At 51.1% G+C, this 69,281-nt stretch overlaps 4 protein-coding genes across 8 annotated transcripts in view; 3 read left to right on the plus strand and 1 right to left on the minus strand.

Annotated features, from left to right (window-relative positions):
• The first annotated feature begins 2,780 nt into the window (after nucleotides 1–2,780).
• Nucleotides 2,781–38,631, plus strand: ACSF2 (acyl-CoA synthetase family member 2). 2 transcript variants are annotated; one of them, XM_004764831.3, is made up of 16 exons: nucleotides 2,789–3,014; nucleotides 25,704–25,899; nucleotides 26,277–26,405; nucleotides 26,655–26,708; nucleotides 26,941–27,059; nucleotides 27,176–27,341; nucleotides 27,902–27,997; nucleotides 28,145–28,302; nucleotides 28,597–28,688; nucleotides 28,961–29,037; nucleotides 35,596–35,703; nucleotides 36,903–37,054; nucleotides 37,623–37,764; nucleotides 37,862–37,972; nucleotides 38,139–38,207; nucleotides 38,477–38,631. In XM_004764831.3, exons 1-16 carry the CDS (start codon nucleotides 2,887–2,889, stop codon nucleotides 38,525–38,527), a joined length of 1,848 nt encoding a protein of 615 aa, XP_004764888.2. In that variant the 5' UTR covers nucleotides 2,789–2,886; the 3' UTR covers nucleotides 38,528–38,631. The 2 variants fall into 2 exon arrangements, 1 of the variants encoding a protein (XP_004764888.2); XR_006603700.1 differs by lacking the exons at nucleotides 38,139–38,207; nucleotides 38,477–38,631 and having other exon boundaries at nucleotides 2,781–3,014; nucleotides 37,565–37,764.
• Nucleotides 29,455–33,496, minus strand: CHAD (chondroadherin). Its single transcript, XM_004764830.3, is given in 5 exon segments — nucleotides 29,455–29,885; nucleotides 30,205–30,350; nucleotides 30,620–30,783; nucleotides 32,633–33,139; nucleotides 33,141–33,496. Coding segments are annotated over 4 exon segments (1,080 nt in total). The 5' UTR covers nucleotides 33,408–33,496; the 3' UTR covers nucleotides 29,455–29,885; nucleotides 30,205–30,208.
• Nucleotides 38,632–39,891: 1,260 nt separating the features above from the next.
• RSAD1 (radical S-adenosyl methionine domain containing 1) lies at nucleotides 39,892–51,571 on the plus strand. Its single transcript, XM_045070169.1, is given in 11 exon segments — nucleotides 39,892–41,007; nucleotides 41,392–41,451; nucleotides 41,453–41,526; nucleotides 41,644–41,848; nucleotides 44,406–44,771; nucleotides 44,948–45,011; nucleotides 45,473–45,620; nucleotides 45,770–45,824; nucleotides 46,150–46,253; nucleotides 46,432–46,581; nucleotides 51,125–51,571. Coding segments are annotated over 10 exon segments (1,338 nt in total). The 5' UTR covers nucleotides 39,892–40,863; the 3' UTR covers nucleotides 46,550–46,581; nucleotides 51,125–51,571.
• A 10,450-nt stretch (nucleotides 51,572–62,021) lies between these two features.
• The window catches only part of LOC101691357 (MYCBP associated protein), a 20,198-nt gene continuing 12,938 nt past the window's right edge, over nucleotides 62,022–69,281 (plus strand). For 2 of the 4 annotated variants that reach the window (XM_013062644.2, XM_045070144.1), the window contains exons 1-4: nucleotides 62,132–62,357; nucleotides 67,984–68,111; nucleotides 68,931–69,090; nucleotides 69,229–69,281. The exon at nucleotides 69,229–69,281 is cut by the window's right edge and continues 51 nt beyond it. In XM_013062644.2, coding sequence (XP_012918098.2) covers nucleotides 62,282–62,357; nucleotides 67,984–68,111; nucleotides 68,931–69,090; nucleotides 69,229–69,281 — 417 coding nt within the window. In that variant the 5' untranslated portion in view covers nucleotides 62,132–62,281. The other 2 variants (XM_013062642.2, XM_013062641.2) reach the window with 2 other exon arrangements.

Raw genomic sequence — 69,281 nt, forward strand, 5'->3', positions numbered from 1 at the left:
AAGTGACCAACTTTGGTTTCAGCCCAGGTCATGAACTTGGGGTCATGAGATCGAGCCCCGTGTCGGGCTCCACGACACAAGCCTGCTTAAGATTCTTTCTCCCTCTCCCTGCCCCTCCTGCTTGGGTGCTCTCTCTCTCTCTCTCTTTCTCAAATAAATAAATAAATCTTTTTTTAAAAGGGCAATAAATGGCATTTACATTTTGAGCTCATTTTTGAAGCACAGAAGGGAAGAATATTGACAAAGGGGAAAGGCTAAGGGCTTTCTCGGGTTAACCAGTGGCCTGAGCAGAATCACAGGCACCATAAACCCTGCAAGTCAGGTGCTGGGCTGGGGCAGAAAAGCTGCTGTGCAGCTGTGCAGAACTGAGTTGGTTGAAGGTAGAGGGAGGAAAGTTGCAGGGTCTGGTTGGTGACATGCCTGGCTTACCATCCCTGCCAAGTGACCTAAGAGTTCTGGTCAACAGACTCAGGGACCCTCACATTAGGTACTGTCACTTTGTTTCCTCCTAGTCCTTCTCCCCGTTCATAGAACCAGTGCCTACCAGGTTTCTCAAGACTTTACAGAGATGGAAAATAATTCCTCCTCCTAAAAAAGTTTTGCAACACTGAACACTGGGGAAAGTCTCAGAGTGTAAGACATAGGAGGATGGAGAGGATGGAGGGAAAAGCTAACAATCACTGAAAAAGGGTCGAGTACTGGTTCTGTGCCCCAATCCTTACCCCAACCCTCTGCATGAGGCTGGCATTATTGCCCCCATTGTATTTTATTTATTTATTTGTTTTTAAAGATTTCGTTTATTTATTGGAGAGAGAGAGAGAGCATGGGTGCAGGAGCAGGGACAGAGGAGAGGGAGAAGCAGGCTCCCTGATGTGCTGGGAGCCTGTTTCACAGCTCCATCCCAAGACACCGGGATCATGACCCAAGCTGAAGGCAGATGCCCAACTGACTGAGCCACCCAGGCGCCCCTATTCCCATTTTAAAGATGATGACTGAAGCTGGAGAGGCCCTGGGACTTCCCCAAAGCTACCAAATAAGTGTGGCCTGAGCCTTGGCCAGTGCTCACTGTGCTTACCTTGACCTTGGACAAGTAGCTGAACCTACCTGGGTCTCAGGTTTTTTATTTCTTTTTTATTTTTTTTTAAGATTTTAAGGCATCTCTACACCCAACATGGGGCTTGAACTCATAGTCCTGAGATCAAGAGTGGCATGCTCTACCACAGGATGGAGCCAGCTGGGCGAACCCTCAGTCTCCTCATCCATAAAAACAGCAACACATTCAAAGGCGTGCCTGTTCCTGGCAGGATGGTGGTGAAGGCCAGAGAGGACACCTTTGAAGAGTCTGGCTTGTGGAAGATACCCTGACACCGGCAGCTGATATTCCCTGGCTCTCGCGTCTGGGAAGTCAGGGAAGCCTATGCATGGAGAGCTGAGGCTAGAGCAAGTTCAAGGAGGAACTCATCCTCCTCCCCTCCTCTTCCCCCTACCTCCCCCCTCCCCCCAATTAGCAAGGAAACAAGAAGTGTTTCACTTCACAAGTCCTGGGCCACCCAGCAAGGTACTGCAGCACTGATCCCCTCCAAGCCTGGGATGTGTCCCAGGGCATTCCATTCATGGGGCAGCTGTCACAGTCAGCAAGTTCCTCTCTGTTAGGAAGGTGGTCCCTTGCAAACCGCCCCCCCCATCTTCCTCCCTCCCCCATCTCCACACAACTTGAAGTGTACAGACCTCCCGCAGGAGTCAAGGTTTCAGGGAGATCTGAGGTCACTCTCAGGGTGATGACGAGGACCAGCACAGTCCTCCTCTCAGGACCTCAGTGGAGCCCAAGTCCCAAGATAAGAGCAAAGGTCTCCTACGGCCAGGCCCCGCCCCTAACCACGCTTTCTGCTTGGCCCAGATTTCAAAGCTGCCTCTAGGGCAGGAAAGGGGAGGTCACCCCACCGCAGTCTTCCCGCCTCCGTTGCTGCCCTCCTCCTCCTCCAGATGAAGGGTCAAGACAGCGTGAACCTGACGTGACCTCTCTGGTACCCAGTGCGACCTTGCCCCGCCAGGACCAGAGTTGGAACAGGCACAGCGGGCTGAGCTTGCAGGACAGCCGCTCTCTATTCACGCCTCGGGCCCGGCGCGGAGTTGTGCCCTAGGCCTGAAAGAGCCAGGCGGATGGGGGATGAGAAGCACGGGTTCCAGTCACTGATGCCACCCTACATGGTGCACTGCGGGGGGTCAAGGCCGCCCCAGGAGAGACGCGGGTACCAACTGGTGTCCCGTTAGCTGACTTCGGGCCCCGGAAGGGGCTGGCCCAACGCACTCTTCCCCAGCCACTGCAAACCCTCCGCTCCAGCTGGCACGCCTCGGGGGTGTGGTGTGTGTGTGTGTGTGTGTGTAGGGGGGTGCTTCGCGGCTCCCTTGGCCTCTGACTCCCAACTCCGGGAGGGGGGAGGCAGCCCAGGACCCGCGCGCTAAACGGGACTCTGGGGATGGACGCGCCCCGGCCTCTTCTCCCCGCCCGCACTCACGGCCCGCGGGCTCCCCTTCTGCGAAATCAACAAGCTCTTGCGCCCCCAAACCTAGGCCTCTAGTGGTCGGGAGGGGAGCCGGCCACAGCCAGAGGCCTTCGGATCCGGAGAGAAACATCTTCGAGGTGGGAGAGGACGGCCTCGGGTCCCAGGAGAAGGTGGCCCCGAGCCTAGCCACTTCCTCCACGTCTCGCCCCGCCTCGCCCCGCCCCGCCCCGCGGGACTCAGCCTCCGCACCCTATAGGCAGAGGCGACCCTCCCCGCCTCCCCGCCCGCTCAGCGCTCGCCCCGCCTCGGCTTTACTTTAAAAGTAAGCCGCCTCGGCTTTTACTTTAAAAGTTTCCTGGGGCCGGGACGCGCGTAAAGAGCCATGGCCATCTACGTCGGGATGCTGCGCCTCGCGAGGCTGTGCGCCAGGAGCCCGGGGGTGCTGGGGACCCGCGCTATCCTCGCCGGCTGTGGGCAGGAAGCGAGACTGCAGGCCGTCCGCCCCCTCAGGTACGCGGCCCGCCTCCCCCCCTCCCCCGCGGGAGGGAGTTTAGGGGGTCCTGCAGAGCTTCCCTGGGGGCCAATCCCACTCTGGTTGGGAAGCCCGAGGCTGCAGCACCTCTGGATGGCACGCGCTGGGGAGCAGGTACCCCGCACCCAGCGCCTAGGCAACAGGAAATGCTGGCCTGGCTCGCGCGGACTGGGGCTGCAGCTGGTGGCTGGCAATGACCCTGCACGGACTCCGGGTTCTGGTCCAGGACGCTTGGTTCTTTCCATGCATGATGAGCACACCGAGGGCCAGGAGCCTGGGCCTTCGGAGGTCTAGCCTGAGGAAAAGGGGCAGGGGCAAGCCTCTGTCTTCAGAACACTGCCTCTGAGCTGGACCGCCCTTCAGGGATAAACATGGGGATCTTTGGCCAGTCTTGGCAGTCCGCTAAGCTCAGCGGTCTCCCCTCTCTTCTTTAGGTGCTGAGAACATTGCTTTTGCACCTTGCTACTTGCTAGACCTGTTCTCTTCTGTCCTCAGAGCAAAATGGTGGGATGGGGGCTAGCAGGTGCCCATTGCCCCTGGCTTCACTGCCCCCCAGCAGTGTAATAAGTAGTGCTCTCTTCTTTTAAGACTGCAAGTGTGAACGTGTGTTGGTTGTTTAAGCAGATCTGGGCTCCTACTGATGGTATCACTGGTGGTTATCTTCAGCAACCGGATGGGAGAGGCCTGAACACCACTGAATGGGCCCTGGCACCAGATGGGCCAGGAACTAAGTTGGAGGGGGTTGGGGGGACAAAAGGGCTTCTTCTCTGGGAGAACTGTTTGGTTAACAAAAATAGGATGGGGGGTGCGGATTGGAGGAAGGTGCAAATTCCTCTTTTGGCTAAAACTCTAAGATCACAGTGTTTTGAACTTGCTGGTTCCTGGTAACTAGAAAGCACACAGTGCTTTAAGATGGCTACACCTAGTTTTCTGGGAAAACCCTGTGGCTCAAGGCTGGTCAGGAGATGCATTTGTGATGAAGACAGGTGGGTTTTGGGATGCCTGAGTTGCTCAGTCAGTTAAGCATCTGCCTTTGGCACAGGTCAGGGTCCCAGGGCTCTAGGATCGAGACCCCTATCGGGCTCCTTGCTCAGCAGGGAGCCTGCTTCTCCCTCCTGCTGTGTGCTCTCTCTCTCTCTCTCTGAAAAATAAATAAAATCTTAAAAAAAAAAAAAAAAAAAAAGACAGCTGGGTCTTCTCACCATGCCTCCCTAGGCAAATTCCACTATCAGTCCCCCAAGCCTCCAAGCCCCACCTCTGGACCGCTCAGTGAGAGCCTTCTTACAACATGAGGACCCCAAGGAAAGTTCCTCCTAAAAGCATACATGTTTCATGATGCTAAATGAGGCCCCTTCTGGTCACACAGCAAAACTCTTGACCTTTGACATTTTTGTGCATAAACACCAGAACCCTTACCTGGTACAGGCCTACAATCTCAGGGTACAGGCACCAAGCCTTAAAGAAATTCTGCCTCTGCAACAGGAGGAGATCCACTTGTCCAGAGAGAGAAGGTTTCCTGAGCATTTGGCCTAATTTGTTCCCATCCCTTCCATGTGCTTGTACCCTTTTCTATTGACTATGGTGATCTGGCCTGATATCACTCCCTCTTTCCCCTTCAGAAACCCTCCAGAGTCTCAAGCAGTCAACCCTGAGCACATAGGTCATGTCAAACACCTGGTAGGTACTATGGAGATAGGAGCCAAGGAACCCAGTCTTCCAGAGACGTGCAGCCTAGTGGGGGGAAAAGATAAGTCCGGTGACCACTACTCAGTGTTCCAAGAGTAATGGTATGGACAGGTCCTGGACTTATGCTCTCTGCTTTTTCTGATCTAGTCACACATGAAGCCTGCTTTCCTGCTACCCAACCCTCCCCCCATCCCAGACCTATTGCTTATCTGCTTCTCACATTCCCCAGTTTTCCCTGTTAGGAAAGAGCAAGAACTTTGCAGCCAGACTGCCTGGGGTTACAGCCCTGGCTTCTCCACCTACCCACTGTGTGACCTTGAGTGCATTGCCTAACTAACCTCTGGGCCTGGTGACTTTGTCATCAACGCTACCTACTTGCTGGATTGATGACATTTTGCTTTGCTCAGCCTTTCCTTTGGGGCAGGTCTGATCCCTGAGACCTTCAAATGGCATCTGGCTAGGAATTCCAACGGATTTAAAAGTAGGAGAGGGGAGGTTCGATCAGTTAAATGTCGAACTCCTGATTTCGGCCCAGGTCATGATGCCAGACCAGGATCCAGGGATCGAGTTTCACATTGGGCTCCTTGCTCAGTGGAGAGCCTGCTTCTCCCTCTGCCTGCTGCTCCCCCTGCTGTGTTCTCTCTCTCTCTCTCTCTCTGACAAATAAGTAAATAAATAAAGCTTAAAAAAAAAAAAAAAAAAAGTAGGAGAGAAGCCCCCTTTCAGTGGCTTCTTTCTTCCTTGTACTGTGTTCTTCCTTTTATCTAACTGCCCAGAAGGTAGCCTGTGCCCAGCCACAAGTCCAAACCTTGGACCTGCCAAACAGTCCCCTCTCCATCAAAACTGGGGTTGTTCCAACTCTTTCCCCTGGAAGGAAAGAAGAAGCTATCTTATTGTTCTGCAGATCTCCTGAACCACCAGCTCCTTCCTCTTGTCCACACATCCCCTTCCCCAAGGAAATGGGTGGGCTAGTCTGGGGGCTTCAGGGAGCCTTGGAGATAAAGATTCCTTGATGAACTTGAGATGAACAGGCTTCCTCCAGGCCTCTGAAGCTGGCCTGGGGCTGCCTCACATTTGCATTTGGGGTATGGATGCACTTGGAGCCGAGAAAGACAGAAAGAACATTGGCTTAAGCCTTTCAGAGTTAGGAATGATGATCAGAGCTGGGGCTCCGGTGACTCCATGCTAATGGTAGGTCAGAAGGGTAAGTGAACTTCACGGACTACCCCTTAGGGGAATGGCTGTACAGGTGGGACCAGTATTAGAAATTATTAAATGCTCTCCCTATGTGAAGGGATTGTATTAAGTCAGGAAGCATTTTGGTTGGAAACCGTCATTGTTACCAAAAAAGAGACTCTTCCCATAACTCCCCAAAGATGAGTAACAAGTGAGCTGGTAATGATTTACACTTGACACCAGAGATCCTCCAGTTTAAATGTAACAATAAAAAATAAACTATAAACTTAGACTTTGTAACCAGTGAATGGTACATATAAGTTTGGTTACCTTTTCCTACCTCTCATGCAATAGATGGCTGTGTACTCTGGAGATTGCAGACCGGTATAAAGATCAATGACCTTGTTTTCACTGAGTTCTTTGCTAAAATGGATCTACAGGGGAAGACCATAGACCCCCCGAAACAAGGCAGAAAGGGTGCTGTTCCTTGGAGGATGGCAATGAAAGCAAGGAAGAATCCAATTGGTGGGAATGGGACTGGGAGAGACTTGCTGCTGAGGCTAGAGTTTGAAGCTGATCCCTCCAATAATAGGGCTGTAGTCTGAAGTGTGAAGCCCATATCCTTGCATGAAATTTTGTCTATGCTTGAACTCTTCTGAATCCTGGGTATCAAGCCCTCCCAACCTCCCCCGCATTCTTTAGTTTTTTAAAAAATATTTTAAAATTTTAAAAATAAAATATTTTAAATAATAAATATTTATTATATATTTATCATTAAATATTAAATTATTGAATGTTTATAAATATTTTTAAAAAATATTTTATTTAGGGGCACTTGGGTGGCTCAGTTATTAAGCATCTGCCTTCAGCTCAGGTCATGATCCTAGGCTCTTAGGATTGAGCCCCGCATTGGGCTCCCTGTTCGCCAGGAAGCCTGCTTCTTCCTCTCCCCCTCCCCCTGCTTGTGTTCTGTCTCTCGCGCTGTCTCTCTCTCTCTCTCTCTCTGCCAAATAAATAAATAAAGTCTTTTAAAAATATTTCATTTACTTATTTGAGAAGAGAGAGAGTGAGCACGTACAAGGGGAGGGTCAGAGGAAGAGGACGGAGAGGACTCTCTGCTGAGCAGGGAACCCCACAGGACCCTGGGATGGGGACCTAAGCCAAAGGCAGCCGATTAACCAACTGAGCCACGCAGGTGCCCCCACATTCTTTAATTTATTCAATCTATAGGCAGAAACGTTGAAGCCAGGCAGATCTGGGTTCAAATGAACCATTTTAGCTGGTTGCTTTGGGACTAAGTTGAACTTGGCCTTTCCCATATGTGAATAATGTTGTTTGAGAGTTAAATAATGTCACATTAAGACACTTTTAAACTCACAGCCTAGTGCTAAAGAGATTGTCAACACACTGCAGTGGTGAGCTGTATACAGGAAATGCTTTCTAACCATGGGTTTGTGCATTCCTATAACGACATCAAGGCCCACAGTTAGGAACTTGGGAGAGTAGGAGGGAGACAGTTCTGGCAAGGTAATTGCCTAAACCAAGCTGGGCTGCTTGGGGTATGTAACATGCCTGTGCTCGCATTTTTTTTGGCTTATCATAATGTTGAGCAAACTAAAGTACAGGATGTAATTTCATTCTTTGAATAGGACTTGCTGGGAGCATGTCCTAATAAATGATAGGTACCAATAATTCTGCCAGTTGTCTCTCCCTTCAAAAATAAACAAGCTCTGTCTCCAGCTTACCAATCCTGTTTTATGAACCCTGTCGGTGCTATTGGTCCGAGTTTCTCCCTGTAGGAACGAGATGACAGGGGAGCAAGGTCCACACCTATACTTTCTAATTCCAAATGGCTTTAGGCAATTCACTCAATCTCTCTGTCCCTTGGCTAGTTGGTAAAATAGCCACTTAGACAAGAAACACTCTACATTTCTGTAGACTTTCTGTGATTCCTAAGGAGCCTGGGCTTTGGGCCCGATCCCCTAATTCAGGAGCACTGCGGTTGAAGTATGAAGTCTTCCCACTCACGTGAAGTCTTGCTTGTGTGGAACCCTAATGAACTTCTTGCAACTTCCTGACATTCTTTGATTCTCTCTAGTCCTCCAAGGGAACAAAAAACATTGAGGGTTTTGTCTCTAGAAAGCTAAGGTCAGAAGCTAACCTCCTCTGTACCTTCGTGATCCCGTCAAGGAGCAAGTGTTCTGAGTCAGCCCAAATCCCTTCCCCGGGGGCTCTGTTAGAGTAACCCAAGAGAAGACCCACAGTGTCGATGCCTTGCAACCCCCAAGGACTTCAGGCTTTCAGAAACAGCTTCCTGAGTTTGCTAGACTCGAATAATAATTTCCAATCCTTCGTTATAGGATGACTTGCTCACCTCTTTACTGTAGCTCGTATCACTCTACAGTTTTTTGTAGCCCCTTGTAGGCTATCGGCTCCTTCAGGAAGGTTATGTTGGGTGGTAAAAAGATCATGGGACTGGGGCTCAGTGGGTTAAAGCCTCTGCCTTCGGCTCAGGTCATGATCCCAGGGTCGTGGGATCGAGTCCCGCATCAGGCTCTTTGCTCAGTGGGGAGCCTGCTTCTCTCTCTGCCTCTGCCTGCCTCTCTGCCTGCTCTCTCTCTCTCCCCAGCGTCCTGGGATGGAGCCACATCGGGCTATCTCCTCGGCGGGGAGCCTGCTTCCCTTCCTCTCTCTCTGCCTGCCTCTCCGCCTACTTGTGATCTCTCTCTGTCAAGTAAATAAATAAAATATTTTTTAAAAAATCATGGGACTTTATAACATAATCACAATGCATGAATCTTGAGAGTACAGTTTGGTGCATTTTTACACAATTGTATACTCAGCACCCCAAGAGCTAGAACCCAGCGTTCACCCTAAAGCAGTGTTCTTCATTGGGGAGGGTATGTGCTATGATGAGTGCTGTGAAGTGTGTAAACCTGACAATTCAGAGACCTGTACCCCTGGGGCTTATAATACATTATATGTTAATTAAAATAAATTAAAAAAAAACAGTAAAGCAGTGTTATTCAATAGAGACATAGCGTGAGCCTCACATGCAATTGTAAGTTTTCTAGTAGCCATATTAAGAAGGTAATAAGAAATAGGTGACATTGGGGTGCCTGGGTGGCTCAGTGGGTTAAAGCCTCTGCTGGGATCGAGCCCCGAATCGGGCTGTCTGCTCAGCAGGGAGCCTGCTTCCTCCTCTCTCTGTCTGCCTCTCCGCCTACTTGTGATCTCTGTCTGTCAGATAAATAAATAAAATCTTTAAAAAAAAAAAAAGAAATAGGTGACATTAGTTTTAATGACACATTTTCTTTGACTTAGTATAGTCAAAACATCATTTTAGTGTATGACCAATCTTTTAAAAATTACCAACTGAAGTGTTTTACATTCTTTTTTTTTTTTTAATAAAGTCTTCCAAACCGGGTGTGTATTTATTTATTTTATTTATTTTTTTTTTTAAAGATTTTATTTATTTATTTGACGGAGAGAGATCACAAGCAGATGGAGAAGCAGGCAGAGAGAGAGATAGAGGGAAGCAGGCTCCCCGCTGAGCAGAGAGCCCGACGCGGGACTCGATCCCAGGACCCCGAGATCATGACCCGAGCCGAAGGCAGCGGCTTAATCCACTGAGCCACCCAGGCGCCCCCGGGTGTGTATTTAACACTCACAGAAAACCTTCGTGCAGACTAGCAACATTTCAAGTGCTCCATAACCACACGTGACTAGCGGTTATCCTATAGACAGCACAGGTCTAGAAATTTCTCTCATACCCGTTTCCAGTCAATGCCCTTCCCTAACCAGAGGCCACCACTGTGGTTTTGACTTCTAATCTCCATAGGTTAATTTTGCTGATTCTTGAATCTTAGAGTATATGCTTTTGTGTCTGGCTTCTTTTGCTCAAAAACCAAGGGGTGTCTTGGGGAGGATGGACCCATTAACCTTGACAAAAATTCATGAGAATGTGTGTATTATGCATTGAACCGTTTAGCTTTCCTTGATAACTCTGGGGGAAAGGACATGATCTCACCTTCCCAACATTTTACTTCTTGGGTGTGATGACAGAAAGGCATGTTGAGAAGTGGAGCCCCAGATGCGTCAAGGGTTAACAGTCCCCAATATTATATAATCTAAGGACTTTTTTTAAAGTTAACCTTTTTATTTCGAGGTAAGTCAACATTCACGTGCAGTTGTAAGAAATAATGCAAACAGGAGCACCTGGGTGGCTCAGTGGGTTAAGCCTCTGCCTTTGGTCCAGGTCATGATCTCAGGGTCCTGGGATCGAGCCCCACATCGGGCTCTCTGCTCAGCAGGGAGCCTGCTTCCCCCTCTCTCTCTGCCTGACTCTCTGCCTACTTGTGATCTCTCCCTCTCTGTCAAATAAATAAATAAAATCTTTAAAAAGAAAGAAAGAGGGGCGCCTGGGTGGCTCAGTTGGTTAAGCCACTGCTTTTGGCTCGGGTCATGATCCCAGGGTCGTGGGATCGAGTCCCGCATCAGGCTCTTTGCTCAGTGGGGAGCCTGCTTCTCTCTCTGCCTCTGCCTGCCTCTCTGCCTGCTTGTGCTCTCTCTCTCTCTCTCTCTGATAAATAAATAAAATCTTTAAAAAAATTTTGTTTAGAAAGAAAGAAAGAAAGAACACAAACAGATCCCATATACCCTTTATTTGGTTTCCCTGAATGGTAACCTCTTGCAAAATTAGTACAGTATCAGAAGGGTGCTTCATTTTTCTCTTTCATGACTACACTTAATTCTTTCTCACCTCCAGGTCTTGCTTAACCTCTAACAATCTTCCATGATTTTGAAATTTCAAGATATGGTGTAGACAGAATCATCTTGTATGCTATGTTTTGCAATTGTTTTTTTGTTCTAAGGAATTCTCTGGAAATTCATCCAGGTTTCTTTGCATGTCAATAGTTCCTTTCTTATTATTGCTAACCAGTATTCTTTGATACGGATAACGCAGTTGGCTTACCCATTAGTTCATTGGAAGATACTTGGATTGTTTCCAATGTCTTCATATAAGGCTGCTATAAGCATTTGTGTACAGATTTTTGTGTGAACATAAGCCTTCATTTCCCTGGGAACAGAATTCTTTACTTGGGATCATTGCCCCCAATGTGTAATTGCTGGCTCATATGGTAGTTGCCTATTTTGCTTTTAAAAGAAACTGCCTGTTTTCCAGGATGACTGAACCATTTTATGATCCCACCAACAATGTGTGAGTCATCAACATCCTCGCCAGCATTTGATATTGTCTCTATTTTTTATTTTCGCCATTCTGATAGGTATTTAGTGATACTGTGGTTTTCATGTGAATTACCCTAATGTTGAATGATGTTGACTATCTTTCCATAGGCTTATTTGCCATCTTTGATGAAATGTATCTGCATGTCTTTTACCCATTTTGTAGTTGGATTATTTGGGGTTTTTAACTGTTGAGTTTACAGAGTTCTTTATGTATTCTAAGAACTAGTCCTCTGTCAGATATGTGGTTTGCAAATATTTTCTTCCATTCGGTGCCTTGTCTTTTTACCCTCTTAAGAGGGTTGTACAGAGCAAAAAGTTTTCATTTTTACAAGGCCTGGTTACCAATTTTACAGACCACGTTTGTGGTGTCAAGTCTAAAAAATTTTTCCTAGCCCTAGGAAATGAACCCCAAATGAACATAGCCCTAGATCCTAAAGATTTTTTTTTTTTAAAGGTATTATTTATTTATTTGACAGATCACAAGTAGGCAGAGAGGCAGGCAGAGAGAGACAGGAGGAGGAAGCAGGCTCCCTGCTGAGCAGAGAGCCCGATGCGGGACTCGATCCCAGGACTCTGAGATCATGACCTGAGCCGAAGGCAGCGGCTTAACCCACTGAGCCACCCAGGCGCCCCGATCCTAAAGATTTTTCTCCCATGTTTTTTTCTCAGTATTTTGTAGCTTTGTGTTTTACATGCAAGACTGATCTATTTTGAGGGTTGTTTCTTTTTCCTAAAAGAGACTTGAATTGAAATTTCTTTTTAAAACATCAGTCATTCTGGGCCATCAATTAAGAAAATGACCATTCAGTAGTGTTCTAGTTTGGATTTCACTTGTCACTCAGCACCTTCATTTCCTTGGACAATAGCTGTATGTTGTCACTGGTATCAATGTGTCACCCGCCTCTGCAGGTACCTGAAAATTATGACTTTATTTCAGAACAGACAACGGTTACAACGGTTCAAAGTTGTCCTCTCCTGCCCAAGCATGAGCCAACTCTACTCCCATGTCAAGTGCCCCTCCCAGGTCAACCAGCAGCCTAGTGTCTTTGTGTAACTTAGGGAGAGGAGAGGACACAGCCCCATGGGGTGTGCATCAGTGAGCGGCCCGGGAAGCTGGAAGAATGGTGTGTCGGATAGTGAGGATATGAATCTTGGTGTGCAAGGAGGATGAAAGAGGAGAACCAGCCTCTCCTTCACCACGAACTTGGCATTGCACTGGCCCATGTACCTACAACTGTATCTCATACAAGACAGAATGTGTTGACTGAGGACAGAGGCTTGCTGTGGGTACCGCACATGAACTTCAGAGACAGACTGGGTTTTCTCATCATGTAAATGTTGGTCTTGCCCTGGCCTTTCCCATGATGGGACCAGTGCATCTCCCGCTGTCCATGCCCGGAAGATGTTCCATCTTTTGAACGTTTTAGGTGCCCTTCTTGGGAGTTCACCAACCCTCTTGTATTTTCCTTCATGAATATTTCATATGGAAGAGAAAATTAACCATAATCACATGACCAAAAAACGAACACCAAAGAACCTATCACCCCAAATGAACATAGAGCCATACTTGTTACAGAAAATTGTGCATAAAAGAAATAAAACACGGATCAAGTTCAAGTCCCTTTTATAGCCATCCTGTAACCCACCTCTTCACCGAGAGCCAGTGGCAGGATTGAATGCATGTTGTGTCTGAGTGCATTTTTTTGTTTTTCATATGTCTCTGTTCCATAAACAGTATATTCTATCATTCGGAAGGCACCTCAAATCACACCAAGCAAATAATAAGTACTTCTGCTTTTCCAATTTTTGTTTTCATAAACAATACTTGGGCTTTCATAATCTCAGCACAAGTTGTACCAGAATGCCCTTCCCCTTTTGTCTCAACAGTGTGTTTTAAAGATCTATTTACACGGACACTGTAGATCTGGATTATTCCTGTTCCATTATATAACTATGTCTCCAGCAGCACAATTTAACCCAGCACAATTGGTGAGTTAAAGGGTTGAATTTCCAGCTTATCTGGAAATTGCCCTGGAGAGGATGTGCGCTGCTGTGACTACCAGTAGCAACCCAGAGTCCCATGTCCCAAAGTCCTCAAAAATGCTTAGTGTCACTGAATGAACACAGGAATTTTTTGTTACTCTGGTAGGGGCCAAAGTGTATCTCACTGTAGGCTGAATGGACATTTCCCTGATTAGCCGTGAGACTGGGCTCTTCTGAAATGTCTTCTGTGAATTTTCTGTTCATATTCTTTGCCCGTTTATTATGTTAGATTACTTGTCCTTATTGCCTCATGAGTTTGTTTGCTTTAAATACAAGCTGAATACTAATCCCTGGTCTCTTACGTATCAGATGAAATTTTAAACCCGGGCAGCTGCTTGTCTTTTAGCTTTGTGGATGGTTTATGTTTTTCTTAGGGCCCCGGGGACCAGCCTGGCATCAAAGCTTGTAGAGGGGGGAAGGGCAGAGGCCAGTCCATGACTTGGAACAAAAATAGGCTCTTGCTTTCAATTTCGTTTCTAAAGCCTTCTTGCTGGTAGCTGACATGGCACCTTGCCCAGGAGAGCAGTGGTCTGCCTCAGCATGGGGTGTGTTCCCACAGTTCCCAGGAGCCCTCATATCTAGTTACCCTCCCTGCTTCGTGGTTTCTGAAAGGATTAAGAGCTTTGCCCAGGGTAATCTGGGTCATTCCAGCACCCAGAAAGGACAAGATTCACCTGCAAGCCTTTTGTTCCGGTGTCAAGCACCTCCTTCCAGCAGGTAATATGTAACAGGAGGTGGAAGAATTTCTTCCCCAAGGAGAGCCTGCAGACGTGTTTGCCTAGGTGGCCTGATTGAGCCTGCCTCCCTTGACTCCTCTGGGGTGGGACTGTGTGATCCTTGGCACGTATGGTGGCCTCTGGCCTGGACTTTAGTTGCCAACCCCAGAATGTCCAGAATGCCACGGGAGCTCCCCAAACCAGCCAGCTCCTATATTCTGTCTAGATCCCCTGCAAAGCCAGGCTAAACCGGGCAGGACCAAGGCTGGGGCACAAGGCTTTCCAGCCTGGTGACATCAGGAAACTGGCTAGGCAGTTACGGGGCCCACAGGTGGTTGGCACCAGGATGAGGGAGCTAGAACATGAGAACAGGACAGTGAGATCAGAGGCTGTGAAGGCGAATCAGTTTCCACAAGTAAATCTCAGAAAAGGACCAGGGTGTGCTGGAGGTCTGGGGGGTGGGGGTTCAGTGGGGCTATTTCTCCAGGGGGCACTTAGAAGGCCCCCTGGTTTGCGGCTCCAGACCCCATAGGGCCTCCGGGGGAGGTTGTGGAAGGGCTGCAGTTTAAAGAGAAACACACACAGAAAGGGGTCCAGGGGTGACCCCCACCAGATGTGGAACCATAAGGAAATAAACCTCTTGCTTCTTCATTCATAAAAAATGAAGAGGGGTGCCCAGGTGGCTCAGTCGGTTGGGTGTCTCCCGTCGGCTCAGGTCCTGATCCCAGGGTTCTGGGATCAAGCCCCGAATGGGGCTTCTTGCTCAGTGGGGAGCCTGCTTCTCCCTCTCCGTCTGCCTGCCTCTTCCCCTGCTTGTGCCCTCTCTCTCTCTCTCTCTCTGTCAAATAAATAAATAAAATCTTAAAAAATAAATACATAAATAAAATTTTAAAAGAACAGTCCTTGTATAGATGATCCAAGACCGATGATCATAGAACAAACACGTACGTGGAAGCTCTCTTTAAGCCGTGAGTTTCACTTTGTATATTCTGGAAGCCTTGGGAAGTCCGGGGTTTGAATCCCAGCTTGGCTACTTATTGGCATTTCTTTGAGCTTCATTCCCAAATGAAGGTAGGTGTGTATCTTGGTCAGGGAGTGGCTATGAAGATCACAAGAGATCCTAAGAATGGAGTCTTTAGGAGAGAACAGACATGAGGACACATCGGTAAATGTCAATTCTCATTATTCTGAAATGCGCTGTTTTACCTAAAATGTATTAGACATTTTCCATCTCGTTAAATACAGAGAGTGTCTTCATTATTTTTAATGGCATAGGGTTCTTTTGTACAGATGCTCTGTATTTACTTATCTAATTCCTTACTTAAAAAATAAAGTGTTTTGGGACGCGTGGGTGGCTCAGTGGGTTAAGCAGCTGCCTTCGGCTCGGGTCATGATCCCAGCGTCCTGGGATCGAGTCCCACATTGGGCTCCTTGCTAAGCAGGGAGCCTGCTTCTCCCTCTGCCTCTGCTGCCATTCTGTCTGCCTGTGCTCGCTCTCTCCCCCTCTCTCTCTCTGATAATTAAATAAAATCTTTAAAAAAATAATGAATAAAGTGTTTTTTCTCAATTATTTGCTAAGTAGCAATTAACATCCTTATTCATACCTTGAGGCATTCATGTGTTTTATTCGTTGCTTGTTTTTTAGGATAGCATGACTGGCCAAAGGATTTGCGTATTCAAATGACAGATATTACTAAATCAGAAGGGATCCAGATATGAGGGTTCTGAAGCTAATATAATTTGAGCTGCCGTCTTTTAAAAAAAAAAAAAAAAAGACAAAATTACATAACTCAAATTTAATGCAAATTGGATATTAACGTGAGAAAACAATTTGGCACGCATGAATTCCTGGGACTTTGAAGATTCAGGCCCTTTTCTATTGAGATTTCTTTCTGCAGTTTGGCAGAAATGCTGACATATCAACACTTCTTGGTTTGTCATTAACCTCCCTTTTTAATTCCCAGGAAGTCCCAGCTCTAGGTGGTAGGGGAGGGGTCCCCTGGAACATAAGGAGTATTACAGCTTCTGTCCTCACTGCCCTTTAAAAATCTTTTGCTGGGGCACCTGGATAGCGCAGTCGTTAAGCATCTGCCTTCTGCTCAGGTTGTGATCCGAGGGTCCTGGGATCCAGCCCCGCATCAGGCTCCCTGCTCAGTGGGAACCCTGCTTCTCCCTCTCCCACTCCCCCTGCTGTGTTCCCTCTCTTGCTCTCTCTCTCTCTCTGTGTCAAATAAATAAATAAATAAAATCTTTTTAAAAAATAAAGTCAAAATCTTGTGCCAGTTTTACACCCTGGCCCATTTCTTCACATCCTTGCCAATCTGTATTAATCAGTCATTCTTGTTTTTGTGTCGGAATTAAGAGTCATGTTTCTGATCTTCTCTAGTTAGGGAGCTTTTGTTGAGCATTACTGAGGACAGCGCTATAATCCGTGGGCTCTGTGCTGAGTTCATCCGCTTGTTATCCCGGGATAAACTAGTGGACTGGCTGCTCAGAGCCAAGGACACCACAGACTGGCCCCTGCGGCGGGGACGGCCTCTCATTTAACTGAAACTGCTCTGCAGGACGGCCTCCCTGTCCTCTTTGACAAGAATACCTGTCATGGAATTTTGAAATGAGACTCAGACTCCTCTGGAAAGACAGCAGTCTCTGGTTTGGGCAGAGGATTGGTGATTTGTTCTATTTTGCCCTGTAATGACTTCTCATTTATTCCAGAATCAGACAGAATTCTGAATTACTTTCAATATACACGTGATTTTGGAATAACAGCTTTTGGAGCCTGGTGGTATAATAATCCAGATGAATGACCAAAAAGATTGAATTTAGAATACCAGCTGCTGAAGTGGCAAAGAGTAGGTCTCTCCCTCCCTCCCCACCCTTTCTCTCCCTGCAAATACACACACGCGGTACACACACCACACACACAGGCACCGCACACACACACCACACACCAGACATACACACACACCAAACACCCAAACCACACACCACACACACATGCATATACACCACACACAGGCACCACACACATATACCACAACACCAGACACACACACCACACACCAGACACACATACCACACACCACACACACATGCACATATACCACATGCACAGGCACCACACACATACATCACACACCAGACACATACAACATACACCAAACACATATACCACACACACATGCACACACACCACACACAAGCACCACATGCACACACAAGCACACACACCACACACAAGCACCACATGCGAGATGATACACACACCACACAAACACAGACACCAGACACACCATACCACACATACACCACACACCACACACATGCCACACCACTCACACCACACCCCCCCACACACACCACATATATGCACCAGACACACACACCACACACCCAAGCACCATACACACACCACACACTAGACACACACCTACCACACATCCCATAGTTTTTTTGCCACCCCTTGAAAATAAGTTGCAGACATTACAATATCAATATTTTCCACTTTTCTTGATCTCTTGGGAAACAAATGCCTCATGGTTGTTCTTCTCTGATTGTTCTTCAATCAGAGGAGACATCTTTCCTGATGCTTATCTGCCACGCGTCATCCTTCTTCCTTGACTGTGTGGCAGGTCTGTGTTTCACGTGTCAGTGCCGCTCGGTCTGTTTTTGTGGAAAGTTCTCCGTGATCGAATGATGAGGCCCTGTTAATTAACTTGCACTGCAGCATTTTGAACATTTGCTTAACCTCGCCCTCAATTTTCTCCACTTGTAAGACAAGGACAAAAGTGCTGAGGAGGATTTCCCTGAGGAAACCGGCAGGCGAGCCTTGCAAGGCGGGGTGTTGCTGTGCTCTTTCTGCCTTCAGGTCACATACCCTGTGGGACATTTACCCGGCGCTGCCCTTCCCCACTGACGATGCCCATCTTTTTCATAAATCAGAATCACCACACTCCTGACTTGTCTTAAAAATCTCTACAGAGGGGCGCCTGGGTGGCTCAGTGGGTTAAACCCTCTGCCTTTGGCTCAGGTCATGATCTCAGGGTCCTGGGATGGAGCTGCGCATGGGGCTCTCTGCTTAGGAGGGAGCCTGCTTCTCTCCCTCTCTCTGCCTACTTGTGATCTCTGTCTGTCAAATAAATAAATAAAACCTTAAAAAAAAATCTCTACAGATATTCCCTCCCCCTTTTTTTTAAAGATTTATTTATTCAGGGGCACCTTGATGGCTCAGTGGGTTAAAGCCTCTGCCTTTGGCTCAGGTCATGACCCCGGGGTCCTGGGATCGAGCCCCACATTGGGCTCTTCACTCAGCAGGGAGCCTGTTTCCCCCTCTCTCTCTGCCAACTTGTGATCTCTGTCAAATAAATAAATAAAATCTTTAATTAAAAAAAAAGATTTATTCATTCATTTGAGAGAGAGAGACACAGAGAGCACGAACAGGGAGGAGAGGCAGAGGGAGAGCGAGAAGCAGACTCTCTGCTGACCTGGCAGCCTTTCTTGGGACCCAATCCCACCACCTGGAGGTCATGACCTGAGCTGGAGGCAGAGGTTAACCATCTGATCCTCCAGGCGCCCCCCACAGACATTCCTAGAAATGACATTGTAAAGCAGATGGGTATCCAGTGGTTCTGGTTTCCCTCTGGGGCCATATTCCAATTGGGGGCAACCTTCTGGACCACGGCCTTGCGTCCAGTAAGCCATATTCTGAACAACAAGCAATGCCATGTGCTGCTCTGTGCTCCTGAACAGGTGCAGGGCGGGGGCGGTGCACATCCATGTATGAGACGGGTTGGTTGGGCCAATAGTCACAGTGTCCCGTGAATGGTACAAAGGACATACACACTGCTTTCCCATCTGCCAGCGTTCTCAGGAAGGAAAACCCTGCTGCATTCAGAAAGGAGATTCTTTCTTTCTTTGAGTAATTTCTAGAACAGAGATCACCAACAGATGTGTCTGCTAGGCTTGCCCAGCATGAGTTATCAAGGGATGGATGGATTTTGCACAGAAGTGACACAGGCTGTTTTTACTTTTTGTGACAAAGTGGCAAATAGAGGACACAATCTGTCACTGAATGTAGTTTATGAATTATGAGTGAAGCAACACTAGCTTAAGCCGTAGGAGAGTTTTCTTTTAAACTCTGTACCGAAGTACACCGTGGGTTTATAAAGGGAACATAGGTTAAGTGCTTCCTTGGTGACTTTTTGATTAAATATACACGCCCATATAGCCAGTACCCAGATGGCCACTCTCCTGATCTCCATCACCGCAGATTACTTTTGACTGTTTTGTACGTAGAAATGGAATCCTATGGTATATACCTTTTCTATCAGGTTCCTTTAACGTTTTTTTTTATGAGTTTCTTTCATGTTGTTGGGTATAGTCATGGTACATTTGCTGTCGCTATTGTATAACCCTGTCCTACTGTGGATGGGTTGGGCGGTTTCCATATTGGAGATAACACAAAAATCCTCGTACCCGTCTTTTGGTGAGCGCATGTCTGAATTCTGTTGGGTATATGCTTCAGAGTGGAATTATTCACATTGTTTTTTTAGTGTTCAATTCAGTAGTTTTTAGTGCAGTCACAGGTATGTGCAAGAATCACCACAGTCAGTTTTAGAACATTTTCCTCACCTCAAAGAGAAACCCCATACCGTTAGCTGTCACCTCTGTATCCTTCCTTCCCCTCAGCCCTCAGCAATCATGTAATCTACTTTCTGTCTCTATAGATTTGCCTTTCTCAACATTTCATATGCATGCAATTTTTACCATATGTGGCTTTCTGTGTCTGGCTTCTTTTGCTTATAATATCTTCAGGGTTTATCCATGTCGTAGTGGGTATTACTCCTTCATTTCCCTTTCAGGGCCAAATAATATTTCACTGAATGATCGTCCCTATTTTGTTTATCCATTCCTCTGTTGCTGGAACCACTAGGTTATTTTCACCTTTGGCTGTTTTGTGAATAGAATTGCTATGAACGAGGCGCCTGGGTGGCTCAGTGGGTTAAAGCCTCTGCCTTCAGCTCAGGTCCTGGGATTGAGCCCAGGCTCTCTGCTCAGCAGGGAGCCTGCTTCCCCCTCTCCCTCTGCCTGCTTCTCTGCCTACTTGTGATCTCTGTCTGTCAAATAAATAAATAAAATCTTTTTAAAAAAAAAAAAAGGATTGCTACGAACATTTATGCACAAGTCTGAATTTGAGCACCTGTTTTCAATTTTGGGGGGTCAACACCTAGGAGCAGAATTGCTGGGTCATAAACTCTATGTTTAACTTTTTGGAGAAAAACCAAACTGGTTTCCACATTGGCTGTGCCATTTTACATTCCCCCTGGTGATACCCAGGGGTTCCAGTTTCTGTACATGCTCACCAGCACTTGTTATTTTATTTTTTGATTTTGTTTTTTTTTTTGTTTTTTGTTTTTTGTTTTTTTTATTCTAACCTTTCAAGTGTGTGTAATCTGGTAGCTCACCATTCCTTTTGTTTGTATTTCATGTGCTTGTGGACCTTATATCTTCTTTGGAAAAATGTCTATTCAGTGTTTCACTCATTTGTTAATGGGTCGTTATGTGCATTATTTATAATTCACGCATTTGGTGATTCCACTGAGTACCTCTTACATTCCAGGCACTGTGAGTCACTGGGGATAGAACCGTGGATATTTTAGTTGCTAACAATAAAACATCAGAGAATTCTTAAAAAACAAACAAACAAAAAAACAAAAAAACCCAAACCCTTGTTTCCTGGCAGCAGATGTGCCCCTGAATTCTCAAGTGCCAACTCTCTGAGGGGATCTTTAGGTGGGGTTTCATCTCCAGTTCCTGGCTCCCGCGTATTTATATGTTCTACAATACCCAACCCAAGTAGCTGAAAGCTTCACTAAACATTGAGAGTAGTCTCTCCTTATCCGTGGGGGATACGTTCCAGGAGCCCTGGTGGATGCCTAAAACCACAGCTAGTACTGAAGCCTGTATGTACAAAGCTTTTTCCTATCCATACATACCGATGATGAAGTTTGATTTATAATTTGGACACATAAGAGATTAACAATAACAGAATAATTATAACAATATACTATAATAAAAATTAGGTGAATGTGGTCTCTCTCTCTCAAAATATCTTGTTCTCATTCTCCTATACTCACTCTTCTGTGATGACATGAGACAATAAAATGCCTACGTGATGAGATGAAGTAAGTGAATGACGTCAACATGTGACATAAAGTGGAACTACTGCTGACCGTCTGACTGTCTGACCGTCTGACCTCATATCAGAAGGAGGCTCCTCTGCTTAACCGTGGGGAGCTGCAGAAGAGGGGAGGACTCTTGGACTTTAGTTCTTTGAGTTGGGAACCATAGGAACTGCTAGCTCTCTTCCAACTCCATAAGCTTCCCAGCCAAATTGAAATAATGATAATAATAATAACAAACGAAAACCACTTGTCCCCTAAGCTAATCTCTATTGTCTTTTTCAGAGTTAGGTGGAATGTCTGCCACTTTGTTTAAGAGCAGAAAAAGCAGTGGCTCCCTCCTTTTGCCCAAGGCCTTTGGGGCATGTTTGAGGAAGGAGGGAAGTAGAATCTACTCTGTTTGCCCGTGGGATTTCGAAACAATGGGTGGTTCTCACATCTATGAGCAAAGTGCATTCATCCAAGTTTCTTAAGTCCTTTGGATGAGCCACCTGTGTCTGCTTCAAAGTCCTGCCCTGCTCCAATCCCTGTTTCTTGATGTCAATTAATAAACAGTTGTGGAAAATATAGAATGGAGATTTGACAATCTGGGGGACACGTCCAAAGCCTCAAGTACAGAATTGCCCACGCACTTCTTTCTCCCCGAATTGTGTGGTCCTCGGCTGCAGAACCAGCTACTACCAGCCCGAACAGACCACTTGGCCTCTTTGCACTCCACTTTCTTTACCTGGAGAATGGGAGTTCATGCTTTCCACCTGCCCTTCTTAGGATTTGCCTAGAATATATCAGAGAAACCCACTCTCACCGTGGCTTCAAGGAGATGGGAGTTTTTTTTTTCTGGGAGACAGCCGGCCCATGGCAGCACGGTACGCCTTGCTGTCGACATCAGCTCTGCAATGTCCAAGCTCACCAGGTGGCCCAAGATGGCTGCCATTCTCTTCCTGTCACAGATGATATTCCAGCCAGTGAAGGACAAAGAAAAGATGTCCCTTCCCGGGAAGGAAAGTTGCACATGTACCTCTCTGTAGATCTCCCTGGGCAGACCACCTGTGAGGGAAGCTTGGGAATGCGGTCTGGGGTCCACATAGCCATGGCCAGTTGAACACCCCAAGGGTGCTTTATTAAGGACAAGGGCCTACTGGGGGCCTTTGTCACAGCACCTATCAGAGCTGCCATGAAGATGAGGGATGTAACACACGTGACAACTGAAATGGGCTTCTTTTCTGGTTTTGGTTTTTTTTTTTTTTTTTCAAAGATTTTATTTATTTATTTATTTGACAGAGAGAGAGATCACAAGTAGGCAGAGAGGCAGGCAGAGAGAGAGGAGGAAGCAGGCTCCCTGCTGAGCAGAGAGCCCGATGCGGGACTCGATCCCAGGACCCTGAGATCATGACCTGAGCCGAAGGCAGCGGCTTAATCCACTGAGCCACCCAGGCGCCCTGGTTTTTGTTTTGTTTTGTTTAGCAGGGATTAGAGGGGCGGGGAGAGGTTGTACATAAATCAACTCGTTGACTTACCAGCTAGAATTTCCAGGAGGCTACCGTCTGGTCTGAAATCCATGGTGAATGAGTAGAAACCCAAGTTCCGAACTAAAGAGGATGCCTGGTCACTGTGAGAATAAGAGAAAGCCTGTTGTCAGGCTCTGTTGACAGCAAAGCCATTCAGGTGGCTGAGATTGGCCCTTGGCCTCCTCCTGATCCCAATCCTGGGCTAGGCGAGGCCGCGTGCCAGGACTTCGAGGGTCCTGGTCATAACTGAAAGTGAAAAATGCAGGTATATTAGGATGTGCCAGTTGTAAGCAAATCAAAGCCAATTTATCTTTTTTGCTCATGTATTAGACTGCACGTATAAGCGAAATCATGCAATGTTTGTCTCTCTGCATAACTTAACATCATGTCCTCCAGCTTCATCCTCGTTGTTACAAATGGAATTTGGCTTTTCTTTTCTCCCCAAACTAGCTTAAATTTAAAGAGGGAGTGTATTGTCTTTTGGCAGTGAAAAGTCCAGAGGAAGGTAGACATCCCATGCGGCTAGGCCTGGGGATTCGAAGCCTCACGGTGAAGTCTATGGCTGTGTCTTCCTGTTTCTGTCTCTTTGTGTCTCTCCCTGCTTAACCCTGTGTTCAGTTTGTCCCTAAGCCAGGTTCTCTCCACGTGCTTGTTCTTAGAACCATTGCTTTGGCAAACCCCAAGAAAAAGAGCATGCTTTTTCCCAGTGGGCAAACATGCACACCCTCGACTACATGTGTGTGAGGTAGGGATTTGGGATACACAATCTCTTTTGAGGTGACCACTGAGCGACTATTGGGAATCTGCTCAAAACTCATTAGGTTATCAGCCTGTGGGTGATGGGTGTGGGCCTTACAGGACCACAAAGTCCTGCTGTCTGGGCTGTTTTCTGCCCCAGCTCATCAGCAGGAACCACGTGGCCTAGGTGACTCACGATAACCCTTTTAAACCCGGTGGGGGCAACTGGGTGCTCAGTCAGTTAAACGTCCAACTCTTGATCTCAGCTCTGGTCTTGACCTTGGGGTCATGAGTTCAAGCACCACACTGGGCTCCACCCTAGGCATGGAGCCTACTTTAAAAAAAAAAAGAAAGAAAGAAAGGAGGATGTCTGAGTAGTTCAGTCAGTTAAATGTCTGCCTTCAGCTCAGGTCATGATCCCAGGGCCCTGGGATCGAGTCCCTCGTTGGGCTCCCTGTTCAGTGGGGAGCCTGCTTCTCCTTCTGCCTCTGCCTGCTATTCCCTCTGCATGTACTCTCTCTCTGTGTCAAATAAATAAAGTCTTTTTTTTTAATATTTTATTTATTTATTTGACAGGCAGAGATCACAAGTAGGCTGAGAGGCAGGCAGAGAGAGAGGAGGAAGCAGGCTCCTGCAGGGAGCCTGACTTGGGGCTCGATCCCAGGACCCTGGGATCATGACCTGAGCCAAAGGCAGAGGCCTTAACCCACTGAGCCACCCAGGCGCCCCAATAAAATCTTTTAAAAAATAAAACAAAACAGAAGGACGCCTGGGTGGCTCAGTCTGTTACATGTCCACCTTCAGCTCAGGTCATGATCCCAGGGTCCTGGGATTGAGCTCAGCATCAGGCTCCTTGCTGAGCAGGAAGCCAGCATCTCCCTCTGTCTGCTGCTCCCCCTGCCTGTGCTCCTGCTCTCTTTCTGACCACAAAAAAAAAAAAAAAAAAAAAAAAAAAAAAAAAAAAAAACATTTGAAGGAAGAAAAGATTAGCTAGGTCATTTAGGTAATATCCCCTTTCGGGGCACCTGGGTGTCTCAGTGGTTAAAGCCTCTGCCTTCGGCTCAGGTCATGATCTTAGGGTCCTGGAATCAAGCCCTGAATCAGGCTCCCTGCAGGGTGCCTGCTTCCTCCTCTCTCTCTCTGCCTGCCTCTGTGCCTACTTGTGATCTCTGTCTGTCAAATAAATAAATAAAATCTTTAAAAAAAAAAAAAAGATAATATCCCCTTTCACCTGAGAATAACCAGCGGATCCAGTCCTTAAACTAGTCACAGGTGGGGAAGCTCAGGCCTAGAGAGGAGAATCCCTGTGTCTTTACTTGGATTCCCTAGAGAATGAGAACTATAGGTGGTTTGTAGTGCTGGGAGGCAGAAGTGAGGGAAAGAGACTGAAAGAGAAGCAGGCATAGAGTGTGTTATGGAAGTTGCAGCCAAGGCGACAAGGGCTTTACCCACTAGGACCTCTGAGAAGGTACAGACACCTCCCAGATCTGTTCAGCTGCAGAAGGGGAGAACTGAAGCCCCCCAAAAAGACAGAATCCCAAGGAACTTGTCCCAGTGACAGAAACCACATTTGCTCCATGGTCCATGTCCCATGGAGGTGACATGGGACACCGAAGGTATCTGTGGCAGGTGCCCATCCCGCCAGCAGCATACCTGGGATGAGACCCCTGCCACCCCATCTCTGATCCCAGTCCGGTGGTCACCTACTCCCCACCAAGCTACCAGGGGTGTTCCCACAGTGGAACTCCTCCTCTTCTTCCTGGTCCAAAGTGGCAGTCAGGCTGAGCAGCGTCCCCACCAGTCTGCCTCGTGGCCCGCCTCCTGGAAGAGGGCAGCAGGCTCCTCTCCCATTTAGGAGGAAACCCCATTTTGCTCCTCTCTGCCCTGCATATCTGGTTCTTCCCAGAAATTCTCCCCCACAAGATCCAGGCAGTCAATCAACAGAAGATACACATGGTCTTTCTGGCACAGCAGCTGGAATGGTCACCGCTGTCCCACAGGCCCCACGCCACACCCTCTCTGATGGGAACAGGGTCTGAGGCCTGTTGTGCTCCTCGCTGCCCAGCAGCCAAGGCCTCAGCAGGAGACCGGCCCCTGTCCCCCAGAGGGGCTGGTGAGCACAGGGAGGCCTAAGCCTACCATGTGATACTTTTACTTCTGGGGCCTTTTCTGCTTTTGTTTTTTTAAAATAATTAATAGTTTAGTTGTTTTTGTTTTTGAGTACAGTTTGAGAGTTATAGAATAACCAAGCCTTTCTCTTGGGCCCCGGGTCCTGGCGGGGGGGGGGGGGGCAGTTTCTCTAACAGCCCCTCTCATGTCCCTGCCTGGCATCATGGAGCCCATCTCCCCACAACCCTGTCTCCCCACAGCTCCAGAGAGGCCGATACCACCATCCCCCTGCCCATTGGAGGCCTCAGCTATGTCCAGGGCTTCACAAACAATAGTCTTCTCCACAAGACTGTGGGGCAGTGCCTGGAAGCCACAGTACAGAGGGTCCCTGACAAAGAGGCCTTAGTCGTGTACCAGGAAAACATCAGGTTGACCTTCGCCCAGCTCAAGGAGGAGGTGGGTCCTGGTCTGAACCCCAAAGGTGGGCAGGTACTGGGTGGGGGGGGGGTGGAACTGCAGGGACAGCAGCAGGCTGTGGGGGTGGGAGGGTGTGACTGGGGCTGCCTAAGGACGGGGCAGGGGGTGGGGCATAGCAGGAGAACGGGGCATCACTGAGGCAGAAGAGGCCACCTGCCCCTGATGTCCCCTGTACCGCTCCCTCCTGGGATACTTGTGAACTCTGCTTCGCTCCAGACCCACGGAGGCCTGGGAATCTGCCCATCCCTCATTCTCAGTGGGATCTGACGGCAATCCCTGGGCCAAGGGCAGAGGTGGGAGTCACAGGCCCCTTCCCGCTCGCCCGCCTCTCACCTCTTATGCTCTGTTTACACCAGGTGGACAAAGCCGCTTCTGGGCTCCTGAGTCTTGGTCTCTGCAAGGGCGACAGGCTGGGCATGTGGGGACCCAACTCCTATGCATGGGTACTCATGCAGCTGGCCACCGCCCAGGCGGGCATCATTCTGGTGAGCAGGGCGTTGACCAACACAGCTGAGTGTGTAGGGATGCATAATTCAGGGGGACTCCCCGGCTCCTCGGCCCCCAAACCACCAGAAGGTAGGACTTTCTTCTGAAGCCTACCAAGGAGGCCCTGGAAGTGTAGGGCACTGCCTCTGACTTCATGATGTTTCTGTGCCTCCTAAGAATGGAGGGCCAGGGAGAGGGGCAGGGTTGAGTCAAGATACTGACTGACATCCCCTCACTGTCTCCACCAGGTGTCGGTGAATCCAGCCTATCAGGCTATGGAACTAGAGTATGCCCTCAAGAAGGTAGGACCCTCAAGAGTCTATCTTTCCTTAGAGGGTGGGAGGAGACGGTGGTTGGTTAGACGCGAGGCTGGTGTATGCGTTGAAGGGGGCATGTGTGTGTGTCAGGGTGGAGGTGGATGGGTGAGGCGGTGTGTGTGTGTGAGAGAGAGAGAGTAATGGCTAGAACTACTCAGAGCCCCTGCCTGGAGCTCCCCGCTGACTGTGCTGGGGGGGCACGGCCCCATCCCCACAGGTAGGCTGCAAAGCCCTCGCTTTCCCTAAGCAATTCAAGAATCAGCAATACTATCAAATCTTGAAGCAGATCTGTCCAGAGTTGGAGAAGGCCGAGCCAGGGGCCTTGAACAGTCAGAGGTGAGGGTGTCCCACATTGGGAAGGGCACATGGTGTGGCCCCCCGGCCCCTGCACCCCTGGGGATGAGGTTCGTGTCTGTCCAGGTTCTGACTCTCGCCACCCTCCCTACTCGCAGGCTCCCAGACCTGACCACGGTCATCTCGGTGGATGACCCTCTGCCGGGGACCCTGCTCCTGAAGGAGGTGGTGGCGGCCGGAGGCGAAGAGCAGCATCGGGCCCGGCTCCAGTACAGCCAGCAGTTCCTGTCTTGCCATGACCCCATCAACATCCAGTTCACTTCGGTAGGGCAGAAGGCCTCCAGGCCCCGCACCCCGGCTGGCGTGCTCCCCGCTATTCACCCCGGCGACACTTGCCCAAGATAGAAGAGATGGCCGTGGAGGTCCAGAGGGCAGATGTTCTCCTGGGGCCAGCCCTAGTGGTCCTCTCTGCCCTGGAAAAGTGTTGGCCACTAGTGTCCTTGTCACATGCTCCCCTCCCCTCATCTTCTCATTGTCAGCACAGGGCCAGACCCACTGGGCCACCACAGGCCAGAGCTGATAGATCCTGCCCCCCCCATTTAGCTGATGAGGAAACTGAGGCCTGGGGTGGGAATCTGCTGGTGGGCCACAGAGTCCTCTGAGCTGCTCTGTGAGTGGCTTACTCTCCCCATCTCTGCGTCCCAACACCCGGCACTGAGCGGGCGCGTGCTGAGCCTTTGTGAATGCATGGTCAATGAATGAACCGATCTGGGGCAATAGTCCCCGTCTCCTGACACCCCGTTCCAGGGCTCTCCCACCCGGGGCCGAGAGTGGGGAAGGAGATAGGGAGCGGGAGGCCAGGCATCACCTGCTTGTCTTAACAGGGGACGACAGGCAGACCCAAGGGGGCCACCCTCTCCCACTACAACATTGTCAACAACTCCAACCTGATAGGGGAACGGATTAAGTTGCACCTCAAGGTGAGGGGCCTAGCCCAGGCCTGCGAGGGGATGTGGAGGCGCTTGTGGGGTGGAATGTACTTGTGGGGCTCCCCCTGCTGGCTAGATGAACTGGTTCCTGGGCCTTTGGGCTCCAGGATAGAACCGGCTTCCTGCCTCCATCTCCAGACACCTGAGGAGACACGGATGGTCTTGCCCAGCCCCTTGTACCACTGTCTGGGGTCTGTGGGGGGCACAATGGTGAGCCTGATGTATGGCACCACCCTCATCCTATCCTCTCCGACCTTTGATGGCAAGAAGGCGCTGGAGGCCATCAGCAAAGAGAGGTGGGCATCAGTGGGCAGCCCTCCTTTCTCAGGGGCTGATGAGACCCTCCTATTCCTGACTCCTGGGCCCTGATCCCTTCTGGAGATGTCTCCTCCCTTCGGCCCAGAGAAATGGAGACCAGGGGTAGCAGGGGTCTCCCAGGGGAGGACCAGTTCCTGCCTCTGAGAGCTTTTCCTTGTTTCCCACTTATGCAGCCTTGGCCCTCACTGCAGGTTCAGGGTGGGATGGGTGAGAAGAGGGAGTTCCCTTCTCCTTCCCAGCCTGATTTTGAGACCCCCCCCCACCTTACACAGAGGCTCCTTCCTGTATGGCACCCCCACAATGTTCGTGGACATTCTGAACCAGCCAGACTTCTCCAGTTATGACATCTCGTCCATACGTGGAGGTGGGGTGGCCAGGCCAGGATTGGTCTGGTGAGCTAGATATATGCCCAGGCTTTTATTTAGGGGCAACAAGATCACTGTAGAAAAGTGGGTGGGTGGGAGGCAAATACTTAGCATCCCTGGACCACCAGCCCAAGGCCAGCTGCCAGCTGTAGGAGTAAGTCCAGGGTCAAGGATGAGCGGGGAATGTTCTTCTCTAGAAGGAGCCATAGGGGAAGGGGGTCCACTGGGCCTGGAGAAGCGGGGAGCTGTGTCAGTCCTCTCTCTGATTCAGGTGTGATTGCTGGGGCCTCTGCACCCCCAGAGCTGATCCGAGCCATGATTGACAAGCTGAACATGAAGGAACTGGTGGTGAGTGGAAGGTGGCTGGGCTGTGGCTATGGGCAGGGCGCCGGCTGGGCTGGGGTGAGAACAGACTGGTGGGTTTGAGGATGGGTTCAGGCCAGATCTCCAAGGAAGACCCTCTCAGCTGGTCCTCATTCCAGAAAGCAGATGTGAGAAAGTCTGACCTCCAGTAGCTGGTGAATCATAGAAATAGGTGACAGGGGGCCACCTGGGTGGCTCTATCGGTTAAGAGTCTGCTTCCGCTCAGGTCATGATCCCAGAGTCCTGGGATGAAGTCCTCTATTGGGCTCCCTGCTCAGCGGGGAGCCTGCTTCTCCCTCTGCCCCTCCCCCCAGCTTATGCACACTCGCTCGCTCGCTCTCTCTCGCAAAAATAAATAAATAAAATCTTTTTAAAAAAAAATAGATGACAGGGGAGTACATATTACATATACATAAATTTATATTTATGAAAATCTGGGAAAGAAGTGCAGCATGAGAGGGTATGCGGCAAAGCACCAGTGTCCTGCTAGAGTGTCCTGGCAAGTGGGGGGGCCGGGTGGCTGGCGGAGTTGGGGTATGGGCTTATGGACTCTTTCAGGAACGAGGAGTGGGGCAAGGATCTGATGTTTGTTTCCAAATGGAAAGGGGAGCAGAGGGAAGGAAGATTCTGGAAGGCCGGCCATCCTGATGGCCACCCTGTTTTGGTTCTGAAGGACTTGGGGTCTTGGCAACAGCTTCTCTGAGAGGAGCCGTGACGTGGGGTCAGGCGTGCTGGAGCTCTCACTGTCGGGTCGACCTAGGTTCGTGCTGGAGCGCCCGAGTCCCCCTGCCAGGACGTGTCTAGATGTGGACAGCTCTGTGTGCCAGCAGAGGCTGTGGGGAGAAGGTGGGGGTCAGAGGTGGGAAGGTCAGTAGTTTCTCCAGCTGAAGGCAGAGGCCGGTCACCAGGACCGGCTGGGTCAGGACCTGTAGTGAGGCAGAGTTTGGTGTCAGAAGTCCAACAACCCAGACGAGGCTTGCAGAGGATGGTGGGAGTCCCGGGCAGTGTCATTTTCCCCCTTAGAGGGGAGCCCAGCCCTCCCCTCCTCTCTCTACACAAATGGAGGGTCTGCATGCCCCTCTCTGGGGACACCCTCCTCCCTTGCTGGAATCTCCGAGAAGGGAACGGGGAACCTGCCCACCTGTCCCCCACCTGTTTAATGGCGGCCGGCTTTCTTGGACCTCTTAGTGGGGGACTTGCAGCCACGCAAAGCGTCCGTGTCACGGATATGCTGGCCTTTGAACTTGGCGGGCGAGGCACAAGTGGCATCAGGGCGAGAAGTCTTGGCTTCCAGCCACCTAGAGAGACAGAGAGTCGCTGGACTTGGGGGAGAGATATGGGAGTGCGGGGGGAGGGGATGGCAAGCTGGGGGCCAGGACGGACTTATCTATAGGGTGGCCTGGAACCGTCATCTTCAACGTGACAAACTCCTAGGCTCCCACACCTACTAGGTAGCAGATCTAGGACATATTGTCCAGATGTTTCCGTGTGGGGCCAGGGTATCTCCTCTCTGTCCCCTGAGGGTGGGTTCTGGGGTGGGGGCTGTGAGGAGGGGGGTTGTTCTCACCTCCGAAGACCTCGGAGCTGGCAGGTACACTTCCAGGGGTTGTTGGTAAGGGTGAGGGTCTCTAGGCTGTCGAAGGGGAAGTTGGAGGGCAGCTGGTTCAAGCGGTTGTTCTCCAGGTGGACGTGTTTCAGGGTGGTCACACCCAGGAAGGCACCGTCGGAGAACTGGGGAGTGAGGTGAACAGGAGTGAGCACCCCAGCCCCAGCCAGGGTCCAGCCTCTCCCAGCACTATGGTCCCAGAGGACAGGGTCCTTCCCTGGACAGAAACAGTGGCTCGGCGAGGAGTTTCAGCATGTCTAGGTTCTCTCCGATGATCTAATCCGTACAACCCCCTATTGACATAGGTGCTGGTGTTTCCAAAATGCAGATGGGGTACCGGGAAGGGAGGGGGAACGTCAAGTCTCTTGCCCAGGGACACACTAGCGAGTAAACAGCAGCCACAGGACCACACCCAGCTCCTCTTCCCCTGGCACCATGCTCCCTGCACAAACACTGGGACCGGGGAGGCAGCCAGAGTTTGGCTCCAGCGGCCCAAGTTGGCAACTGGTGAAGCTGGTCAGTGTTTGGTGGGATGGGCAATGAGCCCAGGCTCCCCGCAGCCCCAGGGTCCTGGGACTTTCCCCAACACTGTCCTCACTGCTCCTTCCCCCACTGCTTGCCAGAGGCTTTTTGTGGAGTCTCCTCGGTGGGGCCTTTGGCCCGGCTGGATGGCTCCAGAGGAAACATTCTATTGGGGCCCACATCTTGGCCCAGGCATCACAGTCCTGCCTGGCCTGCCCTGCCCCAGATCGGTCCCTGCTGTCCTGCTCTGCTCCCCACTAAAAGCCCACTCTGGCACTGGTGGGCCACGGGGAACCCTGACTTTATCTCTGGAGGCGCCGGGGCTGAAGATGGGTGGGCTCCATCCACCCAGACAAAGGTTGGCAGCCATCCAGGTATAGTTCTACCCTCGTCCCTGTGCCTGTGGCTCAGGGAGGGGTGTGCAGTTCCCTGGAACAAGACTGCTCCAGTGACGGTCTTCTACAAACCTTACCCTGGTCCCCACCCGAGCTTCCTGGCCGAAGCCCCTGTACCAGAGTGATTTTCCAGCCCCTAGGAGGGATTCTGCCCCAACCCCAGGCAGCCCCACTTGGGTATCACCGGCAGAAAGGACTGAAGAAGGCTGTAGCCAGGAGATGGGTCTGGTGATCGGAGTGGCCAAAGAGTTGTCAGTGGTCTGGGGGACACTGAGGCACAACCAGTCCTCTCCACAGGGAGACACCTGGAGTCTTAGGCCAAAGGCTGACAGTGCTCTGTAGCTCTCGCCTTTGTCCCTTCACAGAGCCCCTGAGTGCCATTCCTGCACCCTGGGGAAGCCCTGTTTCCTGGGCCCCCCTCAGTAGAAATGGACCTGGGAACGCAGTGGGGTGTGGATGTGTGTGAGCAGGAGGAGAGGGAGGACATTCGCCAGAGCCTCTGGGGGACACGGAGGAGGTCTTCTTCCTGGGGCTGTTTGCTTTCCCCTCACGCCCTGGCCCCCAGCCCCACCTCAGCACGCACAGACACCCCCCACCCCCAACCAAGAACAGGGTCTCTTTGTGGGCCTGATCTGCCCAGCTCTTCTGGTAAGCTTCTCAATAAACAAACCTTCCTTTATGGGGCGGTAGGATTACTAGAGACAAGAAAAACACAGCAGAGGAGGGACGGAAGGCCCAACAGGAAGAGGGGGCTCCTACCCACAGCAGGGGGGTTCGGGAGCACTGGACATGCCTCCCGGGGGCCACCGCTGGAGCCAGGTCTATCCATAAGTAGGAACCCTCAGAAGGCAGGGGCTGAGACTGGGGACAGGGAAAGCTGGACAGGATTTAGGGTGGGGATGAGGCACAGAGGCGGCTGAGCGGTTCGCCTCGGAGACAGCCAGAGAGACAGAAGCAATGTTAGGGAAGAAGGGATGGTGCCCAGCCGTGGCCCCAGATCCGTGGGGCCCCTTGGCGGAAGAGGAGCGGGGACGGAGCTCGGCGGCCAGCGGCTCACCTTCTCCAGGTTGGTGTCGTCCAGCCACAGGGTCTCCAGGTACCTGCCGAAAGACTGGAAGGCACTGTCAGGAATGCTTTTCAGGGGGTTGTGGGACAGCTTCAGCTCCTCCACTACCCGTAGCTTGCTGAGAGCCGCCGAGGGGTAGCTGGACAGCTGGTTGCCGTCCAGGTGGAATTTGGCGAGGTTCTCCACATCGTCCAGAGCACCGGGCTGCAGCGAGCTGAGGGCGTTTCCGGACAGGTAGAGCCAGCGCAGGTCCTTGGCGCCCTGGAAGGCGCCGGCGCGCAGCTCCCGAATCTTGTTGTTACTGAGCTGCAGGATGAAAAGGTTGACCAGCGGGGAGAGCAGCCCTCGGGGCAGCTCGGTCACCTTGTTGTGGTCCAGGTAGAGATAGGTGAGCTCCGTTAGGTCGTCGAAGGCGCCCGCACGCAGCACGCGGATGTCGTTGTGGGACAGGTACAGGTAGATGAGCTGCTTGAGGCCCCGGAAGGCACCGGCTGCCACCTTCGCGGATCTGGCAGTGCTGCAGGTGCAGCGACACGAGGTTCGGCATGGCCCGGAACGAGTTGGCCGCCAGCACTGGGAAGTTGTTGCGCTGCAGGTTGAGCAGCTTGGTCTTCTCCGACACCTTGGGGATCTTCTGCAGCCCCACCTTGTCGCAGATGACGTGCTGCAAGTCGCTGTGGCAGTGGCAGTTCTGGGGGCAGGCAGCCAGGGCCGGCACCAGGCCGGCCAGGAGGCTGAGGCTGAGCAAGAGCATCGGTCGGGCCATGGCCAGGGACACCTGGGGCCGGGGCCTGGGGGGCAGCGGCGGCGGGGCGCGGGCAGCGGCGAGTCCTCGGCACTCTGGGCTCCGGCCCTCTTTATATGGTGGCCCTGACCGCAGCCTGCAGCCAGAGCCAGCTCCTACGTGGAGCATCCAGGCCACCGGGCTTAACTCCCTCCCGTCCGGAGATGCGCCCCCGCCCTCTACGGGGAGGGGCGGGGCCCTGCCCCCAGCTGGCGACCGTGCGGGGGTGGGGGGGCCCGGTCCATGACCCCCGAGCCTTGTCCCCGAGTCCCAGCACCCTTTCTCCCTGCGCTCAGATCCTGCCTCCCTCCCAACCCCCCCACCTCCTTTCCCCATCCTTTGGGGACTGAGGGTGCGGGTGCGTCCAGAGTCCCGAGTTTACACTGGAGAGAGGAGGCATTCCCGAACTGACTTGTTTGCTCCAGTTCGCGCCCCCATGGCACCCCCCCCCCCCAATGCACATTCGGCGAGGCGCCCTGGCCCCGGGGAGGGAGGAAGCGGGGCCGGACAGCCGGACGCGAGTCTCGCCGCGGTCGGCAGGCCGGCGGCGCTTTAATGGCACTTTTGTGCGGCGCCCGCCTAGCGTGAGAGCCGCGCTGGCGGCGGGCTCCCCCTTCCGGCTGGACAGCGGGCCAACCCGAGGGAAATGGGGGCTCCTTCCCCGCCGCAGGGGCTGCTCTCTGGCCCCTCTCCCCCAGCACAGGGCTTGAGTTTCGGTCCCCTGCACTCTATCCCGGTTTTCCGCGGTTGAAGGCTAACCCGAAATGTGGAAACAGGGGCGGAGAATGGGGGGCGTCCCTCAGAACTCGCAGACACATCTGAAGACCGCAGGCACCGAGTGGGGAGAACTGAAGGAGTACAGTCGCACCATCTCCCCCTCCCCACCAGTCTCCCCGCCCTTCGTCTCCCTAAAATACCTCCCTCGCCTCATCCCCACCGCCAGTGGTCAGGACCTGCCCCTGAGGGGTCTCTCAGGGTGGCGGCCAGAGTGGCGCCAAGGTGTACTTGGCAGAGGCCACACCTGGGCAGTGGCCCCAGGACTATGGGGGGGGGGCGGGTCAGATCCTGGCTACCAGGGACCAGCCCTGGATGGCTCTGGGCAGCCCTGCCCCGGCTGACCAGGTCTCTGTGTGTCCACTTGCCAGCCACCGTGTCCGGATTCCTGTGGAAAGTGGAGGGGAGGCAGGCAGGGTCTGAGCTCTGGGCTGCAGGGTAGGGGTTGTTGTCTGTGTTTGAGAGGGGGGAGGGGCAGGTTCAGCCCTCCCCCCCAACCCCCAACCCTCCCTCCCCCACAGTGTGCCAGGTAAAACAGAGGAAACTGGGGGAGGCTGGAAGGTGGAGGATGGTCAAAGGTCTGTTGTCTTTGCTGATCAGGAGCCTAGAATACAGGATAGCTAGCTCCTCTCCCAAGCTCCTTTTACCCATTGCCTTTCCGGGTGGGGGGGTGGGGGGGTCACAGTTGGCTCAGAACATTCTCTGGTGGTATTTAGGCTCCTCCAAGGCTGGCTTCTGGTTTTCTGCTGATCAGGACGTTCCAACCACTAGAAGTGTTGGGTGGGGAGGGTGCCACTGGCTTTTAAACACTCGATTTGGCTACATTTTCATTTTGATGGAAGTAAACTTACAGGAAACTCTCCGAAGCTGGAGGATCACCCACCCAAGCCCAGGCATTGTCCCCCAGTTTCGGGTGGGGGGTGGGCTGTATCTTCGCAGATCCCAGCTGGGCCCAGGCAGGCTGACTTTCTCATCAAGTTTATGAGACCTTCAGTTTGGAAGGCAGGGGTGGGGGATGTTGTGATGTGCGATCAGGAAGGGGGTGCGAAGACAGCCTGGGCCTGAGGGAGAGAAGGCCGGGGCATCCGTAACCCAGGGAGCCATGGGCTCAGGCACATGGCTGCTCCAGGAAGCGGAGAGACAGTGCTGGCTAGAAAAGAATGGTTTCCCTGCTCTCTATTTTAATTCAGACCTGGGGCCCCAGCTCATCGAGCTCATGTGCTCAGCACTCTTGTACTTCTGTCTCTGGATCCCTGACCTCTGCCCAGATGCCCTGTTTCCCACCACTTGGCTGCCTTCTGCTTTCTCCCTGGTTCCTTCCCATTCCCCTAGGGTAGCTCGCCCTCCCCTCTGCAGTCTCGGGGCTCCCTCCAAACACCCTTTTCCGATCCTGTAGGTGGCTTATGGAACCACGGAGAATAGTCCTGTGACTTTCCTGAACTTCCCCGAGGACACTGTGGAGCAGAAGGCAGAAAGCGTGGGCAGAGTTATGCCTCACACAGAGGTGAGCCCCACACCCAGCCCTTCAGACCCCACAGCCCATCCCTCAGCTCAGGTGCATCCCCTGGGGACGTTTATTGCCTTTACTTAGAGACAGCCCCTCCCCCAGCTGCAGGGTCCTCCTTGGGCCTGGCCTGGGGTTCTTTCTGTGGGCTGAGGCCTGAGAGGGAAGAGCTGGGGCATTGGCTGAACTCCGCAGCCTCCCTTCCTGTCTGAGGTGTGTTTTTGCCAAGCCCCACTGTCTGTCTCAGGGCCGCCAGGACAGCCTCAAAGAGGAGCCAGAGCACAGCGATTTTTCCTACACAGCTCTTTCTCTCCCACATGCCTCCCCGTCCCCCGCCCCGCCCCGCCTTCCGCAGAGCTCCTCCGTTTGCTTGGCATAAACACTCCAATTCCCAAGCAGCCTGACCCTCCGAGGGCCCCTTGCACCTTGAAGGCTGATCCAGGCACCTCTGGATCAGGCACCTCTCCCTCTGAAATGCCCAAGCCATGGCTCCTTGCCTGCCCCAACGTGGGTGCTTGAGGCCAGCCTGTGCCTGGTTTCCCCTGGCCCCGCTGGGGTCACGGCCCACACAGCCCTTCTCCAGAGGCTCGCCACCGTCCTGGTGCAGACCTCTCCTGCCCGCTCCATGGAGTGAGTGCGCAGCGACATGAGCCCCTTTCCAGGGGCCTGACCGCCTCACTGCCACTCACTGGGATGCCCACCTGCAAGACAGACAGGGGCAGGCCGAGTTCTCCCCATTTCTCAGATGCAGACCCCGAGGCACACAGACTAGGCTTTTCTTGCACGTTGGCTGTGGCTCCTTTCTCTACTAGGGTTGTCAGACTCTGCTTCTCTGTCTCCTCCCGTTCACATGGCCCGGCCACACCACCTCTTTGGCTTCTTTATTTGCTGCTTAAAGGGAAATAAGAGGAGACTCCCTTCTCTTCTGCACAGTTTGTAATTCTTCAGCTGACCTGGCCCTCCACAGGCCCCCTCTGCTTGCCCAGCACCTCCTCGCCTGGGCCCTTCTTCCAGCCCTATCCAGGTGTCTGGCTGGTGGTGGATCCACTCCCATCTTTGTCTCCCTTCCCTGGATTGGGATGGGCAGATCCGGGGGGGGGGTGGGGTGGGGGGTGGAAAGGCAAAGCCGTCCCGAGGGCTCCCCACACTCCCCAAGGTGAAGCGGCAGGAGGCCCCAGCCTGAGGCTACTCGGTCCCAGGCCCAGATCGTGAACGTGAAGACGGGGAAGCTGGTGGAGCTGAACACACCCGGAGAGCTATGGATCCGAGGGTACTGCGTCATGCTGGGCTACTGGGGCGAGCCCCAGAAGACCGAGGAGATAATCGGACAGGACAAGTGGTACCGGACAGGGTGAGGAGGAAGCTTGGAACTGCAGAGAGGCTGGGGCTGGGTGGGCAGGGAGGGGACGCAGTCCGAGGCTGAGCTGGAAACATGAAACTAAAACAGAACCGTGTCCGCAAAATCTAAGCCAAGACTCACTGATCTGTCCATGGAGCAAGTTCTCATGCGCCTCCCAGGGCTAGCGCTGCTCAGGATGCTGGCCATCCAAGGGGAGGCAAGATGATGAGGGTCTGCTCTTACTCTCCACATGTCTAAACACCACGAGGACAGTAAAACAGGGTCAGAGGAAAGAAAGCGGCAGTGGTGGAGATGGGCGCTTCTCTGAGACTGGCAGGGAGGGGGATCAGAGAAAGCCTCCGTGAGGTGGACATGTTTGAACTGAGACCCGAATGATTAAAAAAAAAAAAAAAGCCCACCATGAGAAGCATATATACGGAATGTCATGTTCATGCTATATCCCCCAGACTCTATAGCAGTGCAAGATACACAGTAGGTGCTCAATAAATGTTTGACGAGTAGGGAAGCAACCCAGTTGGAGGAAGCAGAGGTGAGAGGCCATTCCTGGGCTTCCTCGCAGAGACATCGCCGTGATGGACAAGCAGGGCTTCTGTAAGATCGTGGGCCGCTCCAAGGATATGATCATCCGGGGCGGTGAGAACATCTACCCCGCAGAGCTCGAGGACTTCTTTCACACACACCCGCAGGTGCAGGAAGTACAGGTGAGACACCCAGCCCAGGTGAGCCCAGGTGAGCCCTCAGGGGCAGGAACTAGGGATGGGCGTGGCCATTTCTAATCTCTGTCTCTGGTGGGGAAAGGTGGTGGGAGTGAAGGACTACCGGATGGGGGAGGAAATCTGTGCCTGCATTCGCCTGAAGAAGGGGGAGAAGACCACAGAGGAGGAGATCAAGGCTTTCTGCAAAGGGAAGGTGGGAGCCTCAACCCGCCCCAAGCTGATGCTGCTTCGTTCTTCAACCCTCTCTCCCTGCCAGCCAGCCAGCCCTCGGTCCCACTGTCCCAGTTGTCCCCTGCACCCCATCTCCCTAAACCCATGACCTCACCCAGCCTCACGCTTTATCTCCCTCTGGTCTGCAGATCTCCCACTTCAAGATTCCCCGCTATGTCGTGTTTGTCACAAACTTCCCCCTCACCGTCTCAGGAAAGGTATGTAAAGGGACCAGAGAGGGGCAGGGGGGCCTAGGGTCCTAGGTTCCCAGAAGGCCTAGATGGTCCCACCAATGCCTCCCTCAGCGGTGGGCAAAAGAGTCTGCCCAGAGGTTGGCAATAGAGTGACCAAGTAGCTCACCCTTGTTTGTCCCAGACTTTCCTGGCTTTACCCTAAAAGCTCCTCATTCTCAGGCAATCCAAGCCAGCTGGTCACTGTTGCTGGCGGAGGCCCCAGCCTGGCTCTCACTCTGTGCTTTTTCCTCTAGATCCAGAAATTCAAACTTCGAGAGCAGATGGAACAACATCTAAACCTGTGAATAAGGGATTGGGGTGGGGGGGTGCGTCCTCCCAGGCCCTCCCTGCCCTTCCCCCACATTCCTGCCTGTCTTTGTGATTTGACATAAAGAGTTTCTGTGTTTTCTTTGGTTGTTGGTCTCTTGCTGGTGTGCTGTCTTGGCAGCTGCTATGGGCTGGAGAAGGGAGGAGGCACTTTCAGACCTCACATTCCTTGTCAGGATGGTGCTAAGTACTCTGGCGTGCATTATTGACTTAATTTAATACTCATTCGATCCCTTTGAGATACCGACCTGATTTTTTTTTTTAAGGTATACTCATTATTTTTCACATTGTCCAATTGGTCCAGCCAGAAGTATTCCTTTTAAAACAATAAAAGCTGGGGTGCCTGGGTGGCTTAGTCAGTTAAGCATCTGCCTTTGGCTTAGGTCATGATCTGGGGTTCTGGGATCGAGTCCCGTGTTGGGCTTCCTGCTCAGCGGCGAGTCTGCTTCTCTGGTTCGCTCAACTTGTGCGCTCGCTCTCTCTCTCTCACTCCCTCTCTTTCAAATAAAAAAATAAAATCTTAAAAAAATAATAAATGCTTTATTTTTTTTTCTTTTTTAAAAACATTTTATTTATTTATTTGGCAGAGATCACAAGTAACAGAGAGGCAGGCGGGGGCGGGGGAAGCAGGCCCCCCACTGAGCAGAGAGCCCGATGCGGGGCTCCATCCCAGGACCCTGGGATCATGACCCTAGCTGAAGGTAGAGGCTTTAACCCACTGAGCCACCCAGGTGCCCCAATAAATGCTTTATTAAGATAATATTGCATATACTATATGATTCACTCATTTGAAGTATCTTACTCAATGTAAGTTTTTAGTGTATTCATAGATATGTGGAATCATCCCCTAAATCAATTGTTTTTCACTGAAGTACAGTTGACACACAATGTTACATTAAAGCCCACTTTAAACATCTTCATCACCTTAAAAAGAAACTCCATAACCCTTAGTTACCATCCCACATCCTGTTATTCCCCTACTCAAAAACAACCCCAAAAACAACCCATCTTTTTTAAATAGGTGAGCCTGGAGGGAGCTTGACCCAAGAAACAAAACAGCTGGGTTCCTAAAAGAGCATCGGTTTCCAGCTCACAGAGGCCACAACTTTCCTGCTGCTTTCTGTACTCACCTCCCAGTGTGTCTGCCCCCTCCAGCAGCATCCTTCTCTTTACTTTTTTTTTTTTTTTAAAGATTTTATTTATTTATTTGACAAGAGCAAAGGAGGGAACACAAGCAGGGGGAGTGGGAGAGGAAGAAGCAGGCTTCCCACTGGATAGGGAGCCAGATGCAGGACCGGATCCAGGGATCATGACCTGAGCTGAAGGCAGGCGCTTAATGACTGAACCACCCAGGCACCCCTCCTATTTACTTTTCAGAAAATCAGTGGAAGTTCAGGATCCTCCCAGTGCCTGGCACTGTGCTAGGTGTTTTCATATGCATCTTCTCTTGAAATTTTCCCAACAACCCTACCAAGTAGGCACTAGCCACTAGCCCCATATCACAAATAGTGAAACTAGAAACTCCAGAGAGGTTCAGATTCTTACCCAAGGCTGCACAGCTGGAATTAGAACCCATGATCTTTCCACTTTATCAAATTTCTTCAGGTGCTTGCTTCTGCAGCCTTTCACCTGCACCGCCTCTTTCCCACATACACCACCTTCTACTCTCCCAGCCGGTGTCCAGGTTGGGCTGATCCAGGAGATAAAAGCTTACTCTCCTGGCCAAGCCAGCCGCCCCTGGGAATTTCTGCACCTTCAGCATCCAACCCCTCTCCTTCCCCCACTGACTCCACGGCCCTCGCATCAGATCCGCAGCAGAACACAGAGCATACTGCCCTGGTATCCAGCAGATACCGAATTAGCATGTGTCGCCCTTTGTCTCTTACTGGTTTGGCTCCCTCCTGTCTTAAGCACCTGTACTGCGACCCGGTTTTGTGCATCTGGATGTTCCCAGTGCCCAGCCCTAAGCCAGGCACATAAAATGTGAAGGAACTGATTGAACGGACTCAGAATTCCTGGGTGGGTTGAGGAACTCGCCCTCCGACAGGGTGAAAAAAGGACCGTGGCTGAGCCCCGTCCCCGCCCTGGAAAAAGACGAACACGCGGCTGCGGAGAGCGTGTCCGTGACCGGCAGGTGGCGCCGCAGCAGCGAGGACCCGGGCCCTACCGGGACGTCTCGGGACGCGAGGCCCGCGGTCACCCAGCCGCTCTTCCTTCCGCCGGGGCGGCCCGGCGGGCCCGGCTCGGCGCACTCCCGTGCGCCCCGGGCGCGTGTCGGCCGGACGTCCCGGCGCACCGGCCTCTCCCGGCCACAATGGGCGCCATGGCGCTCCCCGGGGCCGGGGCCCGCGGCTGCACAGCCGCGGCCAAAATGGCCCAGAGGCGCCGCTACGCGGAGTACGCGAGAGGATCCCCGAGTCGTGGGCCCCCGGTCTCGCGCGCTGCGCTTTACGTGCACGTGAGTGGGGCGGGGGCGGCGGGCCAGAGCCCACGTGGCGGCTGGCGGTGCAGGGAAGCCACCTCCTTCTGTCCCGGCCTCCAGACGAGGTCTGGGACAGGACGCGGTGCCCTGGCAAGAAAATGCCCTGGATCAGAGACCTGAAGCCTTTGGTGCTCACCAGTTCCGTGACCTTGACCAAGTGATTTCCCCTCTGAGCCTCAGTTTTCTCCTAATGAAGTGGGCATAATATTCCCTGTCCCACCTGCCTTGGGGAGTTAGGTGGCTTAGATGGTGCAGCCGCTGTTGATAACTTTGGGATGGGGATGTGTGCGACGGAACCCTACAAGGAGCCAGGGCCCCTGGGGTCACCCCTAGCCCCGCTCATCCACTCCTGCCCCCCAGTGGCCGTACTGTGAGAAGCGCTGCAGTTACTGCAATTTCAACAAATACATCCCCCGGCGGCGTGGAGGAGGCAGCCATGCGGAGCTGTCTGGTGACCGAGGCTCGGACGCTGCTGCGACTCAGCGGGGTGCGGAGGTCGGTACTGGGGTTGTAGGCAGGGTCTTGAAAGTTGTTTGAAGGGAGTAGCTAGGACCGGTGCTGGCGTCCCGGAGGACTCCCCCAGGTCTCATCTTCTCCCTCCTCTTTCCCCAGGGTGGAATCTGTGTTCTTTGGTGGGGGAACCCCCAGTCTGGCCAGTCCCAGCACCGTGGCCGCTGTCCTGGAGGCGGTGGACCAGGCAGCTCACCTGCCTGCAGACTCCGAAGTCACACTGGAGGCCAACCCCACTTCCGCCCCAGGCTCCAGGCTGGCTGCTTTTGGGGCAGCAGGGGTCAACAGGTTGTCCATCGGGCTTCAGGTAATCCATCTCAACCCAGTGAATCCCAGGACACCCACACCTGCAGTGCTGTCTCTCCTCTGGTCACATTCATTAACTGGGCAAACATTAATTGAGCTCCTCTAGGTGCTAGGGCCCAGGAGGCACGGGAAAGTGTATGGTGACACTTACCACTGCTTAATTGCTGCTGTGCTAGACCACAGGCTCTATGAGGCTGGGATCATGCATGCATTTTTTTTTTTTTTTTTAAATCACAGTATTCCAAGTACCCACCATAGTGCCTGGCACATAGCAGACACTCAAAATTTTTTGTTGCATGATTGGAGACATAGGAGAAGACAGGCTGGTCATCAGATCATTGCAGCATGGAAACGGCTGCCAATAAAGGGAGTCTGGACAAAAGACTTTCAGAGTACAGCCCTGAAGGGCTTCTCAGTCTGGTGAAATCCTGGACACCGTCCTAGAGGAGGTGATCTTTGAATGAGGAGGAGGACTTCCATGAGAGGGTGTGGGAGGAAAAGACACAGGATATGGAAGAGTCTTGCATGTTCTGGGGAGCTAGGAGTCATTCTGTAACTGGAGAGGCTGGAGGCAAGGCAGCAGGGTAGGGCCCAAAAGCCTTGAGGATCATATTAGGGAATTTGGGGTTTTGGCCTACTGATGATAAGGGACTTGTTGAAGGTTTTTAAGTAGGGGAGAAACATTCTTTTCAGGTTGACTCCTGGTATTTCCATATCCAGTACTGTCTACTCTTCTGATACATCTACCACTTATTATAGAGTTTGGGGTCAGGGCTTTGTCCTGATGGGATATGCTGAAAAGGACACATCATTTCTAAGCTATTCTGGTCCCCACATGCTTTTCTTAAATCTAATTGTGGGGAACCATCAGGGAAATCTAAATGAAAAAACTTTTTTGGGAGCATCTTACTGGCTCAGTCAGTGGAGTATGTGACTCTTGGTCTCAGGGTCGTGAGTTCAGGCCCCACAGTAGAGATTACTTAAGTAAATAAACTTTTTTCTTAAAAAGACTTTTTTTGTGGTAAGAACAGATAACTTGAGATCAATCTACCCTCTAAACAAATTTTTTGGTGTACTGTATGGTATTAATAACTTTAAGCACAGCGTTGTACAGTAAGTCTCTAGAACTTACTAAGAGACGTTTTAAAAACTGGCCTGTGTTCTTCAAAAATGTCATGTCATGAAAGACAAAGGGTGAGTATCTAGACGCAAAGAGATAAAAGGAACAATGAGAGCTAACTGCAGTGTGTGACCTAGTTGGATCCTGGATTCAGGTGGCAAAGGGAAGTTACTACAGTGGGCATTATTGGGACAGCTTTGAATATGACTCTGTCGTGTCAGTGTTACGTTTCCTGAACTCTATAATCAGACTGTGGTTATGTAAGAGAGTGTCCTTGTTCTTAGGAAATGCGCACTTGAGTATTTAGGGGTACAGGGGTACGGTGTTTAAGTTAATTACATGAAAGCCGCCACATTGCAAGTGCTCACTAGCATGTGGTCAGTGGCTCGCATATTCTACTACAATGTTCTATATCTGCAGTGACCTGTACAGTAGCCACTGACCACATGTCAGCAAGCACTTGGAATATGGTTATTAAAATTTAGCTAACTTAAAATTAAATAGCCACATGTGGTTAGTGTCTGCTGTATTGTATAGTGCAGACAGAGGACATCTCTGTCATCCTGGAAAATTCTTTGGTCAGTGCTAGCCGATCACTTACTGCCAAATGATTCAACATTGTAATCACATCCATGTATATTTAGAGACAAAGCAATGTGGTGAAATGTTACTCGTGAATCTAAATGAAGGTGTTTATGGTACTGGTCTTTCAGTTTTTCTGGAGGTTTAAAGTATTTTTCAAAAAGGAAAAACTTAAAAACACTCTTGGCTTTGGAGTCAGACAGTCCTAAATTCGAGGTCTTTGTGTGACCTTGGACAAGTTACTTGGCATTTCTTTTATTTTTTTTAAGACTTTATTTATTTATTTGAGAGAGAAGGAGAGAGCGAGCGCACAGGAGAGCATGAGTGGAGGAGGGGGTGGATCCCAGGACCTTGGGATCAGGACCTGAGCCCAAGGCAGACGCTTAACTGACTGAGCCACCCAAGCACCCCTAACACGTCTAAAGCTTTTTTTTTTTTAATCTATAAAGTAGAGCTAATGTTGGAGGATTATCAGGATACATTACATGTTGTTTAAAAATGCTTTGCGGGGGCACCTGGGTGGCTCAGTAGGTTAAGCCTCTGCCTTCGGCTCAGGTCATGATCTCAGGGTCCTGGGATGGAGCCCTGCATCGGGCTCTCTGCTCAGCAGGGAGCCTGCTTCCCCCCTCTCTCTGCCTGCCTTTCTGCCTACTCTGTGATCTCTGTCAATTAAATAAATAAAATCTTTAAAAAAAAAAAAAAAACGCTTTGCGCACAGTGAACTGTAACCCTTGGTCATGGCTTGACCATGGCCTTCCGGCTGCGTCCTGTGTATCTGTCCTCAGTAAGGTCTGTCACATGTTTCTGTCTGTCTCTGAGCTGGCCTCTGTGCTTATACCTGACCCTCTTTCCTCAGTCCCTGGATGACACCGAGCTCCAGCTGCTGGGGCGGACGCACTCGGCCCGCGATGCTCTGCAGACACTGGCAGAGGCGCGGCGCCTCTTCCCCGGCCGCGTGTCTGTGGACCTGATGCTGGGGTTGCCCGCCCAGCAGGTGGGGCCGTGGCTTGGGCAGCTGCGGACGCTGCTGGGCTGCTGTGACGACCACATCTCCCTCTACCAGCTGAGCCTGGAGCGGGGCACCGCACTCTTCACCCACGTGCAGCGGGGCACCCTTCCTGCCCCTGACCCTGAGCTCGCTGCTGCAATGTACCAGGAGGGACGGGCCATGCTCTGGGAGGCCGGCTTCCGCCAGTATGAGGTCTCCAACTTCGCCCGGAATGTAAGTGCTGGGGAACAGGCAGGCTAAGCTGGAGAACTGTGGCCCTCTGGGGAGGGTAGTTTCTGCTGGCTGCTCTCCAGGCCTGAGATAGGACCTTCTATCCTTTTGGCCCTTACCTTAGCAGAAAGGGGTCCACCTTCTTCACTCTGAACAGACTATTCCCTCCCTCCCCACAGGGGGCGCTCAGTACTCACAATTGGACTTACTGGCAGTGTGGTCAGTACCTTGGCGTTGGGCCCGGTGAGTCCCCCGTGAACCTGAACCGTGAACCGGAGAAGGGATGACTCAGGAGCAGAACGTCACAGCTGTGTGGTCTTGGGCCACTTATTAACCTCTCCGAGCCTCTCTTTCGTTCTGCATAAAGTGCAGCAACAAATAACACAAATTTTGTAGAGCCAGTGAATACATATTTTGAGATGCTGGACGTAGCGCCTGGCACTGTGGTTCTCAGTTGTTAGCACATTTATCAGAATTACCGGGAGGGCCTGTTAAAACGCGGATCATTGGGCACCACGGCCAGAGTTTCTGATTGGACGGGCTTGGTTGGAGTAATCTACATGTCTAGCATATTAGATGATACCTGTCCAGGGACCACATCTTGAGAACCACTGATTCAGCTCTGGGCTGGCAAGCACCCAGCATTTTGTGGCAAGCACCCAGCATTTTGTGGCTACTGAAATGGAGTTGCTTGATGTTGCCAGGGGCCCATGGGCGATTTGCGCCCCAGGGGGCCGGGAGCCACACCCGGGAGGCTCGGATCCAGACCCTGGAGCCAGACAACTGGATGAAAGAGGTGATGCGGTTTGGACATGGCACCCGAAGGCGCGTCCCCCTGGGCCGGCTGGAGCTGTGAGCATCTGAGGGGGCCTGCACCCCCAGAGCCGTCCTGCTTTGCCCTTCCCCCCTTCCTTCCCATCCCGCATGTCCTTATATGTGTGTTTAAGTATGGGGGAGGCTAATGTCTCCTCTGCAAGACACGCTGATGGTTGTTCTCCCAGGCTAGAGGAAGTTTTGGCCATGGGGCTACGTACGGACGTGGGGATCACTCACCAGGTAAGGCGGTGGTGGGGGGCTGTGGCACACCACTTCCTTCTCCTAGGTCTTGCAGAATCCCTCTCCCTTCTGTGCACGCCCCACAGGCACCGCAGATGCAAACCTAGTTCTCTGGGCCGGGCAGCTGGAGGTTGGCCTTGGCCCAGCCAGGACCTAATGGGCAGAAACCCTGGGCAGGGTGGGGCCATGGTGAGGACCCTGGACTAAGGCTGCAGCCCCTCCCCCCCACTCTGGATGGCATGAGTCATTGCAGAAATCCCTGTGCAGAGTAGCCTGGCCAGCTATCCGCATGGTCTCTGCACCCCTCCCCCTTCTGGTTTCCCAGCACTGGCAGCAGTTTGAGCCTGAGCTGAGCCTCTGGGACGTGTTTGGAGCAAGCCAGGAGGTGAAGGTGCTGCTGGTGCAGGGCCTGTTGCTGCTGGATCACAGGTGTGTCGTGGTGGGGGCAGGAACCAGGAGGGCCAGGGAGCCCTGACTATACAGATCCACGGGCCCAGAGAGAAAAGGACTGATGGGGGAGCAGTGGCTGGGGGCTTCATACTGCAGAAGGGTGAGGATTGAAATTGGTAAGACAAAGCGGTCACACCCAGGCCTCTTGGTTTTCCAGGGGTCTTCGGTGTTCCTGGGAGGGTCTGGCTGTGCTAGACTGTCTGCTGCTGACCCTCCTGCCTCGACTCCAAGAAGCCTGGGCGCAGAGGACTCCCTCCCCTGTGCAAGGAGGATGACCAGACATTCCTGTGTCACAGGATCACGCCAGGTGGGCTTTGGGGGCAGGACTGACACTCTTCACTGGCAGGTGCCGTCTCAGCGCCCAGACTTGGCAGCCCCAGGGGCATGGCTACAGCAAGGTGCATGGGAGGACATTTCTGGTTTGGGAACTGGTATCAGGTCCACCCATCACCACCATAGAAGGAGTAATGGATTCTGCAAGTGCCTCTTGCTAGTGGGCTCTAAAGCAAATCCTGGCTGGCAAGAGATTCTGAGAACTCGAGCTCTCAGGCTTCTCATCCCTACAACATAGGGCAGGGCATAGAGGTCCCCCTGGCGTGTGCTGGGGGCCCATGCCTACATCCAGGACAGTGGCCTGCCAGACTCTGAAAACAGTAGGAAAGATCAGAGCAGGCCTTACCCTTTCTCTTTGGGCAACCATGTTATGTGTGGGGTGCCAGAGCCTCAGGACCCTCCTGCGAACCCCCACTTCCCTCCCCTCTACACCCCTTCCCTCCAGAGAGTGAAGGTAGGAGAGATCTAAGCAGGGAAAGGGGAGGAGAGAAGAAAGAATCCAGGAACACCCAGAGCCTGGTAATTTTCCCCTGGCCTTTTACCTACAGAAACATTTGCCTGGTTTTATTTAAACAGCCTAACAAACTCAGTGAGCCTGCCTTGACCTTGGTCTTCTTTGTCCAGCCTTCTTCCCTGGAGGGTAGAATCCTGCTTTGGGGGGCCGAGCCTTGGTCCAGGGCTGAGATTCCTTCCCCCACTGTACATTCCATTTTGAAAGATTCCAAGGCTACAGAAAAGTTAAAAGCACAGTTCAATGTAAAGCGCATAGCCTTCTCTGCGGGGTGTCTGTACAGTCTGGAAAGAGCAAGCATTCGGAATGTCACCAAGGACATCTCCGACCTGTAAAAAGAGAAAAGAGCCATGTTTCCAGACGTTATGCTGAGCCTGTAGAGTTACTGACTGCTAAGTTCTGGCCACATTTACTTTACCTCTGAATAGCCAGCTCGCTCGCTCGCTCTTTTTCTTCGCTGCACCCTTTGAAAGAAAGGTGTAGACATCAAACATTCCAGCTTGTATCTCTTAAGAAAAAGAACATTCTCCTGCATGACCACAGCCCTGCTGTCAACCAGAGAAAGTGTCCATTCATGCAGTGACGTGTGGTCCTTTTTATTTTCCCCAAATGTCTCCAAAACACCATCAAGTTCCTTGGCCAGGGCAGAGGGTGGGGGGAGGGGTAGAGGGTGAGGGGTAAGGCCACACAGGCTCCAGGGACATTTTATGCTTTACTTATGGGCATCCGGTATGTTTGGTTTCTTTTGAAAAAACCTCCTTCCTTTTTGTTTATTTTTATGACAGTAGATTTTTCCGAGTCGAGGCCACCTGTCTTACAGAATGTCCCACATTCTGGGTGTTATGTGTTTGCTAATGATTGGGTTTAGGTAAAACAGTCTGGCAGGAGGTACACACAGATACTGTGTAGCTCAGGGTACGTAATACGGCAGGTCAGCCCACTCTCAATCATGCTGATTTTGATCATGTGACGAAGGGGGTGGATGGCCAACCTGCCCTGCCCGTCATCCAAGTACATTTTTCTTGGGAAATGAATAGATTATCAGTAGGGTGATACCTTGAGACCCAATGAACGCCCTGTTCCCTAACAGTCACTGCGGCAACGGTGTCAGCATTCCCTACTGATCCTTGCTGAAATCAGTGACTATGCTGGGAGGTGCAGAACATGCGTTCCTGACTCTAATACCTGTCCACATTTGTAACTGCCGTTCATCCATAAAAAAAGAGCTTTCCCCCTTTCTTTTTTTTTTTTTTTAAGGGCTGAAACTTTTTTTTTCTTTTTTTAAAGATTTATTTATTTGACAGAGAGAGAGATCACAAGTAGGCAGTGAGGCACCCCGAAAAGGAGGGGGAAGCGGGCTCCCTCCCTATACGGGACTCGATCCCAGGACCCTGAGATCATGACCTGAGGTGAAAGCAGAGGCTTCGGCAGGGGTAAAGGGGAGAGAGAGAGAGAGAGAAAGGAAGGGGGCATTTTCCCCGTGAAGAGGCTCTGTAACTTTCCTACCTTAGCATATCAAAGGGTTCTGTGATGTCAAACATTATTTAGTACGGGTGCTCATCGAAGCATGTTCAGCTCAGCCTCTGGCTGGGTGACTAAGGATGGGGTTCCCTGCATCCCCTCCGATGTGGGAGCACGTGCATTTCCTGGGCACCTAGCGGGTGTGAGTATCAGTCCTTCTCTGACCCTGCAGTAAGGTGGTTAGTGTTACTAGCTCTCCTTTGTTCATGAAATATTCAGCAAGCACTAATGGTGTGCTCGGCTAGGGGCGGGGCGTGCAGAGAGGAATAAGACCCACCCAGCCCTCGAGGAACTCACTGCTGGTGTTGATAGATGGGTCGAGAGATAAAGCCCAAGGTTATCAGTAAAGACAGGGGGGCAAGCTAAGCCTGCTGGGAGTTTGGTTTTGAAGGGCCGGGAGCTAGAAAGGGTGCCTCTGTGTGTGTGTGTGTGTGTGTGTGTGTGTGTGTGTGTTTACCTCCCCCTCTGGCCCTGGGGCAGCTGGAAGGGTGAGCTGTGCTCCTGGGAGGGAGGGTGGGACGGACACCTTTCTTCCCGAGCCTTCGCCTGCGCTTGATACCCAAGAAGTGAGCACGGGCTGGGGCACCAGCCCCATCAGATAACCTAGCACACTCGGGTTTCTCCCAGCTGCCAGGACTCGTGCTACCCGAGATGTCTGGGCCCTCCCTGCTGGGGCACCTCTCGAGGCAGGCGCAGAGGGCTTAGACGGGAGCCAGAGCCCAGAGGGGGCGGCATGGATCACCTTCTGTGACTGGGCCTCCTCCCACCCGCAGCACCCTGATCAGAATCTCTGGCAAGTGGAGCCCAAGGCTGCTAGCTTTTATTATTATTTTTGTTTGTTTATTTTTTAAGAGAGAGAGATTGCAAGTAAGCAGAGAGGCAGGAAGGTGGGGGATGGGGGCGGAAGGAGGCTCCCTGCTGAGCAGAGAGAGCCAGGTGTGCGAGGCTGGATCTGAGGACCCCTTGGATCATGACCTGAGCCGAAGGCAGAGGCTTAACCCAGTGAGCCCCCCAGGTACCCGGCCGCTAGCGTTTACATGTGGGCCAGTTTGGGAAGCGCTGACATTTCCCCCTTCCATCCTGAGGAGATGAGGTTAGGAGATTCGAGGGAAACATGGCTCCTTTCTGACATGATGCAGTGGAGTGGGGTTCCCCCGTCTTTGTCTTGGGCCGTCCAGGGTTCATTCATCAGGGGGTTCTCCTCCGCCCTAGGGAGGCTCTGGTTGTCATCTTCCCACCCGACAGGCTGAGAGCACAGGAACAAATGAAAGGGGACAAGAAGCCACTTTGGGGACGAAGCAATGAGAGGAGTTGGGGAAGTGGAGTATGTCTGAGCGTGTGGTTACACACCGAGGGACCAAACCTTCCACGGGCTCTAAGAGCGTGTTACCAGTTTAAGCCTTAAACTGAGTTGTCCCCATCCCCGACCGGGCAGTGCGCAGTGGGCAGGACAGCGATTTTATTTTATGGTATTTTATTCTATTTTAGTTATTTTTTTTTTTTTTTTAAAGATTTTATTTATTTATTTGACAGAGAGAAATCACGAGTAGATGGAGAGGCAGGCAGAGAGAGAGAGAGGGAAGCAGGCTCCCTGCTGAGCAGAGAGCCCGATGCGGGACTTGATCCCAGGACCCTGAGATCATGACCTGAGCCGAAGGCAGCGGCTTAACCCACTGAGCCACCCAGGCGCCCTAGTTATTTTTTTTTAAGTAGGCTCTACACCCAACATGGGGCTTGACCTCGAGACCACAAGATCGAGAGCCACATGTTCTACTAACTGAATCAGCCAGGCGCCCCAGAACAGCTATTTTACTTTATTATTTATTTATTTACTTAAGGGTTTTTGGTTTTTTTTTTTAATGTATTTGACCCAGAGAGAAAAAGAGAAGGAGAAAGCAAGCAGAAACGGGGAGCAGCAGGCAGAGGCAGAGGGAGAAGCAGGCTCCCCGCTGAGCTGGGAGCACGATGTGGGGCTGGATGCGGGGCTTGAACCCAGGACCCTGGGACCATGACCTGAGCCGAAGACGGTTGCTTAACTGACTGAGCCACCCGGGCACCCCCGTGGGGCAGCTATTTTAATTTTCATTTTACACATGGGGCCATTCAGAGAGATTCTTGACTCAAGTCGTATGAGGAGAAAGTAGCACACCTGGTGTAATGCTTCTGGACATCCAGAACTTTCTGCCACATCATCGTTTCATAACAGGTCGGTTAACCTATCTCTTAAATTAGGCAGATTTCTTTTTTTTTTTTTTAAAGATTTTATTTATTCATTTGAGAGAGAGACAGTGAGAGAGAGAGCATGAGCGAGGAGAAGGTCAGAGGAAGAAGCAGACTCCCCATGGAGCTGGGAGCCCGATGCGGGACTCGATCCCAGGACTCCGGGATCATGACCTGAGCCGAAGGCAGTTGTCCAACCAACTGAGCCACCCAGGCGTCCCAAATTAGGCAGATTTCTGACCGCTTTCTGGCCTCTGTCCCTCAGGCTTGAAGCTGCTGTGTCTGCCCGGCACCAGGTAGCTGGACTTGAGGTGTCTGTTTTCCCTCCCGAAGAGGCACCAACAGCGAGGCCGTCCCCTTCCTGGGACAGGACTACATGCTGCAAAGAAAAGGACTTGAAATAGTAGGATTGCTGTAAAGTCTGTGTTTTTGGCTCCTGGCCCCCAGGAATTCATATCTGGAAACAGAGTCCCCAAGGGGACAGTATTAGGAGGTGGGACCTTTGGGCGGTGACTAGGTCATGAGGGTGGAACCTTAGTTTTTCTAAAAGAGGCCCCAGAGGACCCCCCTCGGCTCGCTCCACCATCTGAGAAGATGCGGACGTCTGCAAATCAGGACGTGGACCCTCCACGGACCCGAAATCTGCCTGCACCTTGATCTTGGACTTCCCCCGCCTCCTGAACTGAGAAGTAAATAGTTATTCTTGAACACACCCAGGTTGTGTTACTTTTGTTACAGCAGCCCAAAGGTGCTAAGACAAGGTGGGGAATAACTTGGGTGGTAGATTGCGTTCATTGTTCAAAATGTCTACTAGCCCTCCTTGAGTGCTGCTCTCTGAGGACCCACAGGAGAGGATCCGCCTGCCCTGTTGGACCCGGTTAGGGGGACCATGACAGTGGCCTTGAACTGCTGTAGGAGCCCGGGGAGGGGTTGGGGTGTGGGTGGCGCTGTCTCCCCCATCTGCCACAGAGGCCTGCCACATTCGGGTAGAGACTGTCAATCTGGGTCCCGGAGTGAATATGGATGCCGATCACAACAGATAGAAGCAGGGCTGAGGAATCACCATTTTGTTGTTGGAAACCGGTAGGTTTTCAGGGTGTCACTGCACTGCAATGTAATTGAGACCGCCCCGGCTGATACAATCTGTAATCCCACCATTGAAAGATGGATGACCGTCAGGATTCCAGTGGGTGTCTGTAGGAATTCTTACATGCAAATGAGCATGTTTACACACACAATCTTCCAAAAATGGGAGCATCTCAGTCTTGCCATGGAGCCTTCTCATACCTAATATGTGGTGAGCATCTCTTCGCATCAGATCTGTGTCCATAGCATACCACTGTGTGGGCATGCCAAAATTTGGTTTTCCAGTTCCTTTTTGGTGGAACTGAGCATTTAAGTGTTATTTTTGTAAGCTCTGTGATGGTCGTCTTAGGTAAATATTTGTACGCGCTGGCTTGACCATTTCCTTAGGTTTAGGATGAGTCCTAAGAAGTGGGATTACTGACTCTGAGGATATGCACATTCTTGAGCTCCACAGTGCCAAAATACCCACCAGGAAGTTTGCCTGGATTTCCCCTCTGGCTGGCTCACTAGTGCTTATTTCTCTGTAATTTTGTCAGTAGCAAGCATGATTGACTTTTCCAGATGATCCCAAGCCAGAGAGCCCTCAACCCAGTTAGCTAATGGCCTGCCTTCCTAACTTCTGCAACTCTTCCGTCCATCTGATCCCTCTCAAGTCAGGGATCCAAGTGGGCACAACCTCTGGGACCACCCAGGCGAAAGGCTGAGCAGGAACTGTTGCCCTGTATTCTAGATTGCATCCGGTTTCTCTTATGCAGAGCCCCTCCTTCCCATCTTCCTCTCCCTGCTTCCCCTTCTTTTCTCTAAGGGGATTTTTAAAGCCACTTAAAAAAAAAATTATTACACAAACAACATTATGGAAACATTAGAATTCTAAATGAAAAAGAGAGAATAAAAAATCCCCACCCATCAGTGGCCCTAACACATTCAGTGGTTTTTACTGGCCTGTGTTCCCTTACAAGGCAAATGAATGCAAGCTTTTTACCCAGTTGGGCTCCAGCACAGATTTCATTTTGCATCTGCCCCTTTGGCCTCTCCCTGGGTCAGAAGCTCCATTCTTTGTTGTTACATGGCTGTCCTGTCTCATTTTAACTGTTGCGCGATGTTCCAGTGGGTGAATCATTTCATAATTATTACCCTGGGTGGAAGTCACTTAAGCGGTTATCCGTTTTCCTCCATTATAAATCATGCTCTGGCAACGTGCTTTTATGGATTTAGCTTCTTTCTTCATTTCAGTTCTTTCTTCCGGTCAGTTCCCAAGAAGGAGAGAGTTTGGGTCAAAGTGCAGGAAGGCACAAATGATTCTTGGTGTGAACTGTTAGAGTTTTCCAGAAGATGTTTCTTTTTCTATTTTCCAGCTCCAAAAATCATAATGCTCTTTTTCAACCATGGAGAAGAAAGCAAAAATTCTACTCCCCAGAAGTTCCCACTACTAACATTTGGACAACCATCCCTCCAGGCGTCTCTCGATGCATTCGTATACATAGAGATGCAGAAATAAAAATAGTTTCTCACCAAAGGGACCATATTCATGTGCCAATTTTGCAAGCTGTTTTTTTTACTCAACAGCATGTCCTGGGTTTTTCTCATTGGTTCTGCCACCAACAGGGCCTATGTGGTGGCGTTATGTAGTGTAGTCATAGCTGTGAGCCAAGAGCCATGCCAAGAATTCTATCTGCATTAGCTCATTTAAGCCCCACACCAACCCAGTGAGATAAGTTCTATTATTATCGTGCCCATTTTATAGATGTGAGAACAGGCTCGGAGAGGTAACCGACTACCCCAGGTCCCCTAGGTGGGAAGTGGTGGGACTGGCACTGAGTTTGCATTCTCCAGGGCTCCAAAACCCATGTGTATACAAATAACACACGAATACATTCTTATTGTAAAAAGCACTAACCGTACAAGCATTCCCAGAGCATAGAAAGTAACGTGTGCAGGTCCTCCTCTATACTCCACAGAGTTTCAGCACATGAAGTTTAGGTTCAAGTGTATGTGACAGAGAACCAAAGTAACATAAGCTAAAGCAAATGAATAATGTTTCGTTTTCTTCCACGTCCAAGAGGTCTGCCCTTGAACCTGACCAACTTACACAGGCCTTCCTTTCTTTGGTGACCTTTCTTATTGTGATCAAGCCCCCAGGGAGAGGCCAAATGCCTTTCTGAGGACCAGTGGGGGACAAGCAAGGTCTGGGCTCCTGGAGTTTGCTTTAGATCACTGAAGAGGCAAATACCCCTCCTCTGGGTCCCCTACCACCAGCAATTCATGAACAATACAAATGAGTGAGGCAAACTGTCCAGCAGGCAACCCTAATCTTGAACAAGGTCTGCAGGTTCTGGGGACAATTCAACAATCCTACTCACACACACCCCAGCTTGGAGGTACCTGGATGTACATGGATGTACCTGGATAAAACGCTAAGTGAAGGAAACCAGACACACAAGGCCACATACTATATGACTTCATATATATAAAATGTCCAGAATAGTTACATCCATAGAGATAGAAAGTAGATGAGGGGGTGCCTAGGTGGCTCAATGGGTTAAGCCTCTGCCTTCAGCTCAGGTCCTGATCTCAGGGTCCCGGGATTGAGCCCCGCATTGGGCTCTCTGCTTGTCGGGGAGCCTGCTTCCCCCCCCTCCCGCCTGTCTCTCTGCCTACTTGTGATCTCTGTCAAATAAATAAATATATTTTTAAAAGATTCATTTATTCATTTAAGAGAGAGAGCGAGAGCCCATGAGCAGGGGGAAGGGCAAAGCAGGGGGGATGGGGAGGGGGTGCTGAGCAGACTTCCTGCTGAGTGGGGCACCTGACACCAGGCTCAATCCCAGGACCCTGAGATGAAGACTTGAGCCAAAATCAAGAGTCAGATGCTTAACTGACTGAGCCACCCAGACACCCCAAGAAATGATTTAACATATATTAAGTATGTGAATTCAATCTCTAAAGGTCACATGCCGGGCACCTGGGTGGCTCAGTGGGTTAAGCCTCTGCCTTTGGCTCAGGTCATGATCTCAGGGTCCTGGGATCGGGCTCTCTGCTCAGCAGGGAGCCTGCTTCCTCCTCTCTCTCTCTCTGCCTGCCTCTCTGCCTACTTGTAATCTCTCTCTGTCAAATAAATAAATAAAATCTTTTAAAAAAAAATCCTTGGGGCGCCTGGGTGGCTCAGTGGGTTAAGCTGCTGCCTTCGGCTCAGGTCATGATCTCAGAGTCCTGAGATCGAGTCCCGCATCGGGCTCTCTGCTCAGCAGGGAGCCTGCTTCCCTCTCTCTCTGCCTGCCTCTCCATCTACTTGTGATTTCTCTCTGTCAAATAAATAAATAAAATCTTTAAAAAAAAAAAAATCCTTAAAGGTCACATGCCTTTTAGGAATTTTTTTTCTATCAGCTCAATCTGGACTGCTCTACAAATCCCACAGAGTTTAAGCTAAATGGCAACTAACCTCCCTGAGGGCCCACCGTGGCCTTGGTAGCCTTCTAAGAACTTCAACTGTACTTCTTGTTTTAAATTGAGACAAAATTCACATGACATTTCAAATAACAATGAATTCACCATTACGGGGCACCTGGCCGGCTCAGTCAGTGGAGCATGTGACTCAATCTCAGGGTTGTGAGATCCGGCCCCACACTGGGCATAGAGATGACTCAAAGAAAAGTAAAATCTATCTTTTTAAAAAAAAGATTTTATTTATTTACTTAAGAAAAAGAGAGCACGTGAGCAAGGGAGCAAGCACAAGTGGGGAGGAGCAGAAGGAGAGGGAGAAGCAGACTCCCCGCTGAGCAGGGAGCCCAGCCCAATGCAGGGCTCCCTCCCAGGATCCCAGGATCATGTCCTGAGCCAAAGGCAGATGCCAGATGCTTAACAGACTGAGCCACCCAGATGCCCCCAAAATCTTTTTTATTTTTTTAGATGTATTTATTGATTTGAGAAAGAGGAAGAACAGGGGTGGAGGGGCAGAGGGAGAGAGAGAATCTCAAGTAGACTCCCACTGAGCATGGGGCCAGACTCAGCTTAATCTCACAACCCTGAGATCATGACCTGAGCTGAAATCAAGAGTTGGATACTTAACTGCCTGAGCTACCCAGGTACCCCAAGGAAAAATAAAATCCAAAAACAAAATTAAAATTCACCATTTAAAGTTTACAATTCAGTGGGTTTTACTATATTCATACGGTTATGTAACCATCACCACTATCTAGTTCCAGAACATTTCTGTCACCCTGGAAAGAAACCCATATCCATTAGCAGCGACTCTTCAACCCCCACCCTCCCAACCTCCTTCCTTGGCAAACACTCATCTACTTTCTTTTTTTTTTTTTTAAAGATTTTATTTATTTGTTTGACAGACAGAGATCACAAGTGTGATCTGAGCAGAGAGCCTGAAGCAGGGCTTGATCCCAGGATCCTGAGATCATGACCTGAGCCGGAGGCAGAGGCTTAACCCACTGAGCCATCCGGGTGCCCAAATAAATAAATCTTTAAAAAAAGCATTTCTTAACATACAGTTTCTTCTTCCATTTATTTTCATACCGTTTCAATTTTATGTACTTTATACACATTATGCATACATATAATAAATATAAACATTTATTTGTGTGGTGTTTTAAAAATCTGATTTTCATAGTGTGCTGGCTGGCTCAGTCAGTACAGCATGTGACTCTTGGTCTCAGGGTCGTGAATTCAAACCCCACTCTTGGGCATGGAGATTCCTTAAAAATAAATAAATAAAATTTGATTTTCATGACCGCTGTAGATATTTTAAAGATGTGAGCCTTGGGCTTCCAAGGCTTAGGCTGCCTTTGTTTTTGAAGCCTCCATTGAGTCGTGAGTCCAAGGCTGCTGTGTGACTGGGCCCATCTGCTCAAGGCCAGACCTTTCACTCAATTGCTTATGAGCTGTGTGACCAGGGACAAGACTAAGGTTGCCAGATTTAGCAAATAAAAATACACTCAGTTACATTTGAAATTCAGATAAGACAATACATTTTTACTGTATGTTCCAAGTATTGCATGACACATACTTATACTAAAAAACATATGTATATATCTGTGTTTTAAAATATTTTATTTATTTATTGGGGGGGGGCACGAGTGGGGGGAGGGGCGGAAGGAGAAGCAGACTCCCTGCTGAGCAGAGAGCCTGATGCAGGACTCTATCCCAGGACCCTAGGATCATGACCTCAACCAAAGGCAGATGCTTAACAGACTGAGCCACCCAGGTGCCCTGTATATACTTGCCTTATCTGAAATTCTAACTTAACAGGGCTTTCTGTAATTTCTCTAGCAGCCTTGAACATGGCCCTCATTACCTAGGAAAGAATTTTCTAATGGAATCTTATTTAATTCTTACAACTCCCTATTTTTGCCACAGAACAGACAGGCTCTGAGAGGCTGAGTGACCTAGCTCAAAGTCCCCCAGCCAGAAAATTATTGAGCTGGGATTTGAACTTGGTTGTGTGGAATTTGGATGCTCTTCTAGAATGGAACTCAAGAACAATAAGCCGTGATTCACTTACTGATAACATGGGAGTCATGAACTAACTTGGGAATGACACAAGTTTTCACTGACCACAGAGGAATGTAGAAAAAGTGTTAGAGAATCAAATTTAAGGCAGCGTCTATACAGCCCCATCTATACGAATCTTCTACGGCTACCGTAACACACTGCCACAAACTTGGAGGCCCAAAATAACACAAACTTTGTATCTTACAGTGCCATAGGTCACAAGTCAGAAATGGCTAAAATCCAGGTGTCCACAGAGCTGTTCCCCCTGGGGCTCTAGGAAAAAGTGGCATCTTGACTCTTCTAGCGACTAAAGCCTGTGGCATTTTTGGCTCATGGCCACATCGCTCTTACTCTACCTCCTGCCATCATCTCCTTCTCTGACTCTGACCCCCCTGCCTCTCTCTTACAAGGACCCAGTGATTACACCGGGGCCGTGGGATAATTCAGGGGAAACTCCCCTTCTCGCCCCCCTCTGCAGATCACATCTGTGAAGCCCCTTTATGCTGTGTTGAGGTAACCAACTCACAGCTTCTGGCGATGAGGATGTGGAAATCTTTGGGGAGCTATTCCTCTGCCTACCGCACAGTCTAAGAAAGAAATTAGTGGACTGGAGTGCTCTGGGCCTTGACTACAGTCCCTTTCCTCTGTAGTTTTCAGAGGACTGACACACAGTTTACTTTTGTTTTTTGCCTTGCACTGATCCTGGGAAGTCGTGGAAGGCAGGCAGCATGGAGCCCATTCTGTAAGGGAAGCAGGGGTGGGGAGACCCAGTGCCCGAGACAAACAGCCAGAGAGAGTCGGGCCCAAAGCTTTTCATCAGCATCTTCTCTCCTGGCCAGGTGCCACTAGAACGTTGTCCTCACTGGTGGCCTGAGGCAATTCCTCAGGTAGTCAAGGGGAGGAAGCCCTCAAGGGGAGCCTGCTCCCTCAGCCCTCATTCTCTCCTCAGCAATCAGTCTTCTCCTGACCAGAACAAGGAGGGAGGGCGTGAGAGAAGGAAGGAACTGGCAGAGAACCTTCAACCTCAGCACAGAGCCCCAGACCTTGATGTCCGCTCACCTTGGGGATGTCCTTGACAGCGGTCCAGACAGATGGTCCCAGAGATTTCCACACCAGAGGCAAGTTCTGGTTCTTAGAAAAGTCTTACAGCAAACCTCCTTGGGCATGTCACTGTGGTTTATGGTTTTGCCTTTGAGTGCTGCTGCCCAGGGGGCCAGGTTCCCTCCCTGCCCCACAGATACTGGAAGGCAGCTACCAGGAACCTACTGGGGTGTCTCCAGGCTTCCCCCCACCCCCACCCATTGTCGATGGCTTCCAAGTGCCAGACACTATTCCAGGATCCAGCCGCGAATCTGACTGGCAAGCGGCCCACTCCCCAGGCCCTCACGCTTCAGTGGGAGCCGGCCAACAGAAGGATGGGGTAAGGATTCTGAGGATAGCGAAAAGGGATGAGACGACAGAGGTTGACAGCGACTCAGGGGCCAGTGCTGTCCCCACTCCAGAAAGGAGAGAGGTGGTTTAGGAAGGGCAATGTTGAGATGCTAATCTGCGGTTTACTCCAGAGCTCCCCTTGCTCCTCACCCCTACTCTGTGTAGCCTAAAAGTCTCCCCTTGAGTCCTTCTCCAGGGAGAAGAAGGGCAGTTTGAGCATGGGGGCGGTGTTCCGGAGTCTTCACATCATCCCTGAAACTGAAGTCAGTCCCTTCTGGGGACAGAGTCTAGCTGGGGCCTGACTTCAGGGTCCAGAAGAATCTAAGATGGCCGCCGAGTGCTGGCTGTGCCATGTTCTGGTGAGGAGGCCAGGAGTGTGATTTGTTGTTTCAGAGGGCGGTGGCCAGATGTGAGGGGAGTGAGCCAGATGTGGAGAGTGAGCCAGGTGTGTCTGTGGAGGCGAGGTGGAAGCAGCAGCCTGACCTGGGGGAGACAGCCCAAGGTGAGGGCGGGCAGCAAGATGGGAGGGGCTGGAGAACTGGCTGCTCCAGCCTTGGGCCCTAAGAGGGTGGCTGTCCCTGGGAGGGGATGGTGCATCTTGTGAAGGAAACACAGTTTCTATTTTGGGAGGCTATTTAGCCTCTGCAAAGAGTGGCTGACGACATGCCCGGCACCTGCCTGGGTGGAAATAAACTGAGACATAAAGCAGTAATTGAGGTTGTGGCCTCTGTTGACCCAGCCACGGCTTCTTCCCTGGGCTCCAGAAGGTTGCTGGAGGTAGGAGGCAGAGGGTGGCGGGTAGGGACACTGCTCCAGCTAAATGATGCTGGTCCCTGCCCTGCCCTCCACCCCCAGAGGTTTCTCCTATTGGGGCCGCAGCTTCTGCTGTGGGGACACAAGGAGGGCCTGCCACCTGACCTATTGCCTTCTTACCTTCAGTAGCCCACCTCCAATGAAACCTCCCCCAGGAAAGCTCCCCTGATACATATTCTGCCGTTCCCAGGTTGTGATTAATCACTACCCCTGAGCACATATGTTAAAGTTGGAAATCCACTTTGAGATGACCCAGCTCTGTATCGTAGGCAGACTAACCTTAGCTCCCCGCAGAGACACAGGACTGAACTCAAGGGAGTCCCTGGAATTGAAGGCAAAATCATGCACAAAACCAAATGGTGGATAAACATAATGTGGTAGAACCCCACTGGGGAATATTATACGGCCGTAGAAAGGACTAGAGCACCGACAGGTGCCATGACATGCATGAGGCTGGACACGAGCTGAGTGAAAGCAGGTGGACACAAGAGGCCCGACAGTATGTGATTCCACTTATGGGAAACATCCAGAATACAGGCAAATCAATAAAGAAAGGAGATCAGTGGTTGCCTGCAGCCCAGGTGAGATGGGAATGGGGAGTGACTGCTTGGTGGGTACAATGATGAAAAAGTTCCAGAACTAGATAGTCGTGATGGTTGTACAGCTTTGTGAGTGCACTAAACACCTCTGAATTGCATTTATTAAAATGGTGAATGTTACATTTTTTTACCATAATTTTTAAAAAAATCTAAATGCACATATCAGGGGAGAAACTTCCTAGCTTTGCTTAGATTTTTCCAAAGGTTAAGCAGCTCTGATCTGGTCTGACACCTTCATGAAGCAGATGGTGAGACAGAAGCCCAGAAAGTGGATGGGACCTATCCAAGGTCACTCGGGGGATGGCAGCAGAGCCCAGTCAGGCTGTGTACCTGCCTAACCAAGTACCTCTCCCACCCTCTTCTTCCGTCTCTGAAGAACCCTCCCTGAATGGCCCTCAGGCCTCTGCTTGCTCCCAACCTGCTTACTCTACTCACAAGCTATGCAATCTCCCAAAGCTAAAAGGCTTTCCAGAAGCTGGGCTCTTGGCTTGAGTTCGTGAATGTTTGTCTTTAGCTCTAGAGTGGACTCTGAGGACCTAGAGGGCAAGAGAGAATGTTTCTTATTTTCCTCCATATGTCACAAAGCTCCAAGTTGCTTTCTTCAAGAAAGAACTCCCTGTTCACGTGCAAGGAGTAGAGTTAGCAGACAGCCTCTAATGAACGTTCTTTGCCCCAGAGGTCTACCACTCTGTGCGATATGCAACACAGTCTGAGGCTCTCCCAGCCCAGTCCCACTTTCTCCCCCTTCATCTTTCCTAGGCCCTACCACATCCCCGCTCCTCCAGGCAATAAACACTTTGCAATCCCAACCCCATCTCAGTGCCTGCTTCCTCGTGAGCCCAGAAGACACAGTGATCAGCTTGATATTATCATAAGTGCTCCATAAACGTTCATGGAGTGGACTGAACGGGGGACTCTCTGAGGGGGGGTTAGAGAGAGTGGAAGGAAGCTGGTGTTTGGGCCCCTGAGAGCAAAAGAGAGGCTGCCCAGAGAGGATGTGACCATATAGAGGGGGCATGAAGAGGCTGTGCCCTCTGTGACAGGCAGGGAGCCCGGAGAATAACCACGCTTTAGGGCTCTAGGGAAAAAAATACATGGGGTGCAATTATAAAGTGGAGACCACAGAGGGGCTACTTTAAATTAGGGAGTCAGGGGCGCCTGGGTGGCTCAGTGGGTTAAAGCCTCCGCCTTCAGCTAGGGTCAGGATCCCAGAGTCCTGGGATAGAGCCCTGCATCCCGCTCTCTGCTCAGCGGGGAGCCTGCTTCCCTTCCTCTCTCTCTACCTGCTTCTCTGCCTACTTGTGATCGCTGTCTGTCAAATAAATAAATAAAATCTTAAAAAAAAAAAAATTAGGGAGTCAAGGGCTTTATCTCCAAGGACTGAAACCAGCAATGTGAGAAGGGCCCAAGTCGGGGTAAAAGCCTGAATTATTTGGGAGGTGATGGAGGGCCTGTAGCGAGCGCGGGCGGGTGTAGGACATAGGTGCCCGGAAAGGACAGGCAGGGGCCACCGAGTCCCTGAAACCCACGAGAAGTCACGCAGGGGGTTTCAGCCTGGCATGAAAGGAATGACCCGGCGGCAGTCGCCTGGAGACGCAGAAGGAAAGCCGGAGCCCGGGCCGCCCCTACCCCGCCGTCCTGCCCACCTCCCCCAGTACTGGGTGCCTCGCCCCGCTCCCCCTGGCAGCTGACGTCACGGCGCTCTCCGGCGCCCCTGTGACGTCACGCCCCGCTGGGCTCCTACTCCGCGCGCGGGAGGAGTGGCCGGCGGCGGGCGCGTGGGCGTGGCCGGATGAAAAAGATGGCTGCCAAGCAGTCTCCGCCCAAGTTGATCGGTGGGTGCGCGCCCCCGCGCGGGACTCTGGCTGCTATGGACGCGTCGGCGGCCGCTGGCGGGAGGGCGCGCGCGCGCGGGGTCGCTGGGGTGCCGCGCAGCCTCGTTATCCCAGGTCCCCGCGGCGCAGGGCCGCGCTCAGAGCGCGGGCGACACCATGAAGTCTCTAAAGAAGGAGTCCCGCCTAAGAATACCTGCAAACAGATTCTTGGAGGCTGCAGAAGCCATTAAAGGTTGGCGCTGGCTGCCTTGGGAGCTCAGGAGAACCCGACAGGGGCTGGGTTTTTGGATGGGATTCACGACACGGGGCCTGGAGGACGGGGGTGACAACAGGATGGAGGTAAAGATCACAGGGGAATGGGGTACGGAATAAGGCTACCCCATACCTCAGGGATGATGTACAAGGCAGCGCGACCCGCGAAGGGAGGGGGTCCAGTACCCTGGGCCTTGGGGATGGGGACATAGGAACACTGACCGAGGCCTCAGGGGTCAACTGCTGGGGAGATGGCTTGGGGCAGGAAGGCATAGGAGACCTCTAGGTCTAACCATATCTTAGGGTGGGACTCAGAAGGCAGGAGCCCTCCACTGGGTGGGGTGCAGAAGAGTCAGGAAAGAGTTTCAGAAGGGCCAGGAACTGGAGTCCTTGGGAAAAGAAGTTCAGGAAAGAATGCAAGAAACATGTGGAGGTGGTGAAACCAACACCTTGGGCGGATTCTTGAGGATGTTCACCTAAGAGACCTGCTGGAAAAACCCAGAAGAAATGACTAACTCGGCCAGTTCTGTTTCCCACCACGTATATCCGTCCTTTCGGGATGGATAACACCTATCCCGGTGGTTTAACCTGGAGCCCATTGCAGACTTGACTACTTCTGGCTGCCTCAGCTACCCTCTGGTTGCAGGTGGCAGGGTCCCGGGGTGTCTAACTGCACACTGACCCCCATGGACATGTTCCTATTTGCAGCCCACCCCCTGTTTCCATTTACTGAGGGTCTGCTGTGTGTAGGCACCGTGCTGGGCAGCAGTGGTGTCAGTATCTACTGTGTGACCCCAGCCCACAAGAAACGCAGAGTCTAGTGATGTGGGAGGAGGAACCAGACAAATATGAGTGCTGCAATATTGGGATCCCTAAGTGGTTATGGGGGCTCAGAGTACCTGACCCAGGCCTTAGATGCTAGAATCTGAGGGGAAGGTTTTCTGAAGAAGGTGGCATCTGTGGCTGGCCTCCTTCCTCCCCTCCCCCGCAAAAGGCAGTTTGCTTCTCCAGGCTAGCAGGAGCCGTGTGAGCTAAAGCATGGAACTAGGACATTGGTGGCCAGGGCAGAGGTGGTGGGTGTGGAGTAGAGGGAGGGAGCCAGACAGGGCTGCACAGGTAGGCAGGGGCCAGACCAAGCAAGGGCTTCACTTGCTAAGTCAGAGTCTGGATGTGCTCTTGCAGGCGCTGGGGAGACCCAAAGCCTCAGAGCAGTGGTGAAAAGCTCAGTGGGAGGAGAGGGGGAGGTCTGCCATCAGCAGGGACCCCTGGGAGGCCTGCTTAGTCAGTATGGCTGGCTTTAATCCCTCTTTGTAGTACAAAAGTCCAATTTAGGCTAAGTTGAGATGCTGTTTCATGATATAACTTTCTTAAGATTTAGAGAGGGACAACATGAGTGGGTGGGGGAGGGGCAGAGGAAGAGAAACAGACCCCCCACTAAGCAAGGAGCCCTCTGAGGACATGGGGCTTGATCCCAGAACCCCAAGATCATGACCTGAGCCAAAAGCAGACACGTAACTGGCAGAACCACCCAGGCACCCCTCATGATCTAATTCTTAATAGTGGACAGAGAAAGAGAAGGAGCTGGGACCTTTTCCCAAGGGCAGTCAAGGTCTTTCCTAGCTACTGCCTCCTGCACACCTAGTTTCTGGATCTTATCAGATTTGAACTTTCTGCTGTACACAAATCAAGGAACGATTTATCACTACATAGTTATTTTTAAGAAGGGGAAATGTAATTTGTTAAATAGCCATTTGAGTTGAGAACATGCACCAGGGTGAGGAGGGGGAAAAAAACCTGTTTAGTTTAGCATGCAAGATACCTTTTTTTCCTCCTAAATATCTCAGGGGACGTCGGTAATGTAGTAGGACAATACTTTTATTCCCCCCAGCCCCGATATAATACACTAATCCACAAATATGATCTTATGCTGTATTTCTCCAGGGTCTCTGAATTATAAGCAAAAAGGCAAGCAAATATTGTGACTATAAATCTGTTTAGGGATGCGAGCCCTTTTGCCTTCCAAGTTTGTTCCTGCTTTTGTTACGAAATTGGGAAGATTCCCAGCAGTCCCAGATGCCCCTCCCTGATCAAGGAAAGCTCAGCCCTGGTAGGGACAGCGTCTCCCTTGGTTCCCCCAGTGCAATCTGGGGGAAGTTCTCAAAGACCATGATCAACACGGAAAAAGGATAACGTCTAGATAACTCAAGAAACAGAAAACTCAAGGCCAGGTTTCTCCTCCAAGGCTTCCCCCGCTTTCCTCCACTCCTACCCTGCCTGAGCACCTTGCTTCCAGCTGCCTGGCCTACCGCCAGCCAAAATGTCCCTCAACTGCCCCATGCAAGGGGGCTGGTCTTCTACCCCCTCACGGCTGCCAGAATCAAGGGAGAAATGCCAGCTGTGGGGCTCACCAGAACCCCCCTCAGCTTGGCTTTCCAGACCAAAGAACAGGAAAATAGCTGAGCTTCCTTAGGTTTAGTAGTGAGACACATCCTGACCCTGCCGAGTACCCTCCCCCAGGTCCTGAAATGACCCCCACACAATCATCCTTCCTCCCTGCTCTCCCCCGCTTGCCTCTCCATACTACTGAGCTCCCCCGCCCAGCCCCCAGTCCACCTGGCTTACCCTCATTGAATGAATCACTCTGAAATGCTGCTTTTACCAACGCACCCTCGTGGACCAAACCTCCTTCCTGCCAGTGAGAAGACAAATGCTTCAGCCTTACTTTACCAAGCTGACATGCCTTGATTTTTCTGTCATCCCTAATGGCACCCCCACCTCCCCCAACAAGCCTTCTGTGTCGCCATGCCCCCACATATGCCATGCTCAGCCCTGCCTCCCCCTTTGCTCTGTGACCTCACCTGGAACAGCTCTGTTTGCTGCTCTGCCTGTCCCAAGGTTTCTGGTCCTTCAGGGCCTAAATCAGCCTCTGACCCCTGCACGTGCTCTTCTGGACCTTTCTTTACAGCCTTAACCTGTAGGATCCGCATCCATTTGTTCCTCCTTTGATGTGTAACCAAACACCTGGTCTTTGCCACTAACTCAGGGCCTCATGTGATGCTGGTGTATGTTAGTGTCTGCTGCTGTTTTCAGCTCCTCAAGAGAAGGAGCCCTATCTTCACCTTTTATACCACCGCCTCTGCAGTTCATAGCACAAATTGCTTGGTAAATATTCTGTAGGGTGAATTGAAGTTTAAGATGTATATATCATTTTTCCAAAGTATTCCTTAACTAGAACATACTGCTCCCTGACTGTATGTTATACCAGAGCTTTGAACTGCATCCAAGATAACCTCAGAAAAACCTCAGAGCAGAGTTTCCCGATTTTGGAAACCTTTAGCAATGTTGAAGGTTTATAAATTTACACATGGTGATTAGACACCCACCAGTGAAAAGCACACATCTGGAGATGTGTAATCCCTTGGGAAGCTGTCGATCCAGCCGAGGTGACAGACGGGAGAAAGCAAGTGTCCTGGAAAACATAAATAATTCCAAAATAGTTATTTATGTGAAGTCTGTTTATTTATGTGCTTAACCCCTACGCCCAGTGTGGGGCTGGAACTCATGACCCCCAGATTGAGAATCACGTGTTCCTCCGACTGAGCCAGCCAGGCGCCCCCAGGTTCCAAAATGTGTATTAAAACCAGCCTGCAACTGCTCCCTGTTGTCTCTTGGACGACCACCAACACAGGTGACTTTGGGGAGAAGGGAGAGAGGAAGTAGAAATTCAAGCCTAAGGGTGCACCTCCCCGTGGGGCAATAGATGGGACCAGAACGTGGGGTTAAGCCCATCTGCCCTGTTTGTGCGCGCGCGCGTGTGTGTGTGAGTGTGTGTGTGTACGCATGCACACCGAGCCCTGTGGTTTCACTGACAGATACTCCTGGGTGTCTGCTGACCCCGTCGCCGACTCTGACTGATAGGCCCCATTTAGAGTTACGCTGTTGGGATGATTCTGGCTTCGGTGTTTTGGCCACCATGTGGCCACTTCCTACAAAACATTTGACTTGGGTCATCAAAACCCCCGCTTTGATGTTTGAGTGATAATGGCCCCTTGAACATTAGAGCACTCTGAGTAGCAGTGGACAAAACCAAGTTTTGGTTTAAAGTCCCTAAAGGCTGGACTTGGGCTTTCTTTTGCGTATTCTGTGTCAGGCCTTAACCTAAGAACATTCTAAACCAGGGACAGCAGCCAGAGAAACAAAATGCATTTGAAACTGTAAACCCACGTCTGTGGAAGGAAGACAGGGAGGGCGTCCTGGCTGGGGAGCGACTTGCTCTGTCCACGAGTTCTCAGTGCTGCGCTCCTGCCGGCCTGTGCAAGAAAGAGGGTCAGATTTCTCCACTTTCCTCCAGTCCCATGAGCCGCTTTTGTCAAGCCCTTCAGGCCCCCCATAGACTCCTAAAGACACCCCCCCATTCCATATTGCATTCCTTATCCATTCCTTGCCATGTTATGACCCTCAGGGTAAAGACCAAAGTCCTTTACACAGCTCACTAAGCTCTGAGCCATGTGGCACCTACTTCCCTCCCCAGGCACAGCTTCCTACCCCCCACCTCGCTGCTCTCCAGCTATTTAAAAAATGTGCTTGGAGTTCCAGATGTCCACTCTCTATTGCCTCTAGGCCTCTCCGTGCTCTTCCCTTTGGAATGCCTATTCCCCAGAGCCCTTCCCGTGTCTAAGCTCCATCATCTTCAGCTCATAGTGTAAACATCACCTCCTCAGGAAGCCCCCCACTGACCTCCCCACTGGGAGGCTGGGGTACCTCCCCGGACACACCCCTAGTGATCCTAGTTCAGGGAACCTGTTTGATGGTCTTGTTTGGGCTTGTGCTCTTGGATGCCCGAGACTCTGCTTTATATCCCCAGAACCTAGCACAATGCCTAGCGAGATGCTTACACAGTATTTATTAAATGAAAGAATGTGAAATAAATGCTCAGGGGTGAAGGTTCTGCTTTGCCCAGAGCATCTGCATTTTAGCCAGTGTCCTAAGAAACCTGACGTCTTCACCTAGAACAACGTGTCAATGCCGCTAATGCGGAGAGCTGGGAAAGCATCTAGTTCTGTTGTCCCAAACTCCTATGCTTCAGAACCACCAAAGGAGTTTTTACAAAATACAGTTCCCTTGGCCCTGGCCCCAGGAAGTAGCTAGGAAGCTCTATTAGTAAAACTCTTCAGAAGACCCTCAGACAGACATTTGACAAATATTTGGAAAACATTGATTTAGTCGGGCTTTCTCTTTTTACAAAAAGGAAAACAGAGACCAGGAGAGGCTAGGTGATACACCCAAGGTTGTATAGCTTATAAATGGCACATCCTGGAACGGACTATCTTCCGATCGCAACTCCAGCTCCAAAAGTTCCAGTCACTGTAGCAGGCCAAGGGGGACAGAGAACTTTGAGAAAGTTCTCCAACTTTGAGAGAGAACTCCAAGCCACCTTGGTAGCCTCTGCTGTCTGCCTAGTTGTTGAGCTATGCCTTCTACCATGAACTCTAATGTAGATAGATATTAGCTTTTATATATTAGAATATATATTATATATCTCTATTAGAATATACACAGTACATATATTTATATTTCAGCAGTGGTACCTTTCTGCTTCTTTTTAGAAAAGAAGAGGACAAAGATAGCTGAACAGCCCACACCCCCCATTCAGGAAGAACCTGAGCCTGTCAGCAATGTCCTACAAGGGGATGACATTCTTGCCTTAGCCATTAAGAAGGAAGATCTAAAGAAGGTAAGGATGAAGTCCAGGATCCTTTATTGCAGGAGCATTTCTGGGTCAGTCCGCCTGGTTGGGAACATCAACCGTGCCCACTGTCTCTCCACCATCTCTCCACTCAGAGGGAGTGTCTAATTCCATAGAAAAATCGAACATGGATTCTTTGCACTTTTGCATCTAAAGGAATTTTTTAAAAAGATTTTATTTATTTATTTGACAGAGAAAGACACACAGAGAGAGGGAACACAGGCAGGAGGACTGGGAAAGGGAGAAGCAGAGCAGGGAGCCCAATGCTGAGCTCGATCCCAGGACTCCGGATCATGGCCTGAGCTGAAGGCAGACGCTTAACTACTGAGCTACCCAGGCACCCCCATCTGAAGAAATTTACTATGTGGTTTATTTTAACATTGCTGAGAGTCCTAGAGAACCATAGGGAAATGACATGTTCAGGTGTCTTGCTTCCCACTGAGGCAAGTGCCAGTCACCCCCATTTCATAGAAGGGAAAATGACTCTGAGGAGTACATTGCAGGTGTGGATACAGCTGCTGTTCACCCATGCTTTACCCTGGAAGAGTCGGCCACTTCTCACCTGCACTGTCTGGAGGGTTTAAATGTTACTTTTTCCCTCCCGGACATCACTGAGACTTTAGTCTGTGGCATAGACATTTCCTCGACAGAGCATATGGACAGAGCTGGAACAACAGATTTGTCAGCCTTCAGGAATTCCACCAAAAATTAGGACCGAGGAGATGGGTGGTGTTTTTCTTCCTCCTGATCTCAAGTGGAATTCTCCTGTTTCATTTTATTTTGGTTTTTTGGGTTTTTTTTTTTAAGCAACACATTCCTCGCTTCATTGAGACACAAGATCGACCTGCTGTTACCCAGAAATTTATCATTCGGAAACTCAAGCCCAAGGATCCGAAGAGGAAGGTCTGCCACTTAGTTGCACATCCTGCTACCCCAGATGCAGCCACGAAGCCCCTGGACTACTCTGGTATGGCACAGGCTTGACCCTGGCAGCCTTGGCCTCTGAGTTCATGGGCCCAGCCTTGGGGAGGAAAATGGGTCACCAGCAGAAAGTAACTGCCTTGAAACATTGACATGAGCTAGTCCCTCCCTGCCATCCCCCCAGGCCCAGGCGACAGCTTCCATGGCTGTGACCAGATCCTGCCTCACCACATCCTG

Source organism: Mustela putorius, unplaced genomic scaffold (assembly GCF_011764305.1).
Source record: "Mustela putorius furo isolate JIRA1106 unplaced genomic scaffold, ASM1176430v1.1 tig00003962_pilon_pilon_pilon, whole genome shotgun sequence".
NCBI lineage: Eukaryota > Metazoa > Chordata > Mammalia > Carnivora > Mustelidae > Mustela > Mustela putorius.

What these genes read in the sequence shown, in the direction of transcription:
- ACSF2 (XM_004764831.3), top strand. Translation starts at nt 2,887, where the DNA reads ATGGCCATCTACGTCGGGATGCTGCGCCTCGCGAGGCTGTGCGCCAGG. An exon ending in TCAACATCCAGTTCACTTCG is followed by an intron (nt 27,342 to 27,901) that starts GTAGGGCAGAAG and finishes TTGTCTTAACAG; the next exon opens with GGGACGACAGGCAGACCCAA. An exon ending in GAGTTATGCCTCACACAGAG is followed by an intron (nt 35,704 to 36,902) that starts GTGAGCCCCACA and finishes ACTCGGTCCCAG; the next exon opens with GCCCAGATCGTGAACGTGAA.